The sequence below is a fragment of the Pieris napi genome, chromosome W (genome assembly GCF_905475465.1).
Source record: "Pieris napi chromosome W, ilPieNapi1.2, whole genome shotgun sequence".
In the NCBI taxonomy this organism is placed as follows: Eukaryota; Metazoa; Arthropoda; class Insecta; order Lepidoptera; family Pieridae; genus Pieris; species Pieris napi.
In genome coordinates, this window is record NC_062258.1 from 1,672,315 (window position 1) to 1,744,403 (window position 72,089).

General features: G+C 36.0%; 4 protein-coding genes and 1 long non-coding RNA gene across 6 annotated transcripts; 1 reads left to right on the forward strand and 4 right to left on the reverse strand.

The window, feature by feature from the left end:
• Window positions 1–10,348: 10,348 nt before the first annotated feature.
• Window positions 10,349–11,041, reverse strand: LOC125062107. Its single transcript, XR_007119188.1, has 2 exons — window positions 10,964–11,041; window positions 10,349–10,877 (listed from the first exon to the last, which is right to left on the reverse strand). It is a non-coding gene; the product is annotated as an uncharacterized LOC125062107 (long non-coding RNA).
• A 9,883-nt stretch (window positions 11,042–20,924) lies between these two features.
• LOC125062123 lies at window positions 20,925–26,631 on the reverse strand. The gene is made up of 2 exons (XM_047667701.1): window positions 23,282–26,631; window positions 20,925–22,073 (listed from the first exon to the last, which is right to left on the reverse strand). The coding sequence occupies exon 2, from the start codon at window positions 22,068–22,070 to the stop codon at window positions 21,096–21,098; it is 975 nt and encodes a 324-aa protein (XP_047523657.1). The 5' UTR covers window positions 22,071–22,073; window positions 23,282–26,631; the 3' UTR covers window positions 20,925–21,095.
• A 482-nt stretch (window positions 26,632–27,113) lies between these two features.
• LOC125062124 lies at window positions 27,114–54,100 on the reverse strand. Of its 2 annotated transcripts, none has more exons than XR_007119201.1 (2): window positions 49,701–51,159; window positions 27,114–27,217 (listed from the first exon to the last, which is right to left on the reverse strand). XR_007119201.1 is itself a non-coding variant. In XM_047667702.1 (2 exons), the coding sequence occupies exon 2, from the start codon at window positions 50,740–50,742 to the stop codon at window positions 49,768–49,770; it is 975 nt and encodes a 324-aa protein (XP_047523658.1). In that variant the 5' UTR covers window positions 50,743–50,745; window positions 51,954–54,100; the 3' UTR covers window positions 49,597–49,767. The 2 variants fall into 2 exon arrangements, 1 of the variants encoding a protein (XP_047523658.1); XM_047667702.1 differs by lacking the exon at window positions 27,114–27,217 and adding an exon at window positions 51,954–54,100 and having other exon boundaries at window positions 49,597–50,745.
• Window positions 27,740–48,531, reverse strand: LOC125062004 (gamma-aminobutyric acid receptor subunit beta-like). Its single transcript, XM_047667619.1, is given in 9 exon segments — window positions 27,740–27,765; window positions 28,950–29,051; window positions 29,208–29,376; window positions 35,798–35,823; window positions 35,826–35,872; window positions 35,874–35,910; window positions 36,240–36,397; window positions 36,720–36,865; window positions 48,475–48,531. Coding segments are annotated over 9 exon segments (768 nt in total).
• Window positions 54,101–57,525: 3,425 nt separating the features above from the next.
• On the forward strand, window positions 57,526–59,200 carry LOC125062005. Its single transcript, XM_047667620.1, has 3 exons — window positions 57,526–57,836; window positions 58,065–58,444; window positions 58,814–59,200. Exons 1-3 carry the CDS (start codon window positions 57,659–57,661, stop codon window positions 59,198–59,200), a joined length of 945 nt encoding a protein of 314 aa, XP_047523576.1. The 5' UTR covers window positions 57,526–57,658.
• Window positions 59,201–72,089: the final 12,889 nt, after the last annotated feature.

Below are 72,089 nucleotides of genomic sequence, written 5' to 3' on the forward strand. Positions count from 1 at the left end.
ACTCCAATGATGACTTGATTTACTATATTTCACACACTGACCCTACGTAAAATGTATAAACACCAACTTGAACAAAGGAATTGCCTGTGCGCATGTGCTACAAGCTGTTTTATCCTTTAGTCCCCACTCTGACTCGACCTTCCCACTTCGGGCAGTTATTCGAGTCAATTCGTAACAATTCGTAAATAACCGAACGAGTCAAATGAGTAATTATTGCACATGCGCACTTGTAGCAAAAGAATATGTTTCATAAATTATTTAGAATATTATTAAATAAATAATAAAAGCTAACAGTCGGCCTTTCCTAACAATGTTTGCGTCTCGCAAAAAAAAGAAAAACATAAACAATGCTTTGTAAATTACAACTCAAAACAGAAACAAAATTAATTCTATGTATCTTTTAACTTTCATTCTTGAATTACATCTCTTTAGTTAAATTGAACCTAAATTTAATTTATGTTTATTTATAATGGAATAAAAGATACAGGTATCACCTATTTCACGTCATTAAATATGTATCGGTAGAAATCCCTATTCATCGGCAAAGAAGACATGGGGTGTAGGCCGAGAGAAAAAGCCGGCGTAAAAAACTCTCGGTACTCTTTTAAAATATCAAGTCATCAATAATTAACAATAGTCTTATCATATCATATCTACTGTGACCTCTTCATATTCACAATAGTCTACTGTGACCTCTTTACATTCACAATAGTCTTACATAATATCTAAAATCTACTGTGACCTCTTCACATTCACAATAGTCTTATTACTTATATATCCAATCTACTGTGACCTCTTTACATTCACAATAGTCGGACACATCCAAATCTACTGTGACCTCTTTACATTCACAATAGTCTTACATACATACATAACTAAATCTTTTGTGATCTTTTTATGTTCACAATATAGTTTACATGACTAAATCTTTTGAGATCTCTTTATATTTACAATATATTTTACATTAAAGTTCACATCACTAAATGCATTGTGGTCTCTTTAAATTCACCATAAAGTTTACATAACTGAATCTGTTTTGTGATCTCTTTTTATTCACAATAAAGTTTACATAAATAAATCGTTTTTATCTCTTTACATTTAAAATAAAGTTAACATAACTAAATGCATTGTGATCTTTTTAAATTCACAATAAAGTTTACATAAGTAAATCTGTTTTATCTCTTTGCATTTAAAATAAAGTTTATATTACTAAATGTATTATGATCTCTTTATATTCACAATAAAGTTTACATAACTAAATGCATTGTGATCTCATTAAATTCACAATAAAGTTTACATAAGTAAATCTGTTTTATCTATTTACATTTAAAATAAAGTTTACGTAACTAAATGTATTGTGATCTCATTAAATTCACAATAAAGTTTACATAAGTAAATCAGTTTTATCTCTTTACATTTAAAATAAAGTATACATAACTAAATGCATTGTGATCTCATTAAATTCACAATAAAGTTTACATAAGTAAATCTGTTTTATCTCTTTACATTTAAAATAAAGTTTACGTAACTAAATGTATTGTGATCTTTTTATGCATTGTGATCTTTAAAATTCACAATAAAGTTAACATAACTAAATGCATTGTGATCTCATTAAATTCACAATAAAGTTTACATAAGTAAATCTGTTTTATCTATTTACATTTAAAATAAAGTTTACGTAACTAAATGTATTGTGATCTCATTAAATTCACAATAAAGTTTACATAAGTAAATCAGTTTTATCTCTTTACATTTAAAATAAAGTATACATAACTAAATGCATTGTGATCTCATTAAATTCACAATAAAGTTTACATAAGTAAATCTGTTTTATCTCTTTACATTTAAAATAAAGTTTACGTAACTAAATGTATTGTGATCTCATTAAATTCACAATAAAGTTTACATAAGTAAATCTGTTTTATCTCTTTACATTTAAAATAAAGTTTACGTAACTAAATGTATTGTGATCTTTTTATGCATTGTGATCTTTAAAATTCACAATAAAGTTAACATAACTAAATCTGTTTTATATCTTTATATTTAAAATAAAGTTAACATAACTAAATGCATTGTGATCTCTTAATATTCACAATAAAGTTTATATGACTAAATCTATTGTGATCTCTTTATATTTACAATAAAGTTTACATTACTATATATATTGTGATCTCTTAATATTCACAATAAAGTTTATATAACTATATCTATTGTGATCTCTTAATATTCACAATAAAGTTTATATAACTATATCTATTGTGATCTCTTAATATTCACAATATAGTTTACATAACTAAATCCTTTGAGATATCTTTATATTCACAATAAAGTCCTACATAACTGAAACTACTGTGATCTTTTAAGATCACAATAAAGTTTTACCAAACTAAGTCCATTATGATCTCTTTATATTCACAATAGTGAATTTATCATGTGAAATTGATATTCGTATATGTTTTAATTGTACTTTATAATTTATATATTTTTTGTAAAACTTATGTTTACATTAATTGTCACACATTTAAGATGTAAGATTTTGTAAAATAATTAGTAGATTTAGTACTGTGTGTGATGTCGTAAGCTTATTAACTAAATAAATAAATAAATATTCTAGTCTATGTCAATTATACGAATAAATAGTGCGTAAGTACAAGGTACACATGTCAAAAGTGAAACTTCTTTGTAGATTAATTATTGAGTAATTAAGCTGACCAAATCCCATAATTTAATTTTCCCAGTCTTTCTATATTATTAAATGATACCAAGGCTAATTAAAAACCAGAGCTAAAATTAGTTAAATTAGTTCAATAATATAAGAAATTACTATCATAATTGCTAACTAATGTCCACATTTTGTAAAATAGCCAACTGGGTCTTAGCAAAAGGTCCAAACCAACAAAAAAAAAATGGTAATTTTTTCCCATAATAAAATAATAATGATATTGATATATATTAAAAACACCATCGGTGTTCAAGTCTCAATCGCTCTCTCCCTCTTTTCTTTGACAAAAACGCTGCAGATTTTCGTGCAGACTTCAGAAAAAATACTTATCGAAAGCACAACAAATACTTGAACTATTACTACTACAACCCTACTTCTTTAAAGTATTATTTTTCATCAATATATTTCAACGCACTCAAAACTTACTTATTATATTAAGCCATCACTTTTATTAGGATACTATCACTTCTGGAGATGAATTAAATGTGAAATTACTTTATCAAATAATTTGACATTACTTTGTCAAATACAACCTCATTGGTAACCGATCAAGATGATACAATAATTTTCTTACATTATTAAATTTCATTACAACATTTAATCAATTCTGTTTTAAGATATTTTATCATCAGACATAATGAAAGTATTTCATATCCATTATTAAGACCAATAACAAAAATAAAATAAAAAAAAAACTAACCAAGTATTGATTGGTTTGTAGGGAATACATAATATGTTAAAAGGTCATATGTAATTTTGAATTTCTAAGCACATAGCCACAGTACACAAAAAGAACAACAGCCTTAGCAAGCAAGTTAAATTGTCGACATGACGTGACATCGAAGTTTCAGATTTGTTAATGAAATTGAGACTTATGTCTGTTTGATGCTGTATCAAAAAGCAACCCTTTGTAATATACCCAAAGTGAATTACCGCAAAAGAAATGTCATGAAAGACTAGGCTCTGCAGTATGTTAACATTCAGCAGAGTCTTACTCATTTGAAGTAAATCAAACTTCTTTATCAGCAATGCCAACTTTGAATGCTCCCATTTAACATGGTGCATGTAAAATTGACTACGGGAGGATTACTAATTCCTCCTTAAAACCTAAACTTGCGAATGCTTGCTTCTTATATATTTTAAATCTCTAAGCAGCAAAAAAAATATAATAATATTAATACCTCATAATATACAGTCTTACTGTGTCGTTGTCCTATAGAGTCATCTTACCAGGTCATCTTTTTCATCTTTGCTACCCTTGCTCTCACTTAAAACCAGAAATACCATCAGCTTTCTAATAGTACCCTGATGCGAGGCCCTGTGTAATACAACACCCATGACTGAAATATTATCCAATTGATTATTATCGATTCGCGGTAGAGGGCTCGTTTGTTGTTCTCATGTTAAGATCTAGAAAAATCAAAGCAAAATCAATTCTATTTTAACGGGCAAAATGCACAGCCTAGGACAGTGCACAAATTACCAGTCCTTCAGTTCTGGTTTTTTATTTTTCCGTTCCCAGTTTGATACTCTGTAAGGCCGTATTACGGGTAATATAATTGTCGCTTAGCTTTATCTTAATTCCTGTACAAGTTTTAAAACCAATCCCTAAAAATTATTTGAAGAATCCCTCAACAAATAAGTATCTATAGTTTCATTCCATTTCCTTATTAACGTTAATCATTAATATATTAACAAATTAACGACTATTCAACAGTAATAGCGCTTTTACTGTTATCATTCTTATTAAATTCATTTCACCATGTCAAAGCGCCAAATGGCGCCAATGTCGGCTGCCATTATCACAATATCGCATTAAGCAATCAACATCAAATTCATAACTATTAATACCTGCGGTATAAACGAAAGGTAGAGGTAAGAAAAAAATAGACCGAAGCATTTTATTACTACTTCAATACCTATGAAACTGAAAAACAATCAATGTTAAACTCATCATTTGACACTCAAAACATTTTCGTTTCCTCTTGAGATTCTAGACATCAAATTTGTTCTGAATCTTTCTTTGAAGTAACGCTACATTTGTCCAATCGATTTTAAGAAATATCTTCTATGTTTGGACTAACGATCTACTAATTGTCTCGCCACGGACTTAAATTTGTAGCCTTTTCGTGAGATATACGTAAACTATCATTTAGACCGTACACCGATATTATTTTGCGTCACCTTACTTTGTAGTGGCAACGCCTGCGTAGCCACTCGATCTGCTGCAGCTTCGTGGTAAGTTTAACTTACGACTGCCCTATAGCCTGCACCTACTGCATTGGAAAGCAAGCTGCTTTAGTCTCACCAATGAAACAACCATAAGGTTCGACTTCTATATGCCTCGTCCCTAAAACGACTTCGTAACTCAGGACTAAAACCCTGGATTCTTATTGGGTCTAGTCATACTGGAAACAATCGTTACACAAAAGAAAAACATTGTACATTATTACTCCAGCCATCTTAATCTATAAGGATTGGCGTCGATTCTAAGTAACAAAGACACTCTATAAAATCAAATAATTTTTTTTTTATTAATACATATATTTAAGATAGTTTAGAATATTATTCAACGTAGTAATAAAAAAAAATATTGTTTGTATTGATTATATGTATATATAAAACATTTAAGCTTTAATTACCAATAAAATATACTTCAAACAATACGTTTCAATTGAATTTTCGTATAACAAAGTCATAATATGATATTAAACTAACCTTCTACGATAAATGGCGAAAATTATTGTAAAATTTATTACTTTTGTAAATACCTTAATATTAAACTAACTGAACTTCTAAAAATGAATAATTATTTTAAAGTATAAATTATATATGTAAAAACCTTATTATAATAACAGTCACTAAATAATTTCTAAAAATGGTATAAAATATATATAAAAAAAAAAAAATTGAAATAATTAGTTCTGTAAAAATATTATAATATTAAACAGACTTGAAACTTCTAAAAATAATAAATTAATTAAATGTAACTTATTATAATATTCAACTTGCCAAATAATTTCAAAAATGGTAAAACATTTATAATAAAGTAGTCTGTAAAAATAAAACTTTATTAAAATATTCAACTCACCAAAGAACCTCTAAAAAAAATGGTAAAATTAAAATAAATTAGTTCTGTAAGAAACTTATTATAATATTAAATCAGCTTGGAACATCTAAAAATAATAAATTAATTAAATGTATCTTATTTTAATATTCAAGTTGCCTAATAATTAAAAAAAAAAAAATGGTAAAACATTTATAATAAAGTAGTCTGTAAAAATAAAACTTTATTAAAATATTCAACTCACCAAATAACCTCTAAAAAAAAAATTGTTAAAATATGAGACAAAATTAAACTAATTACTTGTGTAATCTGTCGTAAATCTTAATATATAAATTACGTGTCACGTTGTTTGTCCACTATCGACTCCTGACTACCGAACCGATATCAAATATTTTGCACACCGTGTGCAGTTTGATCTAACTTAAAAGATAGGATAGCTTACATTTCAATTTATATTATTTTATTGCAAAATATTTGTTTATTATTGAACAGTCACAATTCTAACAGATGGCGCTGTGTTGAAAGTACCAACGTTTCACATAAGCTACAATTCAACGGCATAACAACCAATAAAGCATGGTGGTCCCCATGACTAGTGTTCTCCTACCGTCTCCCTTGAATAGTTTACTACTATGTAATATAAGAAAAACCTTAGCCACAGCAACGCGCTTGGCCGGTCTGCTAGTATCTTATAATAATGATTCAATTTATTTCAACTAAACCGACGGTAAGTATTATAAAAATATGTAATGTAACAGCTTTAAAATAAATAACGTTATATGTTTTACAGGACAGGTTCGGTGGCCGTCGATGCATAACTCATAGCAAAATCCCGAGTACATACCTCGCCATAATGTCTCCCTACCAGAACGTTTCTTAAACACGCACTAAACACTCACTATAAAATTCTAATTAGTGGACGTAACTACATATTATCAATTATAATTATCAAAAACGATATATACATCTAACGTAACTCGAGTAAATCTCAACAAAGACTAATAAAAACATATGAGGATCGGCCGAGTAAAAATATTTGGGATCACCCTCATCAAATATTATAAAATTATGTATTTCGAACACTCGTATAGGATTCATTTTCTTCCATTTATGTTAGGTAGGTATGAAGGACTTCAGCTGGGAAGTTTTGATTTTCATCGATATAAGACGACAAGACAGGGCCGACGGGTTATAGTTGGTAAAAAATTTAGATAACCTAAAACAGCACAGTCCCACACTTCCTACGCAATAGCACAGTCTTCCGTTAGTAAAAATACAAAACTTCATAATCGTAAGCTAGGTTTCATAACAAATGTAACTAATTTACCTTCAAAGGTGTAATAAAAATAATAAAAAAAAGAGTACCTACATCTTTAGGTTACAAAATGTAGAAAGGAAAAAAAAAAATCGCATACCTCGTGGGCGTTAATCCTTTACACCAAGGATATGATATACCATATCAGTTTACCTCGATGGCATCCCGCTCTTCTGATTTGTTAGGGCTAGTTGATCTGGTTCTTAGGGTAGGAAATTAAACACTCCAATGATGACTTGATTTACTATATTTCACACACTGACCCTACGTAAAATGTATAAACACCAACTTGAACAAAGGAATTGCCTGTGCGCATGTGCTACAAGCTGTTTTATCCTTTAGTCCCCACTCTGACTCGACCTTCCCACTTCGGGCAGTTATTCGAGTCAATTCGTAACAATTCGTAAATAACCGAACGAGTCAAATGAGTAATTATTGCACATGCGCACTTGTAGCAAAAGAATATGTTTCATAAATTATTTAGAATATTATTAAATAAATAATAAAAGCTAACACATGACACCGAAACGAACGATTTGACAGCAAAAATCAGCGCTGAGGGTGTGTGAAGCGAGTTACAGAATCGCAGGGCTGATATTTGATTGTTATAGTAATTGTTTCGTTTTACTTCTATAATTTTGTGTATTTTATTTCTGATACTATTATATTGAAGGCTAATTTCGGGATCCTGTGAGGACTTCCATTGTTGAAATAATTTATTACGTTTGTCGCAGAGGCTATTAACTTTGTCATCTATCCAAGGTATCTTAATCTTTTTGGAATAGCTTTGGTATTTTTTTGAGATTTCACATGTCGCTTTTTTGTTAGCGTTTTCGAAGGAAAGGCGAATAAAATTATATATTTCTCTGGGAGAATTCATTGTGTTTGTTTCGAACCAATTTACCTTTTTTAATTCGTTATGTAATGTTTTGCAATTAATTTGTTTGCAAGTACGTCCCTGTGTGGGCGTAATAGGCACGGGCATGTAGCTTAAGCAGGCAAAAATAATAGCACGGTGGTCGGCCAGTACGGTGTTTAACGCCGCCGAGTACGGACCTAATGAGGGAACGCGGAAGAAAATATGATCTATGCAAGATTGAGTAATTAAATTACTTTTTGTTTCTATTCTAGTAAAGTCAGATATTCCACACGACAGTCCATGCTCGCTGAGCGTCTCTAAGTATGTATCTTTGTAGGTGGAATTCTTTTTTAGGTCAATATTAATATCACCAACCAAAAGCAAATTTGTTACTGTGTTAAAATTCGATATGCAATTGTCGAGCTCCCTTACAAACAGGTTTTGGGTACTTGGCCTTGGTGGCCTGTAAATAGCACATACAACTATATGTTGGTTTGACCCAATTTTACATGAACCTATTATATTTTCAAATGTGGTAGCGTTAAAACTGTGAAAAGTTAATTTTAAATGATTTTTTACATACATTATAATCCCACCCCCTTTTTGATTAGTTCTTAGTTGAGTGTGCATATTATATGTGGGAATATGGAATAAATGAGAGATTTCACTCTTTATGCCTACTTCAGTTAATACAATAATATCTATAGGGAGATGGCTATTATTGATCATTTGAAGCAATTTAGGAAAGTTCTTTATAATAGATCTAATATTAATATGTATGCATGAAATATTTACATGACATTTTGTAGGAAGTGATTTTAAAAAATCATTAATAGAACTACAATTAAAAATTTCATTACCTGTACTAGTTGCCATAATTAATTTGCAAGATGTATGTATAAGAGTGTATCTCTTATTACAAGTTATGACAAACACTTAAAATTAGTGTATATTTTTTTTATATAGGTGTAGAAAAGACAGGTGTTTTTTCTAGTCTGAGGATGTCATCTAGAGATCTAACCTGATGAATTTTACTGTCCTCTGTTTTCCTCACAAAGACCTTGCCATCTTTACACCATATAAACTTATATGACATGTTGAGTCTGGATTTAGTTTTGTATAAAATAGTTTTAATATGTTTTGTTAAGGCTTCTCTCACATAGATCCTATTATTGCTGATCTCTTTTGGGGCCTCTGGTATTATGTGACCTATTGTTATACACTTAGCTTTACTTGCAGTGATCCATTGTTGCTGCATAGTTCTGGAGTTCAACTTTATCAGTAGAAGTCCAGGTCTTTCATTAGTTCCTTTTGTCCACTGGGTTGACTTAGGGCCGGTTTTTTGATCCGTAGTTAATACAACTATTGGTAAAAAATCCTTACTATTAGTTAAATATCAGCAAAATGCGTTTTTTGATCCGTGGTAAGAGCATCCAATGGTAAAATATCTAACCATTAGGCAAAAAAGTTAACTACTCAGTATCGGAGGGTTAAAAAGATGGCCGCTGGTAATTTATATAGTAACAGCTGTTTGTCACAGAAATCAAACTATGATAAATACGTTTATTACTATCTAATGATGAATTTAAACATATTGAGATACTTTAATTAATGAGACGATGAAGAAGACGATAATATTATATGAGAATGTGTTAATGAGTGACCAAAAATATTTAGGCAATGTCATCCGCCATTAGAAACCTGGGATGATGTAGATTTTTGTCACTGTTACCCCCTATCGAAGGGAACAGTGCTCTGGATTGTTACTGAAATTGGGAATGATCTTAAACTGCCAATGAACAAGAGTATATATAGACAGCAGCTCATACCAACCTATTTTGCTTCATTACTAGCTACAGAACCGCAGCAAAATATAATTAAGTATATTACTAATTCGTTATGTGTTTTATTGCCTATAATATTAACTTATAATTATTATAATTAAATAAAATACAAGAACAAGAGTATATATAGACAGCAGCTCATACAAACCTATTTTGCTTCATTACTAGCTACAGAACCGCAGCAGTATATAATTAAGGTTATTACTAATTCATTATGTGTTTTATTGCCTATAATATTAACTTATAATTATTATAAGTTAATATTGTACTGCTTATACTTAATTATCATACTTGTATGTACTTATACTAAAAACTACAGCTACACATTAGTTAGGGACCTATGATATTCTTTAGAGCTTTTATTACATTTGTGAGTTAGCGTCTACCTACTTTATTACAAGAATTTATAAATAAAACATTTGACTTGATTAATAAACTGTTTAATTATAACTTAAATACAAACCATTTTTATTAAAAAAAACATTACAAAATTTACATGAAACCCTAAAGTAGCAATTAAATATTTTCTAATTGTTTCTACTTGCATTTCACCTCAATTTGATGCAACTCTTTTTGCTGCTACATATATTTATTGTGCCTTTCTTCCATCTGCTGCATCACTTTTTGGTGCACCTCCTCTTTATGCAGTATGGATTTTTGGTGGGCCTCTCATTGGTGCAGCAAATGTTTTTGATGCTCTTCCTTAGCATAATTGAACAAATCATCCTCTCTTATTTGTCTTTGTTTCAAAAAGTCATTTTTTTTTATCCGTGTGGATCATTATCCGCTTCCTTGTTTCCAAAGGGTTAAAAGATTTTTTCCTTTTGTTGTAGGACACAGCTATACAAGAATAAATATAAAAATGTGCCTACACCTTCATTCAATGTATATTAAATTTAACACTTTGGTGTCTAGACCCATCTGAGTTGAAAACGTCACAGAGATTTCCAAGCTGCATCTTTTTGTAGATTGTTGCAGTGATCAGTTGTTTGCAGGTGACGACTGTGTAATCCTTGAGAAGCAGCACCAGTTTGGCAGTTTCTTTTTTGGCGAAGTTAGCAGTATGGTCCCTTTAACAAAACATAAATGTATTACTTTCTAATACGAAACACAAGATAAACCGGAATAAATAACACGAAAATATGTTTGTACTTACTTGTTTGACTGTTGGCTGTTTGCGGACATCGTTATTTATATATTTAAGTATCGTAAAAGGTGTAAACCGTATTAAAACCTGTGTTTTTCTGTAAAAACAACTTTATTTATATCGTGTTATTTAGATTAATTTGACACTTCAAACTCTTCAAAGCGCAAATAACGAATGAAGATGGCTAAAATGGATTTCATTCACTCAATATGTCTAGTGTTGTCATACAAAATAAATGTTCCCCACAAAAAAGAACCACATTTTTTGGGATGTCATTGCTCATTGCACTGGCAACAAATTGACAAATTGTTAAGTTTAACTATAGTTAAAAAAGGCATTGAAAAACGCATTTACGATTTTACCAATGGTTATTCATTTAACTATAGTTAATGTAACAAATGGTAAAACCATTTTTTACTACGGATCAAAAAACTGGCCCTTAATATCAACATTGTCAACCTCAAGCTTGCCTGTTAACACTTCCAAAACGTTTTTCAACTGTCCTGGCGTAGTGTCTGGGAGACCTGCCACCTCCAGCGTATCACCAAGTTTTCCTTGCTCCAATGACCTCAGTTGCTGCTCCACAGCACAAACCCTCAGTTCTAAATTTTTGTTTTTGTTTAGGAGATCGTAATTTTTGTTCTCAAGTTTTGTAATAGCTTCTTTCTGGGTCTTTATGGACTGTTCCATTGACGTCATCTGGTCCGATAAGAAGTTTAGAGAGGACTCGATGTGACCCATCTCTTCTTTAAAAGTTTTCTTAAGCTCTCTGCTTATGTCAGCAACAAGTTGTTTCACATTCAGATTTGATATATTACCTTGCTCCTTCGGTTCCGATTCTTCATCATCCTCGTCATCAGTATCATCATTGGGAGTGATGAAGGATGATCTGCGCGACACATTCTTCTGGCATTCATCACAGCTCCATTCGATGCTTGATGAGTTTCGAAGGGTGTTAAGCTGCTTGTTAGATAGCTTCGTGCAAACAGGATCAGCATGGACAATGCGATTGCATCTACTGCAGTCAATCCCCGGCGTCTTTTTTGTTATATTTTTCTTGCACTTATAACACTTTTTTTATTAACACCATTGCTATACAATAACAATATTCTTATTATTGGGTAAAACAATTATGTTTTTTATTTTTATTTTTTGTAGGTACTTATATTTTGTAGTTTTTTATTTGTAGGTAGATAGGTCTGCACTCAACGCTCGCACAACAAGACTGTAAACTAAGTATCTAGAGGATTACTTCAGTATCTTTTAGCTTTAAGTTGTGTAAGTATTTCAACATCAATCCACTGGTGTTGTAGGTTCATTGCGAACCGACTGTGAAAATCCGCATTACTATTTTATATTTTAGTACAAAGATGTCTCTGATTGAAATCTCGTGTTTTAAGCAACAAAAATGCGAGATTTCAATCAGAGAAACTTTTGACCCCGTCTAACACATAATTAGAAAAGCAATATCAGTCGATCCGTGTATGATGTAGAATGTACGGTGATGAGTAATAATAATGACGTATATGCAATAATATATCGATCCACCTGCTCTCATTGTTATGAGTACGACTAATGGTTTGCTGAGGGCCTTTTCTGACATCACCATACCATTTTGGATTTTTATAGAATATGAAATATCTGCTTAGGAGGTGACAAATGCTAGAAGAACTATGTGGTGGAACTAGGCATGAGGATTTGCGTAATGATAAGTAAAATATTTTAAGGTAATATGTAAATACAACCTTGAACATGTGAAAGTAAAACACAGGATCATACATAATACTTTATTTTACAATATTTTGGCTAAATTGCATTTTAACATAAACAATATTTACAAATCTAGTTAACTATCTAAATGCTCTCTTTGCTTTTTGAGTCTACTTGGACCTCTTTAAACGAAATTCATGTATTAGGAAGCAAAATAATATATTTCGTAATGTTTTAATCTAACGATAAACTCTTGAAAGAACGTCACGATTGAAGGTTATCCTTTTAAACACAACAATTTTAATAGAATTCAACTCCTTATATTTGAAACACGTTAAGTGATAAATTCTATTTGCTAGCTCTATTAAAGGTAATTAGCTAAATCTAGGTAGTGATTACATTCTAATAGTTTAAAATATTCTTAAACTATATATTAAGTGTATAAATATAGTTAATCTCAGTATAATAACAAAATGAGATGAAATGGCAGTATATATAAATGTATAGTAACAACCAGCGGTGAAACAATAAAAATATACAAAAACATCTTTCTCGCGGACAATTTAATTTAACAACACTTTGTTCAGCACTTGCTATGTACAAAAGTTATCTATTAAACTTAGACAAAGTATGAGATTGTATTTAATCTTTGTTTACAAATTAATTATATTCACTTATTATAAAATTCCCCATTTTTTGGCGCACCCAGATTCTAACGTGAGTTTGACGAAGTGTCAAAAAGACCCTTGGGCTCCTATGAGCTTCGAGCGAAACTAAGATGTTTCAGATCAGACAGATATTTTTCCGTAGGTTTTTTGTTGGCGACTAACATTCACATGTTAAATTCATGCTAGGCTTTATATAAATGTACACGTAATATTCTTTTTGAATTACATTTATGATGACCTAATCCTAAACAGTTTCTAGTCGATTTCATAGAATACCCAATACACGGCATTAAATATAAGGAAACAAATCGGGAATATGACTCGGGAGTAGTCTGAAGAGTAGTCTGAAGGGAACGTCGTGCACGAAGACCCGCAAAGATCTGTACTGATATGTGTGAATTGAAGCACTGACGCACCACTGTAGCACGGATACGGAACTGTAACGGTACTGTGCCGGAACTGTGGGTTCACTGATATGTGTGAATCGACCTTAAAACTGTTGCGCCTTTCCGGAGCGCGTGCATCACTCGAGGCTCATGGGTGGCGCCATCTGAAAAATAGTTTTCAAGTTAAAAGTTGTTTTTAAGTAAAGTAATTAATTAATTAATTAATTGGAAATTACGCTGTCTTCGCGACCTGATATGCTATTGACATACGTTGAAACCATTTACGCCAGTGAGTGGTAGAAACTTACAGCTTCTTAATATTGAGTTTTTGTGAATAAAATGTTGCAAAGTCAATTATAGACTGCGTATGCGTTTTAGTTGGTGTCATCACGCTGCATATTTATTACCAAGTAAAAAAAAGTAATGAATAAGCAGTATTGGCCTGGTGGCTTCAGCGTGCGTCTTTCATACCTGAGGTCGTACGTTCGACCCCCGGCTGTGTGTGAAAACATCGTGAGGAAACCGACATGTCTTAGACCCAAAAAGTCGACGGCGTGTCTCAGGCACTGGAGGCTGATCACCTACTTGCCTATTAGATTTAAAAATGATCGTAAAACAGATTTTACTTATTTCTTATTTTGTTGTAGATATAAATATTGCACGGCATTTCGAATAATATCTAATTGAACACGTGTAATGAAACTGCAATAAAGGTATATTGGAATTGCGTAGTGATGTATCGGCTATGCGTGAGTTATTTGAAATGTATGTAAAATAGTATTGTCTTTGATTAACATAACTCTTATTACACATTTAAAGAAAAACGCTTTTTACCGGATTAAAGTTATGTATTATTATAAATTTACAACTATTTGACATAATTTTAAATTTATCCGACGTTTCGCGTGCTTTACAGCGTGCGTGGTCACGGTGACTGAAGACAAAAGATGTTGAGTGTCAAAAAGTATCACATCTGCAGAGAAAGTTGCATTATCTGTATTTATTTCCCCGGAGTTGGTATCGACTAAAAGATGGAGGGTTTTGGCAAAAATGGCTCACGGTGTCCTCTATTTTCGCGGATTGTTTTTCTTTTTGAGATTTTAATTTGGATATTATTGGATCCCAGGTGTTTGACAATTTTAGACCGTCTTCTCTATTGAAATTGGGGTGTTTTTTGATTTCAATGGCTTCGCGTACCAATCTTGGGAAGAATCTTTTCTCTTTCGCAAGTACTTTCGGTTGGTCAAAGCGTATGTAGTGATTAGGCCTATCTAGTATGTGTTCACAGACTGCTGATTTTGTGTGTCGTCTATGTCTTATGTCTGCAATGTAATCTTTGAGTCTGCTGGACATATTGCGTTTAGTTTGCCCTATGTAAGACAGGCCACAGTCGCAATCCAGTATGTATATTGTATATACCTGCATCTTGCAATGGGGTGTTACTTTTGATTGGTCTTAGGAATTGCTGAATCTTCTTGTGCGGCTTGAAAATTGTATGAATAGAAGCTCGTTTTAGGATCCGGCTAATTCTATCTGTAACTCCCTTTACATATGGCAAGTAGGCTGGCTGGCGGGGAACTGTTTGTGTCTTGTTTTTGTTTTTGTGATGTAGCCGGGGGATGCGCAGCTTGTTTCGGTGTAGCACCTGTTTGACATGCTGTAGTTCCTCCTCGAGGTGGGCATCATCACAAAGACGTTGGGCTCTCTGAAACAAACATTTACCGACAGAAAGCAGTTGTGAAGGGTGGTGGTGGGATTCACCATTGAGGTACCTATCTGTGTGGGTTGCCTTCCTGTGTATTGTGTGACCTAGTGTGCCATCTGCTTTGCGTATAATTAAAATGTCTAAAAAGGGCAGACAGTTGTTGTTTTCTTGTTCAACAGTAAATTTAATGTTCTTGTGTATTGAATTTAAATGTGCTAGAAATGCAGATATTTTGTCATTGGGGAGTACTACAAATGTGTCATCGACATATCTCTTGTACAGTCGAGGTTTAACCCTAGAAAGATAACGTTATTTTTTTGTACTGAAAAGATAAACATGCGCCTGAGAGGCGCACTGTTTTAATACCAGATTTTTTTTATGAATGTCAATTATTTTTATTTCATTCACTACTGTAAATTGTTGAATTATTAATAAGTAAATAAAATACATAAGTATTATCATAAATTTTTATTCAAAATATGAAAATTTGTAGGTATTTATAAATCATTAACAAAAAATTTATGTCTTCTGTACTTAGGTAGAAATTTTTAAAAGTAGGTAACTTTTATAGTGTTTTTTCTTATTAATTAATTAATTATAATATAATCAGTCTCAATTTTAAAAAAATACTGGAAAAATCAACGGCTAAAGACAATTGTTGCAATCATCTTTTTTATGTTCTCCGCACACTGTCTTTTTACATTTTGTGCAACTCATCTTGGACATTCTCTTCTTTTTTTTTGTATATAAGCTACAGTACCGTCGAATTTTAGCTGAAGGTTCCTCATCAGCTTCTTCAGATATCTCTCGGTTAGTCTGTGGGAGGATATTCTCAATACTTTCTCTTGAATAATCTCGTCAGTTATAAATAACTCAAAGCATGGAAGTGGTTCAAAATATTTCGAGACATGCGACTAGGCCCTCTATTGGAATGAAGTATATTGATCGCAGACGTTCTTCTGTTATTTTGTCCTTTAGCAGTAGCCCAAACATGCCTATTCTTGCCCCTGATCACATCATTAGGCGGCGTTGGTCATGTCCAGTATTTTCAGTGACATTCTGCGATGAAGGATCATTCGAATTTTCATAAATCATAGCTTCAACTACGTAATCATTATCGGTATCGCTTTGCACATTGTCTTCACTTACATGGTCCTCGATCTCACTGTCACTGCCGACATCTGCGCCTTCATCTTCTTCATTCAATAAATAAACAATTTCTCTTTTATCCAACACTCTTTTGCTCGCCATGATGCGAAAACGCTCTTAAAAACAATGAATTACAATAAGTATTAACCAATAAAAAAAACCTACCTTTAAACTTACCGTACATTGGTAAAAAAATATAAAAACAAAATCACTATGAAAGTGGCGAAAGTTCCACAAAAGATAAACATGCGCCTCCCGAGCGCAACGCATCGCTCTAACAGCAAACCTGTGGTACTTACCGAACAGATGCAGTCGTCTCTCGGAAGTGATGACCAAGGACTGAATTGGCCAGGAAACACAAACTTGTATGCGCGTCGGTAATAAAATGGCAGCGAAATATATATTTCGCGGGCGCCTCTGAGGCGCACGTTATCTTTCTAGGGTTAACCGGGGCATTGGCCAGAGCTCTCTCCTCAAAGTCCTCCATGAAGATGTCAGCGACTATAGGTGACACTGGAGAACCCATGGCTACTCCATCAACCTGCACATAGAACTCATCTTTCCACATTAAGTATCCTGATGTGAGACAGTGTTTTACAATATCTACATAATCTGGTGACATGTTCTGTTCCCTAAGTCTTTTTGCAATGATATCTAGGCAGTCATTTAGTGGTAAGTTTGTAAATAGTGACTCAATGTCAAAACTCACCATGGTTTCATTGTGGAGTAATTTGAGATCTCTCAATGTTTCCACAAAATGGTAAGTGTCCTTAACATGAGCACTAGTGTGCCCCCTGAGAGGGGATAATATTGACACTAAGTGTTTGGCTAATTTGTATGTGGGTGAGTCGATATGACTGACTATGGGTCTTAAAGGATTGTTGTGTTTGTGTATTTTTGGCAATCCATACATTTTTGGAGGTTTTACGCAGGCTGTTGTTAAAGATTTGACGTCTAATGACAGTGTTTCAGAATATTTAGTAAGGAGGCTAGATGTTTGTTTTATTACCTTGTTTGTGGGATCTTTATCGACTTTTTTGTAGGTATTGACATCGTTTAAGAGGAGAGCCATCTTGCTTTCGTATTCCGACGTATCCATAACAACGGTTGCATTCCCTTTGTCAGCTCGGAGTACTACCAAATCTTCGTTCGCCTTTAGCTCCGCGAGAGCCTTTGTTTCAGCGAAGGTGAGGTTTCTTTTTGGCGGTTTGCTTGCTCATAGTATGCACGAGATATCTTGCCGTATGGTTTCAGCCTCATCCTTTGGTATCGTATTTTTGAATATACATTCCTCTACGTAACTAACAATTTCTTCGTGAGGGATTTTTCGCGGTGCCGTTGCAAAATTTAAGCCTTTATTCAATACCTCAATGGTTTGTTTATCCAAATTTTGTTTCGAAAGATTGATGACAGTGACGTTTTGACTACTATCGGGTGTGTCATTTAAAGTCGCGACGTTTGACAATTGTCTATTGATGTTCTGTGCTAGTTTTTCAAACTTTTTTATTTGTGTGACTTTGCAGTTATTGAATTTGTTGTGAGCCCGAGTGTTTAAGATGTTTATGCACTGCCTCCAATCTGTTTCCGATAATATCTAACGAAGTTCCTCCGTTTCATTTTGGATTTGAATGTTTAGTCGTTGATACTCTGTTCTATGCTCACTATCAAGTGCGCGTCTGTCAACGATGATTATTCATTCGAAACCGAAGTTTTAATTATCAACAACTTAATCAAAAGCTTGCCGAATCATAGCTTCGATAGACCGTTTCTACCGTATTTAGATAACATAAAATTAGCGGACCCTAATTATAATATGAGCAGACCAATCGATCTACTATTCGGTGCGGATGTCTACGCATCTATAATCTTAAGCGGGATAGTCAAGGGCGAACATCAATCACAACCAATAGCACAACAAACGCGCCTTGGCTGGATTCTCTGCGGAAACATGCCCCAATCATTTCACTGCAACGTTGTACTCAGCAACTTCGAAGACCTGAAACAATTTTGGGAGATCGAGGGTATAACGGAGGAGTATTCAATGTCCACAGATGATCAACATTGTATTGACTTTTACAAGCAAACAACAAAAAGACTCGAAGACGGACGGTACCAGGTCAGGTTACCAATGACAGAAAATTTTGAAGAGAAACTAGGAGAGTCTAAACACATAGCAATAGTACAATATCGAAACATCGAAAAGTAACTAGCAAAGGATCCTAATTTGGCAACAAGTTACAAACAATTTATGCAGACTTAGGTCATATGACACCTTGTATATATAACGAAAGGGCTTCCCCGGAATGTTATCTCCCGCACCACGGCGTGCAGCGTGCCGACGCGAGCAAATTCCTACGCGTTGTTTACAATGGGTCAGCAAAGACGTCGTCTGGGTTCAGTCTTAATGATTTAATGTACAAAGGTCCGAATTTACAAAAAGACTTGCAATCACTAATTTTATCATGGAGACAATATAAAGTCGGCTTCGTCGCCGACATAGAAAATTTTTTTCAGAAAATCTTGATAGATGAGACCGATCAAAAAATTGTATGGAGAAATTCACCTATCTATTTAACGCCGCACGAGCTACAAAATGCAAGTCGGTTGATCATTATCAATGAGCAAAGATCCGCATTCGCAATCGATATAGAGCATTATCGCGTACATAAACGTGTGCAAAGTAAAAGCAAATTATTACCTTTGACAACGCACCTGGACAAGTCAGGAATCCTAAGAGTTGGCGGAAGATTATCAAAAGCAAACATAGATCCTGAGATGAAGCACCCAGCAATCATACCCCACGAAGGGCGTCTCACGACCTTACTGATAGCAGAAGCACATGAACTAACTTATCATGGTGGGCCAAGACTTACTGTGACATGTTTAAGAAAGAAGTACTGGATCATAAGAGGATTTAGTGCCACCAAAAAATATTTGAGATCATGCGTAACCTGCAAACGACACGATCCTGTGTTGGGCCAACAACTGATGGCTGACCTCCCCGAAGCAAGGGTCAACGAGGCACCCCCATTCTATCACACAGGAGTGGACTACACGGGGTTTGTAGAAGCAAAAGCAAGTAGAAGTAGAAGCATTCGTACTACTAAAGCATACATAGCAGTGTTCGTTTGTATGGTCACTAAAGCCTACCTAGAGTTGGTGTCTGACCTAAGCAGTGAGGCATTTTTGACGGCTCTTAGGAGAATGGTTTCAAGGAGAAACGCGCCCCGGCATATCTATTCCGATCAAGGAACTAACTTTATTAAAGCAAACAGAAAATTACAGGAGGAAATAGAAGAATTTCAACGATAGTTTTTTCACTGAGGTATCTGAAATGAAAATCGACTGGCACTTTAACGCCGCCACCTGGGCGAGTGCCGGAGGACTATGGGAAAGAGCAGTACGTAGCCTCAAACATCACCTAAAAAGAGTACTCCACTCTTCTATCACAGCTAGAAGCATGTTTAAACTCTAGGCCGCTCTGCGCGTTAACAGAAGATGCGGACGACTTGCAAATCCTAACCCCAGCGCATTTCCTGACGGGAAGGGCAGGTTCGATCATTATACAGACAAAGGAAGATGCAAGGACAAGGAGGCATCTCACTAGCAAATTATTTACAGACATATGGAAGAAATGGAAATCAGACTATCTCACCCAGCTAACAGAAAGAACAAAATGGCGAAAAAGTTGTAAAAACATTGAAATTGGGGAAACCGTTCTTAAACATGACGCTAATTTACCGCCAGGGAAGTGGGCGATGGGTCGCGTCGTCCAGCTTCACCCGGGTTCAGATGGACTGGTAAGATTTGTTACCCTAAAAACAAAAAATGGTTTATTAAGGAGACCGATCATCAAATTATCAGCATTACCTCTCGCCGACACGGCGTCTGAAAGCAAGCAAGAACAAGAACAAGAGTAAGAACAAAACAGGAAAAAAGCATCAAGAAGGCAAACGAATGAATCATGTAAAGGTCAATCATCAGCCGGAAAGAAGACATGACCATTTAAGAAGAAATTCGACTTTATATCAATGGCGATAGGGCTTCTTTCATTCATGAGCATTATGCCTACGTCTAGATCGGAGTATAATGTTACTGAGATGAGCGCCAGCCAATCGTTGTATTTCGACCCCATAACAAAGATGCAATTTATCAGAGACAAATGGACCTTAGTTGTGTACCACGATATGGCCCCGTACTGGCAAGGTGAACTAGCATACAAAAAATTATCAAATCACTTGGAAAAACTATGTGCTCTCACCGGGCGCGCAACGCAGTGATAATAGTGAAATAAAATCAGTGTGTTCATTCTTTAGGGAATGACTGGGCCGGTAAATGAAACTCTTTAAGACTTCTTGTACAAACTTGTTTAATATGACCTTTCGCTAGTCGAGTACAAAGAGAAGTGATGGCGCACGTCGCCCCACCTTACAATTATTATAATGAAAAAATGCGCCTGATATATACATTGCGCAATGTCGCAACATACTCCCGGCCGTTGAAACTCTTTCAACATTCTTCATTTAATCTTCTTGTACCGGCAACTTGCACAGCCGGACCAACGAACGTGTAATGCAGCCGCTGCTGGTTTTAATTTCTGCCACTCTGGCCACTCCATCTAAGCCATTTATCAGCCGCTGCACTCGACCCAACTTCCAGCAGAGAGGGGCAGTATTGTCCTCGGCTATCAGCACTAGGTCCCCAATATTAAGATTGGCAGAGTTCTCTCTCCATTTAGTGCGCTGTTGCAATTCCACCACATACTCCCTTTGCCATCGTCTCCAAAAGTGCTGTCTTAATTGCTCAATTCTCTGGTACCTTTGTAAGTGACTAAATTTGAATTCATCAAGACCTTTAGAAGGCAGCGAAGTTAATGGTCGACCAATAAGAAAGTGTCCTGGGGAAAGGGTAAGAAGGTCATCGGGAGAAGATGACAAGGGACACAAGGGACGGCTGTTTAGGATTGCTTCTACTTGTGCAAATAAAGTTGATATTTCCTCAAAAGTAAGATGACAGTTTCCCATAACACGCCGTATATGGTGCTTAGCAGATTTTACCCCACTTTCCCAAATACCACCGAAATGAGGAGTATATGCCGGAATGAAATTAAATTTAATTGATTGTTGACTTGCAAAGTCAAATAGAGAATCTTTATTTTGTTTGATAAATGAACCTAATTCTCGCGCTGCAGCTACAAAATTGGTACCGTTATCAGAAAATATTTCCGTTGGTCGTCCTCGACGAGCAATGAAACGACGAAGTGCCATTATATATGCCTCTTTAGTTAAGTCACTAACAGCTTCTAAATGTATACATTTGAAACGCAAGCAAACAAATATACACAAATAACATTTAATTAAGCGGCTTCCTCGTCCTTTGCGATTCAAGATAAAAAATGGACCTGCGTAGTCAACTCCTACAGCTAAAAAAGGGTAATCTGGGGCAATCCGCTGTTCTGGAAGATTTCCCATTTTAGGTTGAAGAGTTTGCCCACGCATACGCCTGCAAATAACGCATCTATTAACTACCCGTTGAGCAAGACGACGCCCGTTAACTGGCCAGACAACCTCTCTCACAGCTGCAAGTAGCAATAAAGGACCAGCATGCATATGCTTTAAATGCTCTCGCTCAAAATATAATTGAGTAAGGCGGTTGTTACTATGTAATATGATTGGATGCTTTCTTTCATAAGAGTAATAATTTGATGCATCTAAACGCCCGCCAACTCGTATTATACTTTCATCAAGAAATGGAGATAAAGATAAAATTTTGCTTTTGCTATTCAACTGTTTACCCTTGATTAATAAATCATATTCAATTGGAAATGATTGCCTTTGAGCACACTCATATAACTTGTTCATGGCGTTACTCAATTCGCTAGTTGATAGTGCACCCAGTCGTTTATTAGTTTTATTTTTTATATTAAATATGAATCGAAGCACATATGAAACTGTTCTTTGTAATCGAGTCAGTGAGGAGTACCTATTAAAATCAATACATGATTCATTTATTACAGCCGAATTAACCTTAATTTCAGGTAGACTATTTAAATCAAAAGATTTTAAAACAGGCCATTTAGCCTCGTCTTCATGCAAAAAACTAGGGCCTAACCACCACAAGTTCATATTCAAAATATTCTTAGCTTGAATTCCCCTTGATATAAGATCAGCAGGATTAAATTCCGATGGCACGTATCGCCATGCTGAAGAAGAAGTTATTTCTTTTATTTCACTAATGCGGTTGGCTACAAATGTTTTCAATCTACCTATATCCCCTTTTATCCAGCATAACACAACACTGGAATCGCACCAATGTACTATCCGCGTAGGTGTAAACCTAATTGACTCTAACACCGATTTTGTGAGTTTTCCGGCAAGTTGCGCCGCACATAATTCTAGCCTTGGGATAGTAGTAGGCTTTAGAGGAGCTACCTTTGATTTACTGCATAATAATCGAACAGTGACAAGATTGTTGCTGCTAATTGTTCTCACATAAATACTTGCACCATAAGCAATTTGCGATGCGTCACTAAAAGAATGTAATTCTATGATCTGAGGTGAATTCCCCAATACTAATCTCGGAATATTCAATTGTTTTAAATACTTTAAATTATCTACAAAATTTATCCATTCATCTTTTATCTTCTGACTAACAGGCTCATCCCAGCCAATCTTTTGTTGCCATAGACGTTGCAACATTATCTTAGGAATAATAATAACTGGACTTAATACTCCTAACGGGTCAAATATTTTAAAAGCATTTGACATAATAAATCGTTTTGTGATTGGTGGTCCAGTTATATATATACTTTCTTTTACTGGTATATGAAAGGTGTCAGTAGAAGGAGTCCAACCTAAACCCAAAGTACTGGAGGATTCACTCAATATTAAATTATCTTGTTTGTTTATTTCAAACTTTGTAAAAATTGACGGAAAATTAGTTTTATATTTTCGTAAATTAAAACATCCTGACTTTAAAGCACATGAAACAGCCTTTTGTATATAAATCAATGTTTCTGGGTCATCAGCTCCAGTCAACAAATCATCTACAAGAAAATCTCTTTGGATGATGACCTTTATGAGTTCATCGTCTTGCTCTTGACCTATTTGCCATAAGCATCGTGTACTAAGGTAGCTTGCACATGCTGTTCCATATGTCAGGGTATTTAAAGCTAATGTTTGTATAGGCTGATATTCATTCGGTCTCCAAAGTATCAGCTGAAAATTTTTGTCACCTTCTTTAACATTTACTTGCCTATACATTTTTTCTATATCAGCCGTAAGTAAGTATTTATGTTGCCTCGCTCGTACTAAAATAGAAAAAAGACTATCTTGTATGCTCGGTCCTACCTTTAATAGATCATTTAACGAGTAACCAGTTGTAGTGGCTGCTGAACCGTCAAACACTACGCGCAACTTAGTAGACTCACTATCTGACCTGATCACTGCATGATGGCATAAATAATAATGTGGACCTTCATCAAATATCTTACCCTGACATAAAACTGACAGATGCCCTAATTCTTTATACTCATCAATGAATTTGGAATAGTCTATCTTTAATTGAGAATCACGCCTAAATCTTTTTTCTAAATTATAAAATCGTTTTCTAGCTAAACCATAACTATTTCCTAAACAAGTTATAGCCCTTTTAAAAGGTAATTTTACATTGAACCTACCATCACTATCTCTAGTAGTGTTTTCTAAAAAATGCTGTTCACTTTCCTTATCATCGTAACTTTGCCTACATACTGAGTTATAGGGAAAGTCCTCTATCTCCCAAAACTTTATCAACAGATTATCCAATTTATTCTTTTGAGATGGTACTAAGCATTGATTGCACTGAATGGCTCTGCTAGACCTTGCTGAATAAATAGGACCACATATTAACCAACCTAAATGGGAATTTCTTAACTGTGGACCACAGTTGCCTAGCGAATATTGCCCATCGCTTATTATATCCCAGAATAAGTCTGCACCTATCAAGACGTCTACTGGAGCAGGTTGGTCAAACCTTGGATCAGCCAACTGCATGTTCCTAGGCAACTTAAATGTTATTTCTACTGGGCCTTTAGGTAATTGCCCTGTTAATTCTTTTAAAACATAGCAAGACAACATTGAACTGTAATTGCTGTTTAATGAATTTATTTGAATATTACAAGTTTCAGTTACACTACTTGAACAGTTGCCAATGCCGATGACCTTTAGAGTGTCAACTTGATTAGGCTTTAATGACAATCTGTTCTGCAAAGATTTCGTTATAAAAGAAGCTTGACTTCCACAATCTAGAAGCGCGCGAACCTTGATCTTTTGCTGACCAAGTGGATCCGACACCTCAATAAAAGCAGTGGACAACAGTACGTGACATGTGTCTTCGTTAGCATAATTTACAAAAATATTTGTTTGATCGCTGTCTCTTTTAGGAGAGCTTGATGTAGATGGGTTGGATGAGCAATGCAGCATACTGTTGTGCTTTTCCGTACATCCAGCCACACGACAAGGTCCCATACGACAATCATTTACGGAATGACCTTGCCTTAGACAAATCTGACATAGTTTATATTTCACTACGTCTTGTATTCGCTCATCTAAACCTTTGTCCTTGAAAGTAGGACAATCATATATTTTATGATTCTTATCACAAATTATACATAAAAATTTTGTATTTGATTGTTTATTTTTATTATTTTTATAACTAAAAAATGTTTTTATTTGATTTCCTTGTCCCTGTCCTTGTTTTAGAAATTGGTTATTAGTGTTATAATTATTATTATAGTTAGAACGCACTTGAACATGAGGTTTACCAACATTGATATCTGACTTGTTATTTCGATTTAAAGATTCTAATATATCGGCACGATCTATTAAAAATTTATAAAATTGATCCAGATTGGGTACATCACCATCTAAGCTACTGCGAACCTCTTCCCATTTCAATAAAGTGTTGTTATCCAATTTTGAAGATAACATAAACACTATTAATGTATCCCATGTATGCGTAGGTTGCCCTAAACTTGCCAAGGCACGCAAATCCTTTGTTACTTGATCTACCAAAAATCGCAAAGCACGCTCTGATTCTCGAGGAAGCTGCTTAATATTAAATATTGAATTTAAGTGATGATTAATAAGAATACGTTTATTATTATAGCGGCTACACAATAAATCCCATGCGCTGACATAATTGTTAGCAGACACCTCGAAGTTAGAAATAACCCTAGCCGCGTCGCCTTGTAAATAAGAAATTAAGTAATGAAATTTATTAATTGGTGGTATACGGTCATTATTGTGAATTAAATTCTCAAATGTGTCTTTAAATTCTAACCAACGGAAATATGCACCGTCAAATTTATTAATTTGTATCTGTGGCAATTTTAATCCCAGGTCAGTACAAGAATTAGATTCATCAACGCAACATGAAACGTTATGCATTGAATTTCGCTTATGTTCACACTCAAATACCTTTGAAAACCTTTCAACTAAAGTTTTGGCGGTTGCAATGCTTATTATAATATCCTGTTCGATATTGTCACGCTCATCAATTTCGGTTGAAATGTTTTCAGGACTTAAAACTTCTATTTCACCTTGCAAATCGTCAACCCTAACCGACAAAGCTTCAAATTTAGCTAATTTTAATTTTAACTCGGTAAACTCTATATTATTTAATTCCAGCTTATCATTAATACCAGTTAAATAATTTTTAAATTTTGTTATCTGTCCCTTAGCAGACGACCTTTTTATAATTAATTCTTTTAATCTTAACTTTGCTTCTATAGACATGATAAACTAGAATCAAAATAATAACAAACACTTAAAATGTTTAAATTAAACAAAATTGGCTCACTCTCCTCATTCGGTGGTACCTGTCACGCAATGCTTTAGTTGCTTACTCACGGCTCCCGGCCGGTGCAACGCAACTGCCGCGTCGACGCGACAAAAAAAATCTGAAAAAATCGGCAAATGCGCTTGAATCTAGCTACCTAAACACGGAATTAGCTAGATAGCAATTAGATACCTAATAAGTGTTTACGAAGTCTAAGACGAAATACTAAAAAAAATATAAATATATGATATAATATACATATATATGTAATATGCGAAAATATAGAAAATAATATTGTATATCTCCGTGTCTTTGGTATCTAATTAAATGTTATATAACGAAATCAAACGAAACAACAATAAAAATTACACCAATTTTTTTCTTAATGTAGGTCGTAGATGTAGGTACCACGTGCTATGAAAAATTAAATTTTTAACCAATTACTTAATCTCACTACTTTAAAAAAGGATTATCAATAAAATACTTATTTGCACAATTAATTGAATTAAGGACACAGTTTGGAACACAAAAAGAAAAGGACAAGGAACACTTAACTTTTGGTTAAATCTCTCGATGTGGCACTTTAGCTGTACTACTGCTCGATTGATTATTTCTTGATTAATATTCTTGATTAATCTTCTATTTCTTCTTTGATCCCCTCATGAGCCACCATGTTCATTCTTTAGGGAATGACTGGGCCGGTAAATGAAACTCTTTAAGACTTCTTGTACAAACTTGTTTAATATGACCTTTCGCTAGTCGAGTACAAAGAGAAGTGATGGCGCACGTCGCCCCACCTTACAATTATTATAATGAAAAAATGCGCCTGATATATACATTGCGCAATGTCGCAACACAGTGGTTCACAATGAAAGTGAAAGTGTTAGTGCGCGAAAAGCATTCTCGATAATCGAAGATAGTGTCATGTAGCATAATCACTCATTTTTTTTATCAGTAAATTTTTTTTCTCTCATTATGTATAATTTTAAGCATTTTGTTTTTTTCTCCCGCCCGGGAGCATGTTCGGAAAGTAACCGAACACCTTGTAAAATAGCATAAGTACATATAGTTAGCCGCCTGCGCGCGACGCTTTTCTATAACATCAGTGTATCATCAACCAGCTCCGCGATCACTCATTAAATTAGTTTTTAAGAGCAAAGCAATCTTTTAGTTAAATATCATTAAAGTGTTTTGGCAGCAGCCCGAACACTAAAGATAATTGTCAGTCTCAACTATTTTAAAGACCTTAACGTCGTCAGCAAATAATAGTATTTTGGAATATTTGATACCGCTTGGAAGGTCGTTAATCATTATTAAAAATAGCAACGGTCCCAGGTTTGAACCCTGGCTAATACCAGAAATTGTTGGATAAGGCTGCGAGATATATTGTCCATATTTAACATATTGGTTACGATTTGATAGGTAACTAGAGAAAAACTTAAGCAGAACAGGTCCACACCCAATTGCGGCCAACTTTTGGAGAAGAATGTCGTTGTCTACTCGATCAAACGCTTTGTGAAAATCCAAATATACTACATCCACCTGACACCGCCTATCAATTTCACGCGATACCATGTCAGCCAAAGTCAATAGATTAGAATTAACTGATCTGCGTGGAAGAAAAGCGTGCTGGCAAGGAGTGATGTGGGGAATGCATTTGGGCAACATTAGCGAGTGTAAGGACATTTCAAACACCTTCGCCAGCGTACACAGAATCGCGATAGGCCTGTAGTTTTCAGCTCTGCTTCTACAATCAGCTTTAGGAACTGGGGTCACGCGGGATGTCTTCCATAACGTTGGGTAGACCCCTGAATATAAAATAATATTGAAAATATGCGATATAGGGAATATTAAATATTCTGCCAGTGCTTTAATTACATAAGCCGGAATCATATCTGGACCCGGAGGTGTATTAGATTTTAGTTTATTTACACTACGCATAATAACTTTTGTTTCGAAATTTTTGATATCAAAATGATTAGAGTATGCTTTTGGGTTACGATTGGCAGTTTCTGGAATAAGTTTCGGGTGATCTGCCAGAAATACCGATTTAAAGTGACTAGCACATGCCTCTGCCGCGTCACAACCATAATATTCAACATCATTATAAGAAATTGCAGACTCTTTAGCTTTTGGGTTTCTAAGAGAACGAATATATTGCCAAAATTGCGTAGGTTTATTAACCAAATTTAATAAGATGGTATGTAAATAGTTAATGTTAGCTTTGCGAATGTCGTTCTTAATGATTGACCTAAGACGTTTAAATTCTTAACACGCGTTATTATCATTAAGAAATTTCCACTGCCGATGGAGCTGCGCTTTAGTTCTTAATTTAGCGATGATTTCATTATTAAAATGTACAGGGTAGACCCTTTGTTTAGTTACCTTACCATGAACTAAAATCAAACGGCCGTAAGAAATCTACTATAATAAAGAATTTTAAAAACATTCTAAAGAATCGTAAAAGATATGGTCTCTTATAAATACCCTTTCTTCGAACAAAATTAAAGGCGAAAAAAAATGATTTAAGATCGAACAGGGAACTGGAGTAGGCGTACACTCCCGTAGCGCTATGTCAATGGCTTCGACGTACGAGATGCGAGGCAGACTGCTCCGCACCCCAGTGCTTATTGTTATCATCGTCAGAACCGTTGTTATGCCTATAACGTGAATGTGGAACATCTTTCATTTTCATCGTTTGTCACTTTGGCATTTAGTAAGATAATATTAATTACGTTTACCCATTTAGATAAATATGGATCAATGGTCTGAAATAAATAACTATTATTATTTTTAAATGAAGCCAGGAAACTCACCTAAAGCAACCCTCGCGGACGTGGCTTCATGATTAATCCAAAACGAAACCCAGGACAGCATCACAATCAAGATACACGGCAGGTAAGTTTCGAAGACGAAGTACCCAATATTCCGTCGCAGCTTGAAACTTAGTGATAAACGCTGATAGATGCCTGTGGCTAACTTCTCCTGCACAGTTAATAGACACTGTTACGGACAACGAACAATACAGTTAAGAAAGCCGACGAACGAAGCTGCAAGCCAGATGTTATTCTTGGAAGCGGTCGGCGGGTGCGCAGGTAGCGGAAGGGTCGGTCGGCCCCTTTTAACCAGCGTGTTATTTTAGAATTAGTTTTAAGTTTTTATTTTGTATAGTCAGATAGATTTACGCAGCCATGCCGGACGGACGTTAGTTATAAGCTTGCTTCGCCATATTATAATTGTATCACCATCACTAACGTTCGACCAATAAACGGAAGATTTATAACTCCACTCTGAGTTTCATTTCAAGAATAGCGGCGGTGGTTCAGATCGACACCGTACGCTTATAGACACTTTAGAAACCGATTTCGAGTTTCACTCGTTGTTTAAACAAGCTTTAATCGTCTGAGAGCTAACATAATATTTTAACAACAACAACATACGTTACGAGTCTCACAGTCACAACAATATCGGGTCCGCGTATTTAATCATTTTAAAATCTGTTTACTTGAGATTTATAGTTTAAAGTACATTTATGTTATCACCTAGCGTACGGGATGCTGTGAAAGTGTTATCCGTTCAAAATAACGTGCATTTAAGTTTTTTGGTCAAGCTTAAAACAGTGTATACGTCACAATCATTAAGTGCTTTTATAAATATTAATTGTGGTTATTTATTGTGAAAAGTGTTGTTAAAGTCAAGAACTATATCAGGCTCACGTCATCCATTATTATTTCAACGAAACACACAACATTTTTACAACTATGACATAAAAATTTGTTTTTTGCATCACAAATCAAGATACCCTCATTTGTTATCTTGTTAATTTTTTTGTTGAAATTACAACTTTGTGATACCGTCACATAACTGACAAGCACAGACTACTGATAAGAGATGACAAGATACACGTATTGTTGCCATCGAAACCATAGTGCATAAGCTTGCGAGGTTACGTTTTCCTTATTCAACAAGCTTGATAACGGGATGAAGTGCAAAGCTTGCAATAAAATTGTGAAGCCAATTGAAGACAAAGTTTGTTCTCTGTGTGTTGGGCACTATCACTACCAATGCTTGGGTACTACAACGGAGAACTTTCACAAAGAATCTAAGCAGGCAAAAGCTAATTGGAAGTGTCCCAATTGTAAAAGTATAGAAAAGAAAGGTGATAGCACCCCAGTAAGGCAAGAGAATCCGAGTGCTGTAGTTTGTTCACCCTCATCATTGAGTGGTGTAGGTGATTCTTACATGGATGAGCTTAAACAGTACATAGAGGCCAAACTCCAGGAGACAACTGCAACTATTCTAGCAGAAGTTAGGCAGCAGATAATATTGGAAAATAAGTCAATTCACGAGGATTTTGAGCAGCTGAAAGAAAAACTTAACTACTTTTCATCACAATTTGAAGGTATAAATAATAAAGTAAGCGAGAACACAAAACTCATAGAAACGCTTCAGGCAGAGAACAGAGCTTTGTGGAGTCATCTTAATGCCCTGGATCAGCGTTCAAGGTCCTGTAATATAGAAATTCAATGTGTCCCTGAAAATAAACAGGAAAATTTAATAAACACTGTAATGCAGCTAGGAAAAGTGATCAAGTGCCCTATTAGCGAGACGCAAATTCACTACTGCTCCCGACTAGCTAAGATGAACAACTCTAGTCCTCGACCCCGTTCAATACTCGTGAAATTTAATAGCCCACGTCTTCGTGACGAGTTTCTAGCAGCAACTAGCAAATTTAACAAACACAATCGTGATGACAAGTTGAATACCAGTCATTTGGGTATTGGTGCTAACAAGAAGGCTGCTATTTATGTAGCGGAACACCTTACCCATGAAAACAAGCGGCTGCAGCTGCCCGTTCTAAAGCCAAAGAACTTGGATATAAATTTGTTTGGGTGCGAGACGCGAGGATATACATGCGGAAGGATGAGCAATCAAGTCATATCTAAGTAAAGACATTGATTTAGTAAATAAGTTGTCATAATGCCGCTAAATTTGACATTGTTTTTTACTAAGGGCATCTTAAACTGTTTTTATCAAAATGTTAGAAGATTAAAAACCAAAACTATTGAACTGTTTAGTAATGTTTTGTGCTGTAATTTTGATGTAATAGTTTTTACAGAGACATGGTTAAACAGCAGTGTATCGGATAATGAATTATTTGACGATCGTTATGTAGTGTATAGGCGCGATCGGGAAAGCAGTGGTTTTCACAGCAATAAACTAGGGGGTGGGGTATTGATAGCTGTTTCCAAGCGCTTTCAGTCACACCGTATTTGTGCCCACGAATCAGACTGTGAGGATATCTGGGTTAAGCTGGAACTAGTTAACAGTAAGGGTGAAATCGATCTTTTGTACATAAAAGATATATGTGCATATATGTGCTGCGTATATTCCCCCTCCTGTACAAAAGCATATTTTAAAGCACTTTATTCATAACGCCAATTGTATTATTGAAAATCTCAGCTCTAACATCATCGTTCTTGGTGATTTTAACATGAGTAGCCTATGTTGGAACGGGACACTTAATTCCACGTTAATACCAATAACGACAAATAGTATGTTAAATAACATGATTATAGACTTTATGTCGTTAAATAATCTTTCACAATTTAATAATTGCCTTAACAGCAAAAACCGAATTCTAGATCTAATAATGAGCTCTATGGTAATCTCTCATGTAAGTGAGAGCAAAGATCCTCTTTCAAGTGTTGACCCTCTGCATCCTCCGATTGAATTTTGTATTGATATTGTCCATAAAGAAAAACTCAATTCCCATGAAGAAGCCAGGTTTCGATTCCATAAAGCAGATTATGAAAAAATTACAAGTGATCTAAATAATATTCCTTGGCACACTGACCTTTCCAATTGTGCTAGCGTTGACGATATGGTAGCACAGTTCTATAAAATTCTTAGAGTTATAATTTCTAAACATGTTCCAAAATCCAAACCACGTTCTTGTAAATATCCAATATGGTTCTCCGCGGCATTGGTGAAGGTAATCAACGAAAAATTCAAATATCGCAAATACGGCAATCCTCGTGATTTAATTACTTTTGAAATGCTACGGGAAAGATGTACAAAACTCCATAACTTAAGCATAGATTATATTTAAAACGCTTAGAGACTTCATTATCTACGAATCCAAAACTTATATGGAGCTTTATCAAGCAAAAAAGAGGAAGGATAAGCTCTTACCCTGCCCGGATGTCTTTAGGTGATGAAGTAGCTTCGTCGGGGTCAGACATTTGCAATCTTTTCGCATCACATTTTTCTTCGGTATACAACTCGGACAACATATCGATCAGTGGCCAGTCTAGTTCGTTAACCAATTGTTTAACTTCAATATCGGTAACTACTGATCAAGTTTTCAGAGTTTTAAAAAGACTTGACCCTTCGAAAGGTGCTGGTTCCGATGGAATACCTTCTATTTTTGCGATAAAATGTGCTAGTGAACTAGCACTACCACTCAGCATTATTATTAATAGCTCTCTTAACTCTGGAATATTCCCAACGGTTTGGAAAAGTGCTCTTGTAATACCATTGTTCAAAAGTGGTGACACGAGTACGGTATTAAATTATAGACCTATATCTATACTTCCAACTTTCGCAAAGGTTTTTGAATCTATTTTGTGCCCAATAATATATAATCACTTCAAACATTTTATCGCACCTGAACAGCATGGATTCGTTAAGTCACGTTCCACGTCGACTAATTTGGTTTCCTTCGTGGAGGATCTTGCTGAGGGGGTTGATCGTGGGCAATCATATGATGCAATATACACCGATTTCAGCAAGGCCTTCGACAGGGTGAGCCATGTTATGTTGATACACAAACTCTCCTCTATTGGAATTGATGGCATATTTTTAAATTGGTGCAGATCATACCTGTCAAATAGGCAGTCAGTAGTTGTAGTTGGTGGGTACAAATCCAAAGAATTCGCTGCCATATCTGGAGTGCCTCAAGGGTCACACTTAGGTCCATTATTCTTTAATATCTTCATCAACGACATCGGAAACTGCGTTCAAGGGTCTAAATTCTTGATGTTCGCTGATGATTTAAAATTATATAGGACTGTGAACTCACCCGAGGAAGCAATGTCACTGCAAAATGATCTGGACAATTTGATAATGTGGTGTAGTTTAAACGGAATGAATTTGAATCCTGAAAAATGTCATGTTGTTCGATTCAGCAGGAAAAAACGCTCGCCAACCAGAGTCTATCATATTAATCAGGCATTACTTAAGGAAGTCAGCCATATTCGGGATTTAGGTGTGATTCTGGATGGTAAATTGCGTTTTAACTTGCATGTTGATGATATTACAAATAGGGCTTTTAGGATGTTGGGCTTCGTCCTGCGTAATTGTAAGGAATTTAGGAATCCCAGCACTAAAGTGTAAATTTACACATGTCTCGTACGTAGTATTCTCGAATATTGCAGTCCTGTGTGGAATCCGCATTACGGTATCTATATCAAGCGCTTAGAGAATGTACAGAAGCGATTTTTATGGCACCTATCCTATGGTTGCAACATGGCTAGGAAACTTCCTAGTTACAACGATCGTCTATTACATTTTCACCTTAAATCACTTCGTCATCGTAGAGAGCTGCTTGATATCATGTTTCTGTATAAACTTATAAATGGAATTTTGGATACCCCTGATATCTTGTCCAGAGTAAACATTTCTGTTCCTAAAAAGCTGCAACGATTTGCAAAGCCTCCTTTCAGAATTAAGTTTGCAAAATCAAATCTGGGTCAGAATGCTCCATTAAATAGATCTTTAAGGAGTTATAATTTAATTCATAGCGTTGAAATTGATGGTGGTATTGGATCGCAATGGGACGGTCGTGAATTCCCCCAAATAGATATGTTTTCAAACACCCCATCAATTTTCAAAAAGTTAGCGGCTCAGCTGATTACTCATTAAGATTTTATCGGGGTTATTCAATTAACTCAATTAATTTTGTAATGTTTTTATTTTGGTTTATCTTAACTTAATTTTTTCTTCTTATAATGTACTTATAAAAATTTAGAATGTGGTATGCGCCTATAATTGGGGTAGCACTTGGCTTGTGTTTGTGTTTGTGTTACATTACTTGTATTAGTGTCTACTTTGTTGGTGCATAAAATAAATAAATAAAAATGTGCGTGTACTAGTGTACACACGTTAGAAGTGAAACTTCTTTATGACCTTATTTTTCGAAAAATTATCTATATGCAACTTTACAGAAATTGGTTAAATAAAGTTAAATTATAAACGTTTAAAAGTTTTTGTTTTTTAAAGAAATTTCAAAAAGGTTAGTCGACATCACAGGAGACCGAAGATCTGGCAGCTACCTCGGACAAAGAATTAGTCTAGCAATTCAAAGGGGGAACGCTGCCAGTATCTTCGGAACCTTGCCTAAAGGGACTCCTTTTAATGATATATTTTAGTTTATGTTAAGTTTCGTTATTTATTTCAATGTATTATGTATATTATTTTATTATTATTAGTTTATGTTTATAAGTTTAATTTTATTCACGAATACAAGTTAAATTAGATAAAGTTTAACAAAAGGCTTTTAATATCACAGACTTGAATACAAATAATGCAATTATTTCATTTTACCTTATTACCACTAAGATTATTACAGAATTTCATAAATTGTAATAGAATTTTTACTATCATTGTTATAGTTATTATAAATTTTTGTTAATAATGGTTTAGAATCTCTTCGAAAAAGACGCGCGTAACGGTCAAATGTGACGCGTAACCGAAACATGTGACGCGTAACCGAAAAATGTGACGCGTAACGAAAAAATGTTACACAAAATTTTTTTCCAACCCCGATAAAGAAGTTTCACTTCAATAAATAAATAAATAAATAAATAAATAAACATGTCTTCCTGAGCGTAATAATATGAAGACCATCAGCACACATTTTTTAAACACACAATTAAGATTTACGGGGTTCAATGGTTCGTTTAAAGAAAATGTTAAAAAATCTTCGATTTCTCTGTTAAAACCTAAACGTTAACGTTAACAACATAGTTTAAGGCAAATTTTAACGTAACGTAAAACCCCATACCTACGCAAACCTTACAAAGTGAAAATTCAAGCTGTGTTTGCAATTTCCGAGAATATGCAGTTTTCTATCTTACATAACTTATTCATGCAGCAAGTAACCAAGACATGAATTTTACAAGAGGACTTGTAAAATAATTGTGCTTTAGGACATTTATTACATATATTTATGTATTAATATTTTACGCAGAAATGTACTAAGATTTTACTTTTCTAACGTTTTGAAATAACATGACTATAATAATATTTTTTGGCTAATTGTAATTCTTAAAATATAATCACAAATACTTTCACCTCACTTGCGATATCCTTCCTATCAAAAGGCCAGTGATAACGCTGTAACCTTCCTGTCATTCGTTCCGTGGCCCGTATCGAGAACTGAGGAAGTTCCGCCTCCTCCACCCCCCGCACCGGTGTGTCTCCAATACATCACAACGTCAGATACAGTGTACCCATCTATATATAAACGTACTGTTTGAATGTAAACTCAATGTTAACGTCTTTAAAGAATTGCCGTATTTGTTACGGATTAATTCCAGCTACAAAAATGAAAACTTTTTAAAATATGTTTATGAAATGCATCTACTTTAACATGATTCACTCAGCAAAGTTACCCTACGACCATCTTTACGACTAGGCTGTATGAATAATTAGCTACTAAACCAATATAAAAATTTGAGTGTTGAGATTTGAATTTGCTTATTTTACAGTGCAAGCGGCAGAAACATCTTCAACAGTGCAAAGCAAAGCTTAGCTCGGCTTATTTTAAAGTTATGGAGTCACACAGCTTTCAATCTCGACGATGCAGTTCTGGCTGTCCAAGGGGTAGTAATGGAGGTCCATCATGCAGGCCAGGGTTGCCGTGAACCGCATTCCATATGTGATGCTGCTATCTCCGCCAAGACGGACTAATTTGTTACGCTCGGTCACATCATGCAGAAAACTGCGAAATCGAAAAAGACCAAATTTTGTTGATTCACCGTTAATTAACCCTGTCCTGAGGCCAAGTTGTTCGCAAAATTTCTCTATTTGAAGTGAGAGTTAGCCACGGTCACTACTATTTAATTGACTTTTTATTAATCATATACGTTCCAAAAGGAAACTAAATTTAGGTTGAAACTAAAGTAGGTAATCTTTGTGTGGACATGAAACTGATAAAGTCCATACTCTTTCATATTTGGTTCATGCCAATAATCACTTGCCATTGCTTTCGTGTTAATGTTTATGATTACATTTATGTTTCGTTATTTTGCAACAACACGAACCTGTTCTTATCATTGGCAAAAAACGTATCCGGCACCCAAATCCGATCGGCAAAATCTCCAGAGAGAGTGAGGACTTCTTCGGTTAAACCAAACTCCAACCTTTCATCTTTCCAATACTGATTCAGATAAAGGGTTATTGTGTAGTCCTGAAAACAGTGTTACCCATACCTACGCTTAAGTCAATCAGGATATTTGACGTAATTGTATTTTATTTAACTTCACCGACAGCTCACTTTAAAATAATTATAAATGTACTAGCAGACCCGGCCACGCGTTGCTGTGGTTAAGATTTTTGTTATAATACATTGTTGTAAACAATTTAAGAGGAACGGTAGGAGAACATCAGTCACGGGGACCACCATGTTTTTTTACATTGATGGCATTTGTAAAAAAAATAGTGACCTCCATGACAGATGTTCTACTACCATAACCCCTTAGTACAATGAAATTATTATTTACGAACGAAGACGGAAACGTTAAAGAAAACAAATTCACTGAATTGGGATTTGATGGGGAAGGACTTTGAATATGATTGATTAAAATTTTCGTACAGTAAGGCAAAAATCAATGCAAAAGAATTAATTTTAAAATTTATTATTTTTATTTAATTTTGTAACAAATGAGTATATTACACAGTTATTAGTAAATAACATGTGACACTTAAACTTACGAATGAGGTAGGTAAGGCAGATAGTCTTAAATCTTTAACAGTAGGGTGGAGCGTGCTTGTATGGAGGTTTTTTTTTTTTTGAATTTCAAAAAGGCGGTGTACGGAATCGGTGCTTCGGTACAAACATATTAAGCACAGAAAATTTGGATTCAATATCTTAACTGCAAATTGTGCCCCAAAGCCCTTGAAATATACACAAATTTTCGAAAAAGAGGGTAGTGTAACAACTTGTCTCGTATCAATTCTAAACGTAAAATATGCATTTTCTCACTTAGTTTTGATTAACGATGAACACAACCACAGAATAATTGTGAAAGAAACATAAAAGAACATTTATTTACCCACGAAATATCGTTGACAATTAAATAAAATATCGCGAAATTTTGTAATTTTTTGTTTCTGCTACGCGCCGAGGTAGACTTCGCGATGACCTGCTGTGACCAATGAAAATGCATTAGTGACCTATTTCAGTTGAAGGCGAGAGCACGGAGGAGCTGCTATTGTGTCTGCTGTATTACAAGATATCGGCTTAGTGACTGAAGATGATTGCAAGAATGTTGTCGATCGTAGTAAGATCCGCCGAGCCCGTACCCAAACTAGGAACTCACAGATTTCCACTCAGCTCGACCTAGGACAGTCCATTTATATCTCGTTTGACGGATGAAAGGATAAAACGTTAGTCATGGAGGGCAATCGCAGAAGATTTGTAGTAGAGGAACACATCACTCTGTTAAAAGAAACTGGGTCGCAATACATTGGCCACATTATTTGCAAGGTTAGCGGTGCTAAAACTATTGCCAACAAACTGTTAGCTTATTTTGTAGCGAAATCGATCGATTTAACTACAATCACAGCCATCGGATGCGACGGTACTGCCGTTGATACTGGGATTCATTCAGGTATCATACGGCTTTTAGAAAAAATATTTAAACGACCGCTGCAGTGGCTAGTGTGCCAGATACAAGCAAATAAATTAAGCTTGTGTCACCTGCAAAAATCAACTACTGGGATGCCTCCCATTTTGTACCAATAAACTGTTACCTGCCTGATATCACAAGAACTCGTCGTCACCTATATTTGTTGGAAATATGTCAGGCTATTAATGCAAGAAAAAAATATTAATGATGAAAACTTGGCTATGAGGTCTCCAGGAAAAATCTGTCATTCGCGTTGGATGACGACAGCCAACTCAATTCTCAGGCTGTACATTTCCACCAAGATTCCGACTGAAAAACAGATGACTGTGACTGAATTCGTCTTGAAGGTTTACGCCCCAATGTGGTTCCATATAAAAACGAAACCTTTGTGTGTTTACGGGGCAAAACACCTACACGAGACAATTAAATTGACTCGGTATCTTCCAACGCACTTAAAGAAAATTGTCGACCCCGTGATACAAAGGAATGGCTATTTCGGTCACTGCGAAAGAGTAGCCACATCCGAGAACTAGCTCTCAGGCGGATCGTGAAGATCAGGGAAAAAACGTCGATCTTCGCTCCTATCAGAGTCTTCAAGGTGCCAAGCTTGAACTTCAACGCAGAGCATATTATGACCTGATTGAATGGGACAAAGTCTCTGAACCGCCAGTCCTGAAACAAATTAGCACCGACTTATTGAAGGATGCTATCGCCAACCCAGATATAGTAGAAACTCAAATTTTGACACTCTATCGTCAAATGCCGTGTCACACTCAAGCAAGTGAAAGGTGCATCAAAATTGTGACTGAAGCGTGCTCTGCTGTATGTGGGCCCGAAAGACGGGAAGGATGGATAAAAAATACGTTGAAATCCTGTAAAATCATGCTGATTTTCAATACCAAGGCAGAGTACGGAACTAAGTAATTTTTAGGAAATTTACCCCATTTGCAGTATTTTTTCCTAACTTTTCCTTGTCTTAATTTTATAAACTATTTGATTTTATGCCTTTATTGGTATTCATATATTAATATTAATAAATAAAATATATAAGAATACTTACAGTTATTTTTTTATTGATTTTAATTTGAACCCCTGTTTTTGGACTTTCATGTTTTTTTCAGTGGCTTTGGGGCACAATTTCTACTGAAAATATCAAAATCCTGTCATAGTACCTTTCGTTCGTATCGCTATGGAGCACCGATTTCCAACCCAGCCCAAATCAAAAGCCCAAAAAAAAATTCACGCTCCACCCTATTTAACAGTATTATTTATTATTTTGAATTATAAATACTTTTAATTTCAATTTAATGTAGCACTGATCGGTGCACAATATTTTTGGTCAGCCTGTCTTTAGCTAACACAAATAGATTCGTCGGTTTCCCTACACGTGAACATGCAACATATAGTTGCCCATGAGAAAAACATGGATTTTCCAAATCTAAACCACAAATGGACATTGTTTGGCCTTGAGACATGGCGAAAGCTAAACGAATTGGAAACTGTAGCCTTTTGAAGGGTATGGTAGAATCTGACGGTATCATTGGAATATGTGGCAACAGGACCATTTCCCTATAAACTTCCCAGTTAAAATGGTTGCTTCAAGAATTTCAGTTGGAAAATTTACACTTTCATTTTCATCAACAACAGTATCGATTGATTTAAAAGACATCAGATCACCTGGTAAAAACTGTTGTATCTGGAAGTTAATTTCGTCAACATCAACATTTCTGGCTGCCAAAATCGCCCGATGACTGAGCCAGTTATGATTTAAGTAATTATTCTGTATATCCGGAAAAATATTCTGAATCAATTCATTTTTATTCTGAAGAACAGTGCAAAAATTGTCGGGCAGTTTAATGCATTGCCTATTTTTTTGCAGTTCTATTTTACCATTCCCAATATCTAGTAATTGTTCGGAAAACATTTGTGCTGATGGATCATTTCGCAATTGTACCCGCATGTTTATGGTCAATCGAAATGTTTCAATACTTCGCCATAAGAATGATTGTTTCAAACATGCACTAATCTCATCCGCGATAGTTGTTAAGGAGTTATAGTTGAGAATTGATCACTAATTGATCGAGGGTCTTGAAATTAAATAATTGCAATAATAACACGTGCGAATCGTATGACACTTTTATTTTAACTGAGTAAGAGTAGTGGACTGTATATACATATTCTTCAATTCTTACGTCTACCGTACGGTGTCAACTGCGCTAGTGAGGTATTTCATGCTAAAATTCGTCAATACTTAGAGGATTTAGAGGGTACGGAGTCTTTTATAGATGATATTATTGTATGGGGAAAAACTAAAGAGGAACATGACAGTCGGCTAGAAAAGTTATTAGAGCGAGCAAGAGAAATTGGAATAAAATTCAACAAAGAAAAGTGCAAATTTGGACTTAGGGAGGTAGTGTTTTTGGTCATATTTTTGACGAGTCAGGTATGCGCCCGGATAATATAAAATAAATAAAAATAAAAATAAAAAGCCTTTTATTTCTTGCTTTCTATAAGTATTACAATTTCATAACATACTTAATTTAATGTTTTTTTTTTGCAAGAACCCTCTCCATGAAAGGTAAAGGCCTCCTCCAGAGAAGACCAGTATTCTCTGTTCTCTGCCGCTCGTAACCAATGAGTGCCTGCCACTTTTGTGATGTCGTCTACCCAGCGTGCATTTGGTCTTCCTCTCTTTCTTTGTCCTAGTGGGCCTGTCCATTGTGTTGTCTCTCTTGTCCATCTATTATCGCTTAGCCTCGCTACGTGACCCGCCCATCGCCATTTGAGCTTTTGTGAGTAGTTGAGGGCGTCAATGGCTTGAGTTTTCTGTCTTATATGAGTGTGGCGGATCTTTTGGATTTTCCTTATTTTCAGAATGCTCCTCTCCATACTCCTTTGGCTGGATATAATTTTATTTTTTACTTTTCTAGTAAATTTCCAAGTTTGGCAGGCGTATGTTAATGAGGGCAGTAGGCAGGTGTTCATAACTTTCGTTTTCATTCGTATAGTCATTTTACTTTTGAGTATTTCTTTGAAGCTCCAGAACTTTTTCCATGTGATGTTGATTCTTCTCTCTACTTCTTGTTCGTTATTTTTTTGGCTAAATGAAATTTGCTTTCCCAGGTAAATGTAGGCGTTTACATATGTTAGGGGTGAGTTTTCCAGGTATATTGGTCTTTCAGTATGGTTCGTCATGACGTTAGTTTTTGTTAGGTTGATTTCCAAGCCCACTTTACGACTTTCTTCGTGTAGAGCGTTAATCATTCCTTGTAGTTGGTTTGTATTTTCTGAGAGCAGGACTATATCGTCAGCAAATCTTAAATGACTCAAGTAACGTCCTTTTATATTTATGCCAACTTTTTCCCAAACTAGTTTACCAATGATGGCCTGTAGCACCGCTATGAAGATAGTTGGCGAGAGTGGGTCTCCCTGCCGTACACCTCTGCTTATTTGTATGGGTGGTCCTGTAGTCTCTAGCTTGACTCTGCTAGTACTGTTATCATAGATATTTTTTATGACTTTTATGTAGTCTAGTGGTACTTCTTGAGAGAGTAGCGTATCCCAAATTGATGAATGGAACAGAGAGTCAAACGCTTTTTGGTAATCGATAAAGGCAATATAGAGTGGTCTTTTGAACTCTTGGTATTTTTCTATCAACATCTCTAGCGAATGTATGTGATCCACTGTTGAAAAATTTCTTCTAAAGCCGGCCTGTTCTATAGGTTGGTATTTTTCTGTGCTTTCTTTTATCTTTTTCTCGATTATTGAGGAGAACAGTTTATATAGTGAAGGTAGTAGGCTTATCGGTCTGTAGTTATTTATGCTATTAGGGTCTCCTTTTTTATAAAGCAATATAATGTTAGACTCTGACCATTGCCGAGGTGTATTTGAGCTGTTCAGTATCTGGTTAAACAGTAGAGTTAGTGGTTTTGCTAGGAACTCGCATCCAGTTGTTATGATTTCGTTGGCGATACCGTCGGGGCCTGGGCTTTTCTCCGTTTTTAGTGTTTTAATCCCTTTAATCACTTCAGAATCTTCTATGCTTGCTCTCGTCTCTCCTTTATTTGTGTCTGGTAATTTATATCCATATTGGCTCGGTGTGCTGTATAGTTTCTTATAGAATGTTGTTGCTATTTTCAGTATATCTGATCTATTTTGGGTATTTTTTGTTTTATATTTCAACTCTTCAATCCATAGTTTATGTGTTCTCAGTTCTTTGTATGCCTTCTTGACGCTGTTTGAAATATTAAGGTGATTTTCGAAGGTTCTTGTGCGGTGCGCCTTGTAGTCTAAGTAGATACATTTACTAATGAGTTTGTAGAGTGCTTTTAGTTCGTTTTTCATGGCTCTTGATTTTGGTTTTGTCTTTTGTAATTCTTGTCTTCTATAAATTAGGGCCTTTGTGCGTGCTGATAGTATCTGGTTTTTCCCTTGATTTGTATTGGGTGAAACCTCATAGGCTTTTTTTAGGCTGGTGTCTATTGCGTTTATAATATTATCGTAGTGATTTTGAACGGTGTCCTCGTCTCTCCAGTTCTTAAGTAAGTTTGTTATGCAACTATTCAGTGTTTGTTTGTAGGCTTGTATTTCTTCTTCGCTTTTTAATTTGGATCTTGAACATACACCGACTTTTTGTTATGGGAAGAATGTTAAGTGTCGCTCTCATAGGTCTGTGATCCGAGGGGTAAGTGATGTTTAAAGACTGTATGTTGGATATGTTTTTGTGTAAAGTTGTCAAGATATAGTCTATTTCGTTTTTTGTTTTGCCATTAGGAGATCTCCAAGTCCATCTTTGTTTACTATTTTTTTTGAAGAAGGTGTTCATGATAGACAGATTATTCTCGTGTGCAAAATCAATGAGTCTATCTCCTCTACAGTTTCTATCTCCGTAGCCGTGGTTGCCAGTAGCGGCTTCATTAGGATTGGTTTGTCCTATTTTGGCGTTAAAATCTCCCATGACTATGATATTGTTATCTGAGAGTTGTATAGCTTTGTCGACAGTACTGTAGAAAAATTCCGACTCCTCGTCGGTCGACGCCTCCGTTGGAGCGTAAACTTGAATGATACTTAATTTTAAGTTATTGATATTCATCCTTAGCAACGCTACTCTTTCTGATAGTCCTGTGAAGCTTATGATGTATCGTTTTAGATGTTTTTTGACAATAAATCCTACTCCATACAATCCTGGCGTTTCTCCAATGTAGTATAAAATAAACTCGTCGTGTTCTTCAATCTTGTTTCCAAGTTTTCTAGTTTCTGATAGACCAATAATATCAAACTTTATATTTTTCAAACACTCTGTTAATTCCAATAATCGTGAGTATGTCGACAAAGTTTTAACATTGTATGTTATTATGTATAGGGTATTATGATGACTGTTTTTTGTACTGTTTGTTTTTATTTTCTCTGGAGGGTTTTGGTCGTGATCTTCCTCGGTGACCGGCCGGCTTGGAAGATTAGTTGGGGGAGTGAGGTAGTTTTTTATTTTTTTGTTGTTATTGATAATGGTTTCAGTTGTTAGTTTTTTGGTCGTTCTGTATTGGTTTGTACGTTTTCTCTCCTTATAAAGTTGAGTAAATTTTGGTTATTTTTCTTCTTTGCAGTTGGCGCTGGAGATATGCTTAGTTGTTTAGGAGGCGACTCAGAATTATTTCTTTTCCTTTTTCCACCGCCGAAGTCCTTTACTATGAGATTATCTCCCCTAAGAAATGCAATCCTCCCATTCCTTCTTTCTTCTTTTAATTTTGGCAAAAGTTGTTTTCTTTTTTCTAAAGTTTCTTTTGTAAAGTCCTCTTCGATATATATAAAAGGAGGTAGATTTTTCTTATTCTTAATTATCTCATTTCTTTTCCAGCATGTAAAAAATGAGACAAGAATAGGCCTGGGTTTATCACGTTGCCGTTGTTCTTTTCCGATTCTAAAAGCGTTGTTAATTTCGTTACTTTCTATTGTAACTATTTTACGTAGGGTGGATACGATGGTTTCTACTGTAGAGTTTTGGGTTTGGTCTTCTTTTAGTCCATATACTATAAGGTTATTCCGTTTTTCGTATTCTTCTAGATGTTTAACTTTGTTTTCTAGCTTATCTACTTGAGTTTTCAGCAAACTGTTTTCATCTATCAATATCTGCAATTTTTCTTCTAGCATTTCAGTGATATTTTTGGTTACTGCTATTGTAATGTCTTTGGTTTGTGTTGCCATTTCCTCTTTAATCTTACTCAAAAATTCCTTCATATCAATTTCCATTTTGTTTTGTATTCTTCAGTTCCAAGTTCTTCAGGTCGTTAGAAATATCAATTGAAATTAATGTTCATAATATGACTTCGTAAGTCGCGCTAAGTTAAAGCTGACTCACAGTTGTTTACTGCGTGCACTTTATTCACGAATAATAAAATTATTTCATCACATTGATTGACGTTAATTCATACAAAACCTTAATATCCAACACTAACCCTATGCTATATTCTAACAATATTTATTTGTTATGATACAAGTATAAACATACGAAGATGTACATAGTTAGTTAATGTTTTTATATTATACTATAATTAATTAATGTCCTAAATTAACTAAATTAACTAAATCTAATGTCCAATCTGCTATTATTTCGGCGATGTTAAACTTTGTAAAATAAATTGCACAGCAGTTATTTTGTTTTCACTAACAGTTAATTATATTCTGATAATTTTAAAAAGTTTGTTGCATAAGTGTTATCCTCAGGTAGTTTGCTGTCCTCCGATGATAATGTCCACTTCTTTTCCTTGTACGATTTTAGTGATTAGTATTGGTAGCGCCCTCTATTGTCGGACCTCTGAAGTACTTATAATACTTGACCGTCGATCTATCGAGACGATCAAAGTGGACTTTGTTGTTATGGTACAGGCACTCTATACTAGATGGCGTTATCGACTATGCGCTATTGTTATCTTTTTGCATTCTCATTTAGCAAAAATAGGTTATATTTTTATTGATTTTGTTGTAAAAGTTCACAAATCTATAATTGATCGACACTTTAAATTTTCAGTAACTAATTTTGATAAAACCACTGTTATTTCGCTTCGACTGGGTGTCTCTTTTGATAGCACTTCGACTACTTTTTGATATTGCACTTTTTCACAATTTAGCACTGAGTCACTGAATAAAAAGCTTTGCCCACACTGTATGTTAATAGATGATTGATTATTTTCCACTTTTTGGTCTATACACTGGGTTAGGGTACACAATTATTTTTTAATGTTTCGATAAATACGGAGCTGATGTTGACAGCGGCATATCCGGCGCCCGGATAATACTAAAATCAAAGCTATTGTGGATATGCCTTATCCAATAGATAGGAAAGCACTAGAGCGGTTTTAAGAATGGTAAATTACCTATCAAAATTCATTCAAGGCTACTCAAGTATGGTAACTGTTCTTAGATGCTTACTAAAGAAAGATGCTGTGTTTATTTGGGAAAAACAACATTCAGATGCCGTAGATAACATAAAAGCAGCACTATGTGCAGCACCGGTGCTGGCGCTGTACTCGGCGGAGGCGCCGGCGGTGCTGCAGGTGGACGCCAGCGCGGGGGCCCTGGGTGCGGTGCTGCTGCAGGGCGGGCGGCCGGTCGAGTTCGCGTCGCTCACCCTCACCGACGCTCAAACTCGCTACGCGCAAATTGAAAAGGAGACATGGCGATTGTTTTTGCGTGTGAACGTTTTCATCAATATATTTACGGCAGAAGCGATATCACAGTTCAATCTGACCACAAGCCACTTGAAGCTTTATTCAAAAAATCATTAATAAGTGTTCCGGCGCGTATTCAACGAATGATGTTGCGAATACAATGTTACACCATCAATGTAGTATATACTCCAGGTAAATATATGTACATTGCGGACACATTGTCCCGGGCGCCGACGACGGACGTGATGGTAGATCGTGGTGTGAGTGAGGAGGTTGAAGCGCAAACCTGTTTTATGATATCAAACGTAGGGTACGTTTGATATACGATAGCAAGTTAGAATTGATAAGAAGGTACACAGCATTAGACGAAGACTGCAAAGTATTAATTGAATATATAATGAAGGGTTGGCCTAATAAAATATATATCATGAATGACAAAATACGAGTATTTTGGTCATATCGGGAAAGTTTACAATACATTGACGGCATGATTTTAAAAAACAATCGAATCTTCATACCGGCTTGTTTACGTGATGAAATGCTATCACGATTCCATGAGGGTCACCTAGGCATAGATAGGTGTAATCAAAGGGCACGAGATGTTATGTTCTGGCCGGGGATGTCCCGGGACGTGGAGGCCTATGTCCGCGTGTGCGCCACCTGCGCGGCGCACGCGCCGCGACCCGTGCCTGACAGGCCTTGGCTCAAGCTAGCTTCAGACATCTTCGAGTATCGTAGGAAATATTACGTTATATTAGTAGACTACTTTTCCAATTATGTTAAAGTTAATGAGCTTAACAGTATATGTAGCAAAGCTGTAATAACTGCCCTAAAAGAGCAATTTGGTAGACACGGAATACCAATTGAGTTGGTTACAGACAACGGACCGGCCTATAGCTAGGCCGAATTCAAAAAATTTTTAGAGTCTTGGGAAGTTCGACATACTACTTCTTCTCCACACTATCCGCAATCGAACGGAAAAAGTGAACGTGCTGTGCAGTCAGTTAAAAATATATTGAAAAAGTGCATTGATTCAGGTCATGACTTTCATCTAAGCTTATTAAATTTTAGAACGACTCCGCGGGACAATATGGATTCTCCAGCCCAAATACTTACGTTTACGTACTTACGTTTGCACAATAGATTACCAATGAGTAGAAAATTAATGTATGAATCAGTTGATAATTCAAAAAATTATCAAACGCTAATGAGTTATAAGAAAAAATCTAATTCAAATTATAATAAGACGGCTAGGGACCTACCTATGCTTAAACAGGGTGATAGGGTAGTTCTGGCAGGGGATAATAAAGGGAGACCTGTCAAGGTCATTGCGAAATCCTCAGAGCCTAGGTCATACATAGTGGAGGATGCGGTGGGGCGCCGCTACAGACGCAACAGGCGACACCTGGTGGCGCGGGAGCGGTCGGCGCCGGCGCAGCCTGAACCCGCCGTCAGCTGTTCCGCACAACAGCTGATCACTGATAGGGGAGCGTTGCCCTCTGCGAGCGCCTCCGACACATCGACGTCCATTGTTACCGGTCCCGTAACTAGGTCAAAGACTCGAACGCGCGCTGGCTTAGTATTTGATTTAGATAATTTGTTTTGATAAATTACTAATGATAAATTTGGCATTATAGGTACTTATTACGTACTTGAAGTAAATACTTACTTAAATAAGATTTTGTATAAATAACAAGCTACGTGTTTGATGAATTTTAAAGGGGAGGATGGATTAATAGTGAACAGCTTGCTAGTTAGTGGACTGTGAAAAGTGTGTTTAAAGTTTATATGTATTGAATGTCAGGAGTATCTGAATAGTATATGTAATGTATGTGTGAGCAAGCTGCACTAAATGACTAAATATATGAGAGGGTGAGACGTAAGAACCTAACAACCATACGGATCCCTAAGCCCTACAGACGTACCCTAACACATAAATAGTGAATATATAAATATATAAATAAGTACGGGATGTCTGCACCAAGAGACCTAAGGTAACCGACGGAGCCCTACGGGTAGGATCAAAGGTTCGAGGTGGTGGGATTATCTCAAAGCTACCGGGCAGGCTCACCACGATAATTAAGGGCTTGAAGTAGTCTTCGCCACTTTGAGAGGAAGCGAGAAATGAACAAGACAGAGCTATATTCAAATCTAATTTATTGTTATAAAACAATATCTTAAATACTAATTACACCTATTCACACATACATGATATTTTTCTAGTGAGCTGTTGGTGTATCGCGCAACCTCAGCTATTAAAATATGGAACACATATGAACCGTGTCAGCAGCTGATCAATATTTACATAAAATTGCTATTCAGCTGCTAATATTTAGCACACACCGGATCCATGTCAGTAGTTCGTTCATGTTCAAATGATGAAATCTGAACATTCTGGCGCCCCACAGAGTCTGCAAAGGCTGGTACAGCTGCAGAGTCTCCTGCACGCGCGTTGTGGTGCGTTGTGGAAGCAGGTTGTTGCCTTAGTTCGAATCTTCACTCACATTCGATGACCATAGACCCGTCTGTTGTGTTGGCACCGCATCTTCAACCGCCTTCATGTCGCTGTCTATTATTCGTGATAATGAAAATAATTAATTTTACTAACGTTAAAATAATCTTGAAATAATAAAATTCAAATGAAATTTTTTTAAAAATATATCATGTATTTCAAAATGTGCTGAACAATGCAGTTATTTATTAATGAACTGCATGTTTTTCCCCCCGCGACATAAAACAATTTTCTTTTAGTCTAGTTAATCGTTTTAATGTTATTTGCTAAATTAACAGCTTTGCTCCGTTACATATAGAAGGCGTTTGTTTATAATTATTAATTCAATGGCTATAGGTAATAAGTATCTATATGTGTTGCGTAAACATACTTGTATTTTCTGCATACGCTTATTATAAAGTGTGAATAGGTGACATTAAATACTAATTAATATATTATGTAATTTGTATATATAGTTATATATATTTTTAAATATGTTTTTGTTATTAATAAGTCTTGAAGTATAAGTTTAGAATATTATGAACTTGAATTTCTTCTTCTCCTTCTTCTTTTTATAAATATTATTATCTTGTCTATAAATCGTCCAGCAGCTATCAAGCATTGCACTAATCGTCCATGTGTTTAAGAACGGTGAAAATATTGTCTTTGTCCCATCCCAAAACTGTCTTTTTGTCTGTATGTAATTGTCTTTTATTTTTGGTTTATCCATTTGGATATGTCGTGTTGTAAATTGTTGTATGGCGGCTGTTGCCCAAGTCGTCGTCTTTGCCTTTTAAATGTATTTGTATTTATTTGTAATGTAGTTGTATAGTTTTGTAATTGTACGAGCCAAGGCTGTACATATTGCTCTTTTGCCTGGGGGAGTATGTACGAGCCAAGGCTGTACATTTTACTCGCTCAGGCTTCCTTAGTTTTATAAGCTTAATTATTCCCTATGTAAGTACGTGCCAGGGCTCGTACATTCCGATCATCTACAACCGTGATGATTTCCTATGTCAGTACGTGCCAGGGCTCGTACATTCCAATCACCTACAAGCGTGATGTTTGTCTTATGTAAGTACGTGTTGTTCATTCTTTAGGGAATGACTGGGCCGGTAAATGAAACTCTTTAGACTTCTTGTACAAACTTGTTTAATATGACCTTTCGCTAGTCGAGTACAAAGAGAAGTGATGGCGCACGTCGCCCCACCTTACAATTATTATAATGAAAAAATGCGCCTGATATAAACATTGCGCAATGTCGCAACATACTCCCGGCCGTTGAAACTCTTTCAACATTCTTCATTTAATCTTCTTGTACCGGCAACTTGCACAGCCGGACCAACGAACGTGTAATGCAGCCGCTGCTGGTTTTAATTTCTGCCACTCTGGCCACTCCATCTAAGCCATTTATCAGCCGCTGCACTCGACCCAACTTCCAGCAGAGAGGGGCAGTATTGTCCTCGGCTATCAGCACTAGGTCCCCAATATTAAGATTGGCAGAGTTCTCTCTCCATTTAGTGCGCTGTTGCAATTCCACCACATACTCCTTTTGCCATCGTCTCCAAAAGTGCTGTCTTAATTGCTCAATTCTCTGGTACCTTTGTAAGTGACTAAATTTGAATTCATCAAGACCTTTAGAAGGCAGCGAAGTTAATGGTCGACCAATAAGAAAGTGTCCTGGGGAAAGGGTAAGAAGGTCATCGGGAGAAGATGACAAGGGACACAAGGGACGGCTGTTTAGGATTGCTTCTACTTGTGCAAATAAAGTTGATATTTCCTCAAAAGTAAGATGACAGTTTCCCATAACACGCCGTATATGGTGCTTAGCAGATTTTACCCCACTTTCCCAAATACCACCGAAATGAGGAGTATATGCCGGAATGAAATTAAATTTAATTGATTGTTGACTTGCAAAGTCAAATAGAGAATCTTTATTTTGTTTGATAAATGAACCTAATTCTCGCGCTGCAGCTACAAAATTGGTACCGTTATCAGAAAATATTTCCGTTGGTCGTCCTCGACGAGCAATGAAACGACGTAGTGCCATTATATAAGCTTCTTTAGTTAAGTCACTAACAGCTTCTAAATGTATACATTTGAAACGCAAGCAAATAAATATACACAAATAACATTTAATTAAGCGGCTTCCTCGTCCTTTGCGATTCAATATAAGAAATGGACCTGCGTAGTCAACTCCTACAGCTAAAAAAGGGTAATCTGGGGCAATCCGCTGTTCTGGAAGATTTCCCATTTTAGGTTGAAGAGTTTGCCCACGCATACGCCTACAAATAACGCATCTATTAAATACCCGTTGAGCAAGACGACGCCCGTTAACTGGCCAGACAACCTCTCTCACAGCTGCAAGTAGCAATAAAGGACCAGCATGCATATGCTTTAAATGCTCTCGCTCAAAATATAATTGAGTAAGGCGGTTGTTACTATGTAATATGATTGGATGCTTTCTTTCATAAGAGTAATAATTTGATGCATCTAAACGCCCGCCAACGCGTATTATATTTCCATCAAGAAATGGAGATAAAGATAAAATTTTGCTTTTGCTATTCAACTGTTTACCCTTGATTAATAAATCATATTCAATTGGAAATGATTGCCTTTGAGCACACTCATATAACTTGTTCATGGCGTTACTCAATTCGCTAGTTGATAGTGCACCCAGATGTTTATTAGTTTTATTTTTTATATTAAATATGAATCGAAGCACATATGAAACTGTTCTTTGTAATCGAGTCAGTGAGGAGTACCTATTAAAATCAATACATGATTCATTTATTACAGCCGAATTAACCTTAATTTCAGGTAGACTATTTAAATCAAAAGATTTTAAAACAGGCCATTTAGCCTCGTCTTCATGCAAAAAACTAGGGCCTAACCACCACAAGTTCATGTTCAAAATATTCTTAGCTTGAATTCCCCTAGATATAAGATCAGCAGGATTAAATTCCGATGGCACGTATCGCCATGCTGAAGAATAAGTTATTTCTTTTATTTCACTAATGCGGTTGGCTACAAATGTTTTCAATCTACCTATATCCCCTTTTATCCAGCATAATACAACACTGGAATCGCACCAATGTACTATCCGCGTAGGTGTAAACCTAATTGACTCTAACACCGATTTTGTGAGCTTTCCGGCAAGTTGCGCCGCACATAATTCTAGCCTTGGGATAGTAGTAGGCTTTAGAGGAGCTACCTTTGATTTACTGCATAATAATCGAACAGTGACGAGATTGTTGCTGCTAATTGTTCTCACATAAATACTTGCACCATAAGCAATTTGCGATGCGTCACTAAAAGAATGTAATTCTATGATCTGAGGTGAATTCCCCAATACTAATCTCGGAATATTCAATTGTTTTAAATACTTTAAATTATCTACAAAATTTATCCATTCATCTTTTATCTTCTGACTAACAGGCTCATCCCAGCCAATCTTTTGTTGCCATAGACGTTGCAACATTATCTTAGGAATAATAATAACTGGACTTAATACTCCTAACGGGTCAAATATTTTAAAAGCATTTGACATAATAAATCGTTTTGTGATTGGTTGTCCAGTTATATATATACTTTCTTTTACTGGTATATGAAAAGTGTCAGTAGAAGGAGTCCAACCTAAACCCAAAGTACTGGAGGATTCACTCAATATTAAATTATCTTGTTTGTTTATTTCAAATTTTGTAAAAATTGACGGAAAATTAGTTTTATATTTTCGTAAATTAAAACATCCTGACTTTAAAGCACATGAAACAGCCTTTTGTATATAAATCAATGTTTCTGGATCATCAGCTCCAGTCAACAAATCATCTACAAGAAAATCTCTTTGGATGATGACCTTTATGAGTTCATCGTCTTGCTCTTGGCCTATTTGCCATAAGCATCGTGTACTAAGGTAACTTGCACATGCTGTTCCATATGTCAGGGTATTTAAAGCTAATGTTTGTATAGGCTGATATTCATTCGGTCTCCAAAGTATCAGCTGAAATTTTTTGTCACCTTCTTTAACATTTACTTGCCTATACATTTTTTCTATATCAGCCGTAAGTAAGTATTTATGTTGCCTTGCTCGTACCAAAATAGAAAAAAGACTATCTTGTATGCTCGGTCCTACCTTTAATAGATCATTTAACGAGTAACCAGTTGTAGTGGCTGCTGAACCGTCAAACACTACGCGCAACTTAGTAGACTCACTATCTGACCTGATCACTGCATGATGGCATAAATAATAATGTGGACCTTCATCAAATATCTTACCCTGACATAAAACTGACAGATGCCCTAATTCTTTATACTCATCAATGAATTTGGAATAGTCTATCTTTAATTGAGAATCACGCCTAAATCTTTTTTCTAAATTATAAAATCGTTTTCTAGCTAAACCATAACTATTTCCTAAACAAGTTATAGCCCTTTTGAAAGGTAATTTAACATTGAACCTACCATCACTATCTCTAGTAGTGTTTTCTAAAAAATGCTGTTCACTTTCCTTATCATCGCAACTTTTCCTACATACTGAGTTATAGGGAAAGTCCTCTATCTCCCAAAACTTTATCAACAGATTATCCAATTTATTCTTTTGAGATGGTACTAAGCATTGATTGCACTGAATGGCTCTGCTAGACCTTGCTGAATAAATAGGACCACATATTAACCAACCTAAATGGGAATTTCTTAACTGTGGACCACAGTTGCCTAGCGAATATTGCCCATCGCTTATTATATCCCAGAATAAGTCTGCACCTATCAAGACGTCTACTGGAGCAGGTTGGTCAAACCTTGGATCAGCCAACTGCATGTTCCTAGGCAACTTAAATGTTATTTCTACTGGGCCTTTAGGTAATTGCCCTGTTAATTCTTTTAAAACATAGCAAGACAACATTGAACTGTAATTGCTGTTTAATGAATTTATTTGAATATTACAAGTTTCAGTTACACTACTTGAACAGTTGCCAATGCCGATGACCTTTAGAGTGTCAACTTGATTAGGCTTTAATGACAATCTGTTCTGCAAAGATTTCGTTATAAAAGAAGCTTGACTTCCACAATCTAGAAGCGCGCGAACCTTGATCTTTTGCTGACCAAGTGGATCCGACACCTCAATAAAAGCAGTGGACAACAGTACGTGACATGTGTCTTCGTTAGCATAATTTACAAAAATATTTGTTTGATCGCTGTCTCTTTTAGGAGAGCTTGATGTAGATGGGTTGGATGAGCAATGCAGCATACTGTTGTGCTTTTCCGTACATCCAGCCACACGACAAGGTCCCATACGACAATCATTTACGGAATGACCTTGCCTTAGACAAATCTGACATAGTTTATATTTCACTACGTCTTGTATTCGCTCATCTAAACCTTTGTCCTTGAAAGTAGGACAATCATATATTTTATGATTCTTATCACAAATTATACATAAAAATTTTGTATTTGATTGTTTATTTTTATTATTTTTATAACTAAAAAATGTTTTTATTTGATTTCCTTGTCCCTGTCCTTGTTTTAGAAATTGGTTATTAGTGTTATAATTATTATTATAGTTAGAACGCACTTGAACATGAGGTTTACCAACATTGATATCTGACTTGTTATTTCGATTTAAAGATTCTAATATATCGGCACGATCTATTAAAAATGTATAAAATTGATCCAGATTGGGTACATCACCATCTAAGCTACTGCGAACCTCTTCCCATTTCAATAAAGTGTTGTCATCCAATTTTGAAGATAACATAAACACTATTAATGTATCCCATGTATGCGTAGGTTGCCCTAAACTTGCCAAGGCACGCAAATCCTTTGTTACTTGATCTACCAAAAATCGCAAAGCACGCTCTGATTCTCGAGGAAGCTGCTTAATATTAAATATTGAATTTAAGTGATGATTAATAAGAATACGTTTATTATTATAGCGGCTACACAATAAATCCCATGCGCTGACATAATTGTTAGCAGACACCTCGAAGTTAGAAATAACCCTAGCCGCGTCACCTTGTAAATAAGAAATTAAGTAATGAAATTTATTAATTGGTGGTATACGGTCATTATTGTGAATTAAATTCTCAAATGTGTCTTTAAATTCTAGCCAACGGAAATATGCACCGTCAAATTTATTAATTTGTATCTGTGGCAATTTTAATCCCAGGTCAGTACAAGAATTAGATTCATCAACGCAACATGAAACGTTGTGCATTGAATTTCGCTTATGCTCACACTCAAATACCTTTGAAAACCTTTCAACTAAAGTTTTGGCGGTTGCAATGCTTATTATAATATCCTGTTCGATATTATCACGCTCATCAATTTCGGTTGAAATGTTTTCAGGACTTAAAACTTCTATTTCACCTTGCAAATCGTCAGCCCTAACCGACAAAGCTTCAAATTTAGCTAATTTTAATTTTAACTCGGTAAACTCTATATTATTTAATTCCAGCTTATCATTAATACCAGTTAAATAATTTTTAAATTTTGTTATCTGTCCCTTAGCAGACGACCTTTTTATAATTAATTCTTTTAATCTTAACTTTGCTTCTATAGACATGATAAACTAGAATCAAAATAATAACAAACACTTAAAATATTTAAATTAAACAAAATTGGCTCACTCTCCTCATTCGGTGGTACCTGTCACGCAATGCTTTAGTTGCTTACTCACGGCTCCCGGCCGGTGCAACGCAACTGCCGCGTCGACGCGACAAAAAAAATCTGAAAAAATCGGCAAATGCGCTTGAATCTAACTACCTAAACACGGAATTAGCTAGAGAGCAATTCGATACCTAATTAGTGTTTACAAAGTCTAAGACGAAATACTAAAAAAAATATATGATATAATATACATATATATGTAATATGCGAAAATATAGAAAATAATATTGTATATCTCCGTGTCTTTGGTATCTAATTAAATGTTATATAACGAAATCAAAAGATGAAACAACAATAAAAATGACACCAATTTTTTCCTAAATGTAGGTCGTAGATGTAGGTACTTACGTGCTATGAAAAACTAAATTTTTAACCAATTACTTAATCTCACTACTTTAAAAAAGGATTATCAATAAAATACTTATTTGCACAATTAATTGAATTAAGGACACAGTTTGGAACACAAAAAGAAAAGGACAAGGAACACTTAACTTTTGGTTAAATCTCTCGATGTGGCACTTTAGCTGTACTACTGCTCGATTGATTATTTCTTGATTAATATTCTTGATTAATCTTCTATTTCTTCTTTGATCCCCTCATGGGCCACCATGTTCATTCTTTAGGGAATGACTGGGCCGGTAAATGAAACTCTTTAGACTTCTTGTACAAACTTGTTTAATATGACCTTTCGCTAGTCGAGTACAAAGAGAAGTGATGGCGCACGTCGCCCCACCTTACAATTATTATAATGAAAAAATGCGCCTGATATAAACATTGCGCAATGTCGCAACACGTGTCCTGGCTGTACAGTTTGATCACATATAAGCATGACGATTTCCTAAATCGTCGGAGTCACGCCCCGAGAGTATAGCCCGACGCAGGCACTCTCTTCGACTGTTACTATGCAGTCATTCGTAATTAACTAAGTCAAAGGAGTTTCACCCCGGGAGCATAGCCAGACGTAGGCACTCTCTCTGTCTGTTAGATTGCACTTATTATATAGCAATTAACATAATAGTTATTATTTCGCTCATATTCTATTGTATAACGCGAGTGATAAATATAGAGTAAGTTCAAATTATTCTATTATTTCGAACCCCTGATGATCCAGGAACCGTACATTTTGGTCCTTCGAGCTATCCGGGAATAGCGGGTCTTTCGCGTACAGTTGATCGCGTTCGCGTTTTTCTCCGTCATCCTGAAGATCGGCGCCGTGGAAAAACATCCCACTGCTGGTTTGTTGGGTCGTCAAGCAAGTAAGAAAATATCATCCGCATCAATAGAAAAGAGGAGAGCAAGGAGAAGGAGGATCCATAGCGGTCGAAAAGGGAGGCAAGCGACAGTGAGTCCGCTACCAATATTTTCAAGAACCCATAGCGGTCAGATAGGGAGAAATGCGACAGTGAGTCCGCTCCCAACATTTTCAAGAACCCATAGCGGTCAGATAGGGAGGCAGGCGACAGGAAGTCCGCTCCCAGCATTTTCAAGGACCCATAGCGGTCAAATAGGGAGGAAAGCGACAGTGAGTCCGCTCCCAGCATTTTCAAGGACCCATAGCGGTCAAATAGGGAGGCAGGCGACAGGAAGTCCGCTCCCAGCATTTTCAAGGACCCATAGCGGTCAAATAGGGAGGAAAGCGACAGTGAGTCCGCTCCCAGCATTTTCAAGGACCCATAGCGGTCAAATAGGGAGGCAAGCGACAGTGAGTCCGCTCCCAGCATTTTCAAGGACCCATAGCGGTCAAATAGGGAGGCAAGCGACAGTGAGTCCGCTCCCAGCATTTTCAAGGACCCATAGCGGTCAAATAGGGAGGCAAGCGACAGTGAGTCCGCTCCCAGCATTTTCAAGGACCCATAGCGGTCAAATAGGGAGGCAAGCGACAGTGAGTCCGCTCCCAGCATTTTTAAGGACCCACAGCGGTCAAAAAGTATATCAGCGTCCTTTCAACCTAGAAGAAGGCAACGGACGTCAATCTTCAGCATACGGCATCTACAGTAAGTCCTTTCCATTTGTTTTGAGCACTATATTTCTGAGAATTATCTCATTTGTGAGCATAATTTTACTAAGAATGATATGAAGCATTCATTGAGCATTTTATCAAGTATAAGCATTTAAGAATCTATAATGCAATATTTACAAAGCGTTTAGTTAATTATTATATTAAGCATAATGGAGAATTTATTCCAAGCTTCGTTTACCGACGGTCTGAAAACCATCAGGCATTCAAGAAAAACCGAAGAGTTGCTTAATAATAATTATAATAATAATAATCATTTATTTGCAAACAAGCATATTTATTTATGTCGCTTGATAAGATTTTTGAACTATCAAATGTATACTCCGAATCCGACAAAGATGAACTTGAAGCAGCGCTAGAAGAAATAAAGTGGCTATGGGATTTAATTTTTAAAACCCATATCGACATACTTGTTGATCATGGCGGATCCTACTCGGAGTATGAAAATATATATTACGAGAAGCAAGCTATATGTAGGCGCCAAAAGAGAGAGATATATCTCAAATTAGAAACGCATATGGATTCACCGGTACTTTATTCACATAATTCAGAATATTTCTTATATGCCTTGGAAACAGGTAATAATCAAACCTGGAAAGATTCAATTGCAAAACAACAGCGACCTTCATCAAATTTTAGCATCAGCAAAAATTCGCTGTCAACGCATTTCGATATACAAGGTCAAGGAAATGCAAATATAACAAAAGGTTATCAATTATGCAACTTATCTAACCATAACTTGTTTAATTGTCATTCATTTTTAGCAAAAGATTTTAATGAAAGGGTTGATACAATTTTAAGATTGCAGCTATGCACAAATTGTTTTCTTAATCATGAAGTTTAAGTTTGCGTTTCGCAAAAAAGTTGCCAGATATGTTCCCAAAAACATAATACGTTATTGCATCAAGCATTATTTAATTCAAATTTAAATTGTAATTCTACGCAAGGAGAGCAATCATTTCAATATAAATCGGATAAGAAAAACTCTTCGTCTTCGGCAATGGTGGAAGGTTTAGCAGAAAGTGGTAACAATCACAGTATACAGCAGATACCATCAGGCATAGCAATGATGCCAATACAGAAAACCACTGATGTGCAGCAGGAAACATCGATAGTGGCATTGGCGGAAGCAGTGGCAGCCAGTCTCGGAGTGGACTCCAAAGAGCCCACCCGGTACTGGACTCCGATAGGTCTTAGTGTTAATCACAGTATACATGCAGATACTTATCAAGGCGGAGAATTATCCAAATTGGCAGAAAGCGTAGCACAGTCGTTAACTGACTACAGCAAGGAGCAACATAGCATCATCTCCGGGGTGGGAGAGACCCTGCACCAAAGTTCAGATCAAGTTACACTGTCTGGTTCTTCAATTCATAATAATAATAAGTTTCATTCCGATGTGTATACTGTGAAGCAAACTGGTAATAAATTACCTATGGATAATCACAGTATATGTGCAGATGATCAAGGAGGAGATTTATCCAAATTACTAGAAAGCATAGATGAAATGTTAGACAGCATGGAGCATCACAGCTTCATCTCCGGGGTAGGAGAGACCCTACACCATAGTACAGATCATCAAACGCAACTTGGTTGTGAAGTGAGCGGAGAAGATAAATCACATCGTGTTAACGTGGGTATCAAAAGCATGAAATGCCAAGACAAGCAAGAAACAGAAGAAAAAGAAAGTTTGTCTCAGTCCATTTCTTATAAGAAGAATAAAAACTTAAATAGTAGCTTAGTATTGTCTAAGCCTTTGTTAGAAGCACCGATTCAATTGTATACGGAACCCTATTTGCAACACAACTTAACACAAGGGTCCGACGTCGTTGTAAGAAACAAAAGCATTATAACTAGAAAGAGTTATGGCAAATTTTCGCATGGATCAGAAAAGGTTACACGCAAATTAAATGGTTTGCCTATCAACAAAGGCAAGAAAAATAAGAAACAAGCATTCGTGAAAAAGGAATTTCGAAGAAGAAAAAATGGTGTTAAGATTAGAAAGGAATTTACAGGAAGGTCAAAAAGAAAGTTCAGAAAGAAAGGTATTCTTTCGTAAAAGGGGAAGATTGCGAAACGTTATCGTCCCGCAATATAGCAGGCTCACCGATTTAAGATTTCATAAAAGTAACATACAGCAAACTTATTTGGATATGCATTCCTATGCGTCAAATATGAGTAATCAGAGGAAGAGAAAAAAAAGCACCATATATAAAAAAAAAAGGGTGCGTGTACTTTTGTACGCGCGTAAGAAGTTATACTTCTTTTGCATTATTATAATAGTTTTTGATTGCATGCAAATAATTAATTACAATTAAATAATCAAAGACTGGAAAAGGAGTCATTAAAGTCAATAAAGTTCAGTTTACATTTGAAAAATTAAATAAATAAATATTTATTATTATTCTCTTACATTAAGTGTAACATAAATTCTATTAAGTTAAAAGTATATATTATTATATTTAGAACATCTCTTCCAAACACTAAGATGTATGTTGTAGCTTTGGCAGTATTGCACAATATAGCAATTGATTTAAAAGAGGAACCTATCTCTGATGATGATGAAGAGACCCTGCCCTCACTACCAACAGTGCCCTCATCTCAAAATACACTGCGTGGAGCAGCAGTGAGAGCCATATTTATTGATGAAAAGTTTTAACTTTGATAGTTCTTAATTTAGTTTGTTTTAAAAATTAAGTTAAGTATTTAAACAAATAAAGCACTATTAATCTTTAAAACATTTTTATTTTATTATACTATTTGTTTTTAAGTGACTCTAATGTCTTCATCAGAATTTCGGTTTGTAATTTTAAATTAATCATTACTTGGTTGTGCATCTACGAGGCTTCTCCAAAACTAAAACTACTTCTTGCTTTCTGCAACAAATAAGAGAATATTAATCTAAGCTCTGCCCATGCAAAACTTTTTTTTTTTTTAAATTCATATTATAAAATTTTTAACACATTTATATTAATATAATTATATAAATGTGTTAATAATATAATTTGTAGCACATGCTACAGACCTGGATAGCAACATTCTTTTATTCTATTTAGAGATAGAGATAATTTAAATATAATACCGGTGTCTTCCTTGTAGGTTTCTTTGGGGATTCTTGTTGTTCAGTTCGACATGATTTTCTTTAACCTTTCTTTAATCCTACAAAATAATGAAATTGTTAAGTTATGTTGTCACTGTTGTGCACACCTTTGTTTGGCTTTTTTAGTATTCAAGTTATGTCAAAACTGATTTATTACCTTGTCATTGTTGGCTTTATTTGCTTTTGGGATATCAATTGTTTCCAAAATGATTTTATTTGTAATATCCTGAAATATATAAATAACATCTATTAATTTAAGTATCATGGTGAGTGGTTCGCACTCAGGTATTAAGGTGTATTATACCCACTGTCCATTATAAGTGGGAATGGGCTCACTTCTGGCTGGACAGAGTTTCGGTACTACAAGTGCAACATGGATGTTTTGAGGTATTACAATATCTCTAACTACCCTGTAGGGGAATAAAGTAATGTGGTGAGCATATGCCTATGCTTGAAAGGTTGAACCTTGAACATCACCATACATCATATTTATAATTAACATTCCTACCTCGACACCATCACAATCAAATTCATTGAAATCTACTTCAAACCGTTGCGGTATCATCTCTGCCATATCCATTGTGTCTCGAGAAGGTGATGGTGGCTTTGTTCCGCCTCCAGTTTTTGATGTTTCACGGCGATAAGATGACAACTCTTTTTTGTATTCAATTTAGTGCACTTCCACTGATTCATCAATTGTTTTTTGTCTCTTGTCCTTATATTTGCTAGATTAAACCTGAAAAATTACATGTTTTGATTAAATAATGTGGTCATTTTTTTGAGATGCAGGTACTTATTAAAATGTTTACTTCTCTGTTATATCGCTCCAAGCCTTCATTTTCTCCTTATTAGTCGAATGCTTAAATCTTTGTTCTCAATTATTGATATATAGGGTCGTAGAATAATATTAAATAGTATTGATTTAAATATTCAATTTAAATCACTTCTGATTATAATTCAGACGCACATATAAAATTCGCACTTGTATAATGAAAATAACTAGGTATATAATCTATTAATTTGAAACAATAATTAAAACTCCTTTATTTGTTTAAAAGGTAAATGTCATTGTCAGATGTCAATTGTCATGGTCATTCAAAATTCTTGTTAAGCTGCTAAGCTATGAAATAGAATATGCGTGAAATTAGCTTCACGCATATTCTATTTCTTTTTACTTGTAGATTGTCTTATTCCCATCTCGCTCGCGCACGCTATATCACACTCCCAATTTTGTGTCACAGATGCGCGCGCATCGTAAAATTTCACTCTCATCAATTTTTCATAACGCGCCTAAAGAAGTACAACTTCAATAATACTTAAAATTCCTTTAAGCATACAAACCAGAGACTATGTTTCGTATGTTCAGTTCCATTCATGTATAACATAATACATTGTCGAAACTTTATATTAAATTGTACATACATCAATTTACATAAATCATTTTAAACGTGAAAAACGATTAATAATATAATATCATAAACAATGAATGGAATGCCAGTTCAGCAAAATATCATATGTTAGCAAGTGGAATGACCTACTGTGAAAGACGTCAACTACAATGAATAATATTATGCAAGATATCAAATTATCGAGGTACGGTTGCATTTTACAACAATTATTTTTAACCTAGATATTGGTTGCATTCACCAAACCTGTAATATATTTTGTATGCTCATGATAGTTCTCAGAATGTGCTCAAGACAGGTAGTGGATAGGATATTATAATCATATAAAGATCAGGAGACGTCACAGAGCAGTAGGTGTAGCAGCGGCAGAATCAGCAGCCGGTCTCGCAGTGGCCTCAGGAGAAGCCACCCGGGACCGGACACCGGTTAGGTAGTGCAAGGGCCCATGAGCTATGGGTCCTAGTGTTAGTGATAGTGCTGTGATTAAAAGTGTTAGCGTAAGCCTAGAGACTGTTAAGCATATAATGAAATCATCTTGTAAAGCACTACATATTCCTCTTGCACTTTTGCCTGGGGGAGTATGTACGAGCCAAGGCTGTACATATTGCTCTTTTGCTTGGGGGAGTATGTACGAGCCAAGGCTGTACATTTTACTCGCTCAGGCTTCCTTAGTTTTATAAGCTTAATTATTCCCTATGTAAGTACGTGCCAGGGCTCGTACATTCCGATCATCTACAACCGTGATGATTTCCTATGTCAGTACGTGCCAGGGCTCGTACATTCCAATCACCTACAAGCGTGATGTTTGTCTTATGTAAGTACGTGTCCTGGCTGTACAGTTTGATCACATATAAGCATGACGATTTCCTAAATCGTCGGAGTCACGCCCCGAGAGTATAGCCCGACGCAGGCACTCTCTTCGACTGTTACTATGCAGTCATTCGTAATTAACTAAGTCAAAGGAGTTTCACCCCGGGAGCATAGCCAGACGTAGGCACTCTCTCTGTCTGTTAGATTGCACTTATTATATAGCAATTAACATAATAGTTATTATTTCGCTCATATTCTATTGTATAACGCGAGTGATAAATATAGAGTAAGTTCAAATTATTCTATTATTTCGAACCCCTGATGATCCAGGAACCGTACAGTAATGTATAAATGCATTTGTCAGGCGGCTGTCGCCCTAAAGTATACGTATTTGTATTGTTTTGTAATGTGTTTTTGTAGTTGTCTGGCGGCTGTCGCCCAAATGTATAAGTATTTGTATTGTTTTGTAAAGTATTTGTAGTTTTTTTATTTTTATTGTATTAGTGAATATTTTTCATAATCCACCTAAGTTTTGTCGTGTAGTCGTCTATCTCCTATCTTCATTTTACGTCTTAATTTGGTAGTAAAGTCGTAAGTTTTTAGTAGTGGGTACAATAGTGATACAAGTAATTTGTTATCACAAAAAGTCTTGGTCTTAAAATTATGTCTATACTGTTGCTGATCTTCTTCGGTTTTTCATCACCGTTTCCTTTAATATGATCTATTTCTGTTAAATATTCCACTGTTGTTTCAAGCTTTATTTTCTGTTCGTCTAAATGGTTGCTGAAATCAATACAATGACTATCATAAATTGTTGTCTGAGCTTGGTTACATAGATCTTCAAACTTGTCTGTCACTCTCGTTATCTCTTGCACATCTTTCGTAATGTTTTCTCGTGAAAAATTAACTTCAACTCGAAATGTTCCTCGATCTATAGTAGCTGTACCAATGTATTCGATGTAAAACCCTGGATCAATCTTCTCAATACTATAAGTTTCTACCGCTATCGTAGTACAAAAAAGTTGAAATATTAATAAAAGTGTAAACATGATATTAAATGTCTTAAGTTTCCAATTACATTTGTTATAACAAATTCTTGCCAAATTATTTGAAATCACTGTTTGTTTATTGTTTGTATCGTCATTGTTTAAAGTCGTTTTTTGTGGAATCTCTTCCGGTTCCAAAAATTTAGTTAAATGTTTTACTTCTTCTGTGCGTGTTGTACAACTAAGTACCTTTATTCCATTGTTTTTGTTGCTGGAACAAAATCCTGATAGTATCCACCCAAATTCCGTGTCTTGAGCAAGTATACCGTCTTCTAGTTTTTCAAACCCCTGTAACAGGATTTTGCTGTATTCCTGAGCACCTAATATTATGTCTATCAGCCCTTTTTTATAATAAGTCGGGTCTGCAATCACTTTATTTTTTAACCAAAGCGATTGTATTTGTTGTACGTCATTACTTGGTAGTGAAGATGTAAGTTTTGGTAATACAATCAGTGATACAGGTAATTTGTAATCACTAGAAAGTCTTGGTCGTAATGTTATATGTATACTGTAGCTCGATTGTTTCGGTTCTTCATCCCCGATTCCCTTGATATCAGCACAGATTTTTTTCTTTGGGTATGCCAATAATTGCGCCACTTCTTCTGTGCAAAAGGACGACTCCGACCCTTGATCACATAAAACTCGCAATAAATGTGGCATGCCGTCGTATGAAGTAGTCTGTACCATAGCTGTGGCTAATAGTACGGTATTATTTGTATGTTTTAATGTGCCAGAAACATTCGATGTTATATTACTCATTACAGTAGTTTTTACATTTTCTGTATGCATGTTCGTGCATGATATTTTGTCTTTTTTTTTCAAAAAGTTGTTTCGTCGGTTTGTCTACATGAAGTAACGTATTATGGTCAGGTCGTTGACATGTTTCGCAGTTCTTAAATTTCTCTGTCACGCATTGTTTTGACGTGATATGGTTTAAACAGCGTCGGCACATATTTCTATTGTGAACAACATTATTCCGCTGAATTGCGTTCATTGTTAAAAATCTTGAGCAATGATTAATTGTATGTCCATCGATGTCACAATACCAACAATATTTACGTTTTGGTTCATTGTACTGGGTCGAATCGACATTTAAATTTCTATTCGTTATTTGTTTATTATTATTAAATGATGTTGAGGTTTCATTTATAAACGATGTTTTGTATACAGGTGTAGATGAAAAGTCCGATTTTTCAAGACTTTTGAATCGTTTTTGTAGAAATAACATCATTTGTTTAAAGTCTTGTATTTCGTTGCTATTATCGAGCGTTTCTTCGTACTTAGTGTTGGTTTCGTCGTCCCATTTACGACTTAGTAAACGACATAATATGAGATTCCATAATACTACTTCATTACCATGTTGTTTTAACAATTCTAAACATTCATTTATAGAGTCATATAATTCTTGTAAATTTTTTGTATTCGATTTTTAATGTTGGGTAAATCTAGTAATTTGTCAAGTAACTCCATGCTTATTCTGCGTTTGTCGTCATACCGCTCTGTCAGTAGATTCCACGCGGTGACATAATTAACTTCGCTAATCGGTAAATATTGTATAATTTTTGCCGCGTCTCCTTGCACGTGACTTTTTAAATATTGCATTTTTTCGCAACTGGATATCGTGTTATCTTCATGAATAATTTTTGTAAATAAATCTTTGAATATTCCCCATGAGTCGTATTTTCCGGAAAATATCGGTATCTTTATCTGAGGTAGTTTCCCAGACCTTGATGATGTCGAAATTAAGGTGGAATGAATTCTTTCTTGAATTAATTCTACACTAGTCTCATACTGGCCTTGTATTGTCTCATAGACGTTATTTGAAAAATATTCATGATCGAGTGAACTTTCGCTAATTAAAAGCTCTTCGTGCATTGACTCAATTTGTTTCCACTGATTTTGTAAGCTCTGTTGGTTAGATTGTAAGAACCAGTTTGGTTTGTTCTCCTCAATTGCAGATTGTGCTTGGTTAATTTTATTTTTTAACTGATTCATCCTGAACTGTTGAATTTTATACTTGCTACTGTCGTATGTCTTAAATGATGTTGAAGGGTGAAAAATATCGTGCACTTCCTGTAGTTTTTTCTCGTCTTTATCTAGTTGTTCCATTGCAGCATCATATTATATTTGTTTAATATTTTTTTCGAAGTAGTTAGTTTTAATGTAGTCATGTGATGAGAGAATGTCCTGTTTTGTTTTCAAAATATCATTATTATTTCTTGCTCGTGAAAAAATGTTTTTAAATAACAGTCGTCTTTCTTGTAAGTAACTCCCAGTCTTCCTCGAACTAGAATCCTTTCTTAGGTTATTTAATAGTCGTTTTATTTCCAGGCTGTCACTCTCCTGACTTTGTATTAATGTATTAATTTCTTGTATATCCATTTCGTTTTTTATGTAAGTCTTCTTTTGTTCAAAATGTCTTCTTCCCTATCCTAACCCTAGCCAACTAACTAAGTACTGCGCGTATCTGCGCCTTCAGTACGGTATATGCGACTTCTCAAAACACTGGTGAGATCCGCTGGTGGAAGGCCAGTGACCGATCCGCTACCGCAAGAGTGCTTTCCAACAGAATACACTCAGTACAATTACGTACTCAAGATCACCACAAACTAATGCAATTGGGGTTCACCAGCCTGTGGGTCACTCAAGCGTTAGTCCCTACGGGGGAAGGGAGGAACCGCGTAGTTCAATTTTTGTTTTACTCGAAGGACCAATGAACAGCTTGCTAGTTAGTGGACTGTGAAAAGTGTGTTTAAAGTTTATATGTATTGAATGTCAGGAGTATCTGAATAGTATATGTAATGTATGTGGGAGCAAGCTGCACTAAATGACTAAATATATGAGAGGGTGAGACGTAAGAACCTAACAACCCTACGGATCCCTAAGCCCTACAGACGTACCCTAACACATAAATAGTGAATATATAAATATATAAATAAGTACGGGATGTCTGCACCAAGAGACCTAAGGTAACAGACGGAGCCCTACGGGTAGGATCAAAGGTTCGAGGTGGTGGGATTATCTCAAAGCTACCGGGCAGGCTCACCACGATAATTAAGGGCTTGAAGTAGTCTTCGCCACTTTGAGAGGAAGCGAGAAATGAACAAGACAGAGCTATATTCAAATCTGATTTTTTGTTATAAAACAATATCTTAAATACCAATTACACTCACAAATTACATTCACACATACATGATATTTTTCTAGTGAGCTGTTGGTGTATCGCGCAACCTCAGCTATTAAAATATGGAACACATATGAACCGTGTCAGCAGCTGATCAATATTTACATAAAATTGCTATTCAGCTGCTAATATTTAGCACACTCCGGATCCATGTCAGTAGTTCGTTCATGTTCAAATGATGAAATCTGAACAAATAGAATAAAAATAGTTTCTGTATTGTATACCTACCTACTTAATGTAACAAAGTACTTAGGTTATTGTAAGTAGGTACTTACCTCCATTTTATATGTTTAAAGTTAAGTTATTAGCTGATGTTAATTCTAATTATGATTGTTTTATAGCTTTATTTATAAGGGGGAAGATGTGGTGTTATTATTTACTTATTGAGGGTAGTTTAAAAATAAATCAGTGTTATACCAACTAGCGCGTGTTTCACTACAATTTCCAAATAAGGTTTTTGTTAACAATAGTAAGTTGATATATAAATTGATGTTTTTTACTTTTAAATGACTAATTGACTAATGACATTTATAATAATAAAGTAACAATTAAAAATAAACTAATTATTTAGTTAAAATGCATATTTTTGATACAGGTCTTTTGAGCGTTCCGCTTCTACATTTGATCGATACTACCCGGGTCACATTGTCGGGACCGATATGCTTTTTAACTATTCTACCCATAATCCAGTTACCAGGAGGAACATTATCCTCCTGTATAACAACTACATCATCAATTTCCGGTTTTAAGTTATTTTTAACATTCCATTTGTACCTATTGTTTAGAATTACAAGATATTCTTTAGACCATCGGTTCCAGAAGTCAGTGACCATTTTTTGTGTTAACCGCCAACGATCGCGATAACTAATGTCTACATAAGTATAACTTTGGTCAGCTACATTAAGCACAGGTTCGCCGATCAAAAAATGTCCAGGCGTCAGTGGGTGAGGATCATTAGGGTTGTCACTTAAGACAGTCAGAGGTAGTGAGTTAAGGCAGGCTTCTATTTGAGTCAGCATAGTTGTGAGCTCCTCGTAAGTTAGAGTGGTATCGCCAATAACCTTTTTAAGGTGTGTTTTTGTGCTACGTACGCCAGCCTCCCACAAACCTCCAAAATTAGGAGCGTGTGGGGGTATGAAATGCCATATAGTACGCTCTAATGTTAACATTTCTGCTATTTCACTAGGCACTGAAGATTTGGCACTGTTAAACATTGTCGTTAATTGTTTTTCTGCTCCTACAAAGTTTGTACCATTGTCACTATAGATATCTTGACAGTGGCCTCGTCTTGCTGTAAACCTTCTAAAAGCGGCGATGAATGCCTTCGAAGCCATGTCTGTGACAGCCTCCAAGTGTATAGCGCGTGTGGCCATGCATATAAACAAGCAAATATATCCTTTAAAGGACTTTGCTCCTCTACCTGGGGAGAATCTGATGTTAATAGGTCCAGCATAGTCCACACCGACCGACTTAAATGGTCTATTGGGAGTTACACGCACCTCTGGTACTTGACCCATTAACTGTGATGATTTACGTTTCGAATATCTAATGCAAGTCACACACTCACGGTAACATTTCTTTGTTTGATCTTTAGCTCGTAGTATCCAGTATTTTGTTCTCAAATAATTTATCATCAGTTGTGGTCCTCCATGCATTGTTTTCTGATGAGCATCCATAATTATAAGTCTGCTAAGATAGTTTTTAGCAGGTAAAATTATAGGATGCTGTGTGTCGTACTCCACGTGTGACTGTTGTATTCTTCCGCTGACTCTTAGAATCCCATTTTCATCGATAATGGGCGTAAGACTTCGCAGTTTACTCTTTTTAGAAACATATCCCAGAGTCTTTAATTGTTTCATTTCATCCTTAAATTCAAACCCTTGAACTTGTTTAATGCAAATATCTAAGGATTCATTAATTTCTTTTGTTGAAATATAACTAGTATAACACCGACGCTTATCTTTAATTGATTTTAAATTTAGCCATCTTCTACAGTATGAAATAACTCTCAATAACTTATTTAAATTAGAAAACTTAGACCATATAAATTCTTCTTCGGATGTATATAAAGCAGTTAAAAATTTTATCTTCTCTTCTTCTTGTGTATCTTCGATGTCGACCATACTCAAATTTACATCTAATAAAGATAGCCAGGCGGGTCCATTCCACCATAGCAAGTGATTTGATAGATCTAAAGCTTGTAGACCTCTTGACGCACAGTCGGCCGGGTTCGTCTCAGAAGTAACGTGTCCCCATTGTTCGTAATAAAAATATTTAGTATATCAGATACACGGTTACTTACGAACGTGTTCCAGCGACTAGGTCCTCCCCTTAGCCATGCCAGGACTATGGTTGAATCAGTCCATGCATGTAAGTATTCGTTAGATATGTTTAACACTTGTGATATTTCAGAAATTAGCTTGGCCGCCAACACAGCACCACATAATTCCAGTCGAGGTATTGAAATCTGTTTCGTAATTGGTGCAACCTTAGTTTTGGCTGATATTAAATTCACATAAACCTCATTGCCTTCAATGACTCGCATGTATACTGCTGCACCATATGCTGTCTGTGAAGCATCTGCAAAGACATGTAACTCTGCTTTAGATGTGGAAGAATAACGTAGCCACCTCGGTATATTAATGCATTTAATATGTATCAAATTTTCTCCAAATTGTAACCATTCCTTCAGTAAATCTCTTGTTATAGTGCTCAGACTCAGTAACACTGACTGGGGAACGGAAAAGGGTAAAACCTAACCGACCTCGAACGGTGGGAGGGACCTCGGCCAGCTACGCGGAAGCGGCGGCAGCTTACAAAACAAATGAGTTCTGTGTTGCTGTAATGACCGAGCCCTTCCTTGATATGACCCAAGAACAGGCGGAAGCTATCCGCCTACAAATCCAGGGTAAGCTGCATGACGAGCTAATGGCGGATTTTGCAGCTCGTCTAACAGAAGAACCCAATGACATCAAGTTCCGGGGCAAAGCCCACTTCGCAGATAGTGTCCTGAAAATGTGGTGCGAGGACGCCTACGCGTTGAGGTGGCTGACCAGTACCTGTGATGTCATCACCAACCCCATACCAGACACCAGGCTGGTAGTTAGGCCTCAGTCAGCAATCCCTAGAAAGGTTCCATGCTTACTACACGTCCCAGATTATTCTGACAGCACAGAGAACCTAATGAGACTGATTTTGAGGCAGAACCGCCACCTATCGTGGACCCTGACGCACGAACGGAGAACAAAGGACCCGACAGGCGTCTCTCTCTTCTTTTGTGTGCCAGAGTCCGAGATCGTAACGATCAAAAAACAAGACAGGCGTGTATACTATCTACTGGGGAACATTTATATCCGCATCTTGGATAAGGATGAACCCTCGCAGGTGGCTGACGCCCCACCTCAAGCCATCGCCAGTACATCGGGGACGGTGACGCCGAGGCCAACGCCTTCCACGTCACTGACGGAGAAGGCTGCGGATAGCCGAGTGACCAAGACTCACGTCCCATGGAGACGGCACAACTAACATCGGATGAGGAGTTATTTCAGGAGACCGGGGGGAGTGAACTCAGCGACAGCTGTCTGCGCTCCTCCCCTTCGCCGAACTGACCTTATTCAAGCCAACCTCCAGCATAGTCAAACAGCGTCGGCTTCCCTGCGCAGACTGCTGGAGACCAACCCCAAGACCATCGCCGCGATCCAGGAGCCGTGGATCCGGAATGGCAAGATATGCGGCCTGGGTAACACCAGTGGTAAAACCTTACTGGACACCCGCGTAAGTAACCCAAGAACCTGCATATTAATACCCAAACATGTACCAGCATTACTAATAAACGAACTATGTTCAAGGGACCTCACAGTTGTTAGGTTACCCAGGAACGAGCTTCCAGATATTGTCCTGGCGTCAGCCTACCTACCTGGCGACGAGGACGTGCCCACTCCGGAACTCGGTCTTCTAGCCGACTACTGCGAGAGGGAGCAACTGGAGCTCATCATAGCAGCAGACTCCAATGCACATCACAAGCTATGGGGTAATGCTAATACCAACGCTCGAGGTGAGAATATGCTTAATTTCATACTTAGTAATAATCTTATCCTAGCAAACAGCGGCTCAGAACCAACATTTATCAACGCACGTTCACAAACCATAATTGACTTAACATTGATAACGGCAGGCCTGTCAGACCAGATACATGACTGGCATGTGTCTAGTGAATTATCATGCTCGGATCATAGGTGGATCCGCTTTGCAATCAAAGGGGACCTACCTAAACCACAACCTAGAAGAATACCTCGGAGAACTGATTCAGCAAAATTTCACAAACTAGTCAGCTCCGAGATAGCAAAACTAATATTACCAACAATAATTGATGCACAAGACATAGACAAACATGCAAATAACCTAACGTCCCTACTTCTGACAAGCTGTGAGCAGTCATGCCCCCTCATCGTGCCAAGATGGGGGGGCAAACAGAACTGGTGGTGCCCCGAATTGGAGAGACACCGCCGGAAGGTCAGAAAACTGTTCAATAGAGCGGGCAACACAATGATGCCTAGGGATTGGGACAAGTATACAGTCGCTAGAAGGCGGTTCAAAAAACTTCTTCGTACTAGAAAGCAAGAGTGCTGGAGACAACCTGACAACACATATACAAAAACTGACGCAGAAACATGTGAGCTACTGCTGGCGACTCACTTTCCTGGCTGTACAATTGCCAATGAGCAGACATGGCAGAAATACGCGAAAAGAGTAACTGTCAACTCCGACTGGCAGGTAGCTGACAAAATAGTCACAAGAGAAAAGGTAACATGGGCGATCAACTCATTTCTTCCATTCAAAGCTGCGGGCTTAGACGGGATATTCCCAGGCCTACTAAGATGGGGTGGAAGCCTTATAGTGGACTATCTGGTGCCATTATTCCGAGCCTGCATAGCTCACCGCTATATACCTCAGAAATGGAGAGAAGTAAAAATCATTTTTATACCTAAACCAGGAAGAGAGGACTATACCCAAGCGAAGTCCTTCAGACCCATCAGTCTCACATCATTTCTCCTCAAAACACTGAAGAGACTGGGAGACCTGGAGATACGCCGTCGGGTAACATTAGCTAAATTCCTCCATCCTAATCAGCATGCCTACAGCTCAGGCAAATCAACAGAATCATCACTCCATAACGTAGTATCCCGCATTGGCAACTCACTGAAAATAAAGCAGTCAACCCTCGGCGCATTCATTGACATTGAAGGTGCTTTTGACAAAACGAATTTCACGAGCATTACCAATGCACTTGTCACTTGTGGAGTACCATCGACCCTTACAGAGAGGATCAATAACATGCTGAAACATCGAGCCATACAGTTCACCGTGAACACCACCACGCGTGGTATTGTCAGCAGGGGTTG

What these genes read in the sequence shown, in the direction of transcription:
- LOC125062005 (XM_047667620.1), top strand. Translation starts at nt 57,659, where the DNA reads ATGGATTCACCGGTACTTTATTCACATAATTCAGAATATTTCTTATAT. An exon ending in ACAAGGTCAAGGAAATGCAA is followed by an intron (nt 57,837 to 58,064) that starts ATATAACAAAAG and finishes TATTTAATTCAA; the next exon opens with ATTTAAATTGTAATTCTACG. An exon ending in ACAGCAAGGAGCAACATAGC is followed by an intron (nt 58,445 to 58,813) that starts ATCATCTCCGGG and finishes GACAAGCAAGAA; the next exon opens with ACAGAAGAAAAAGAAAGTTT.
- LOC125062124 (XM_047667702.1), bottom strand. Translation starts at nt 50,742, where the DNA reads ATGCGTGGGCAAACTCTTCAACCTAAAATGGGAAATCTTCCAGAACAG.
- LOC125062123 (XM_047667701.1), bottom strand. Translation starts at nt 22,070, where the DNA reads ATGCGTGGGCAAACTCTTCAACCTAAAATGGGAAATCTTCCAGAACAG.